Here is a 72,089-nt window from a genome sequence, read left to right as displayed (position 1 = left end):
ATACTCGGCCAAAACATGCTTTTCAGCCTCTGAAAAGCACATTTTGGCCATAAAAACTGAAAATGTCCCCTGCAACCAAACGAACTGTCGGAGACACAAATCTACAATGGACATAGTGTAAAATGGTCCAATTCAAGTAAGTTATTCATTTGGCATCATTCGAAGTGATAGAAATCAAGTTTTAATGAAAATTATCAAACTCGGCCAAAACATGCTTTTCAGCCCCTGAAAAGCACATTTTGGCCATAAAAACTGAATTTGTCCCCTGCAACCAAACGAACTGTCAGAGACACAAATCTACAATGGACATAGTGTAAAATGGTCCAATTCAAGTAAGTTATTCATTTGGCATCATTCGAAGTGATAGAAATTAAGTTTTAATGAAAATTATCATACTCTGCCAAAACATGCTTGTCAGCCTCTGAAAAGCACATTTTGGCCATAAAAACTGAAAATGTCCCCTGCAACCAAACGAACTGTCGGAGACACAAATCTACAATGGACATAGTGTAAAATGGTCCAATTCAAGTAAGTTATTCATTTGGCATCATTCGAAGTGATAGAAATCAAGTTTTAATGAAAATTATCATACTCGGCCAAAACATGCTTTTCAGCCTCTGAAAAGCACATTTTGGCCATAAAAACTGAATATGTCCCCTGCAACCAAACGAACTGTCGGAGACACAAATCTACAATGGACATAGTGTAAAATGGTCCAATTCAAGTAAGTTATTCATTTGGCATCATTCGAATGGATAGAAATCAAGTTTTAATGAAAATTATCATATTCTGCCAAAACGTGCTTTTCAGCCCCTGAAAAGCACATTTTGGCCATAAAAACTGAATATGTCCCCTGCAACGAAATGAACTGTCAGAGACACAAATCTACAATGGACATAGTGTAAAATGGTCCAATTCAAGCAAATTATTCATTTGGCATCATTCGAAGTGATAGAAATCAAGTTTTAATGAAAATTATCATACTCGGCCAAAACATGCTTTTCAGCCTCTGAAAAGCACATTTTGGCCATAAAAACTGAAAATGTCCCCTGCAACCAAACGAACTGTCGGAGACACAAATCTACAATGGACATAGTGTAAAATGGTCCAATTCAAGTAAGTTATTCATTTGGCATCAATCGAAGTGATAGAAATCAAGTTTTAATGAAAATTATCAAACTCGGCCAAAACATGCTTTTCAGCCCCTGAAAAGCACATTTTGGCCATAAAAACTGAATATGTCCCCTGCAACCAAACAAACTGTCAGAGACACAAATCTACAATGGACATAGTGTAAAATGGTCCAATTCAAGCAAATTATTCATTTGGCATCATTCGAAGTGATAGAAATCAAGTTTTAATGAAAATTATCATACTCGGCCAAAACATGCTTTTCAGCCTCTGAAAAGCACATTTTGGCCATAAAAACTGAAAATGTCCCCTGCAACCAAACGAACTGTCGGAGACACAAATCTACAATGGACATAGTGTAAAATGGTCCAATTCAAGTAAGTTATTCATTTGGCATCATTCGAATGGATAGAAATCAAGTTTTAATGAAAATTATCATATTCTGCCAAAACGTGCTTTTCAGCCCCTGAAAAGCACATTTTGGCCATAAAAACTGAATATGTCCCCTGCAACGAAATGAACTGTCAGAGACACAAATCTACAATGGACATAGTGTAAAATGGTCCAATTCAAGCAAATTATTCATTTGGCATCATTCGAAGTGATAGAAATCAAGTTTTAATGAAAATTATCATACTCGGCCAAAACATGTTTTTCAGCCTCTGAAAAGCACATTTTGGCCATAAAAACTGAAAATGTCCCCTGCAACCAAACGAACTGTCGGAGACACAAATCTACAATGGACATAGTGTAAAATGGTCCAATTCAAGTAAGTTATTCATTTGGCATCAATCGAAGTGATAGAAATCAAGTTTTAATGAAAATTATCAAACTCGGCCAAAACATGCTTTTCAGCCCCTGAAAAGCACATTTTGGCCATAAAAACTGAATATGTCCCCTGCAACCAAACGAACTGTCAGAGACACAAATCTACAATGGACATAGTGTAAAATGGTCCAATTCAAGTAAGTTATTCATTTGGCATCATTCGAAGTGATAGAAATTAAGTTTTAATGAAAATTATCATACTCTGCCAAAACATGCTTTTCAGCCTCTGAAAAGCACATTTTGGCCATAAAAACTGAAAATGTCCCCTGCAACCAAACGAACTGTCGGAGACACAAATCTACAATGGACATAGTGTAAAATGGTCCAATTCAAGTAAGTTATTCATTTGGCATCATTCGAAGTGATAGAAATTAAGTTTTAATGTAAATTATCATACTCGGCCAAAACATGCTTTTCAGCCTCTGAAAAGCACATTTTGGCCATAAAAACTGAAAATGTCCCCTGCAACCAAACGAACTGTCGGAGACAATAATCTACAATGGACATAGTGTAAAATGGTCCAATTCAAGTAAGTTATTCATTTGGCATCATTCGAAGTGATAGAAATCAAGTTTTAATGAAAATTATCATACTCGGCCAAAACATGCTTTTCAGCCTCTGAAAAGCACATTTTGGCCATAAAAACTAAATATGTCCCCTGCAACCAAACGAACTGTCAGAGACACAAATCTACAATGGACATAGTGTAAAATGGTCCAATTCAAGTAAGTTATTCATTTGGCATCATTCGAAGTGATAGAAATCAAGTTTTAATGAAAATTATCATACTCGGCCAAAACATGCTTTTCAGCCTCTGAAAAGCACATTTTGGCCATAAAAACTGAAAATGTCCCCTGCAACCAAACGAACTGTCGGAGACACAAATCTACAATGGACATAGTGTAAAATGGTCCAATTCAAGTAAGTTATTCATTTGGCATCATTCGAAGTGATAGAAATCAAGTTTTAATGAAAATTATCATACTCGGCCAAAACATGCTTTTCAGCCTCTGAAAAGCACATTTTGGCCATAAAAACTGAATATGTCCCCTGCAACCAAACGAACTGTCAGAGACACAAATCTACAATGGACATAGTGTAAAATGGTCCAATTCAAGCAAATTATTCATTTGGCATCATTCGAAGTGATAGAAATCAAGTTTTAATGAAAATTATCATACTCGGCCAAAACATGCTTTTCAGCCTCTGAAAAGCACATTTTGGCCATAAAAACTGAAAATGTCCCCTGCAACCAAACGAACTGTCGGAGACACAAATCTACAATGGACATAGTGTAAAATGGTCCAATTCAAGTAAGTTATTCATTTGGCATCATTCGAATGGATAGAAATCAAGTTTTAATGAAAATTATCATATTCTGCCAAAACGTGCTTTTCAGCCCCTGAAAAGCACATTTTGGCCATAAAAACTGAATATGTCCCCTGCAACGAAATGAACTGTCAGAGACACAAATCTACAATGGACATAGTGTAAAATGGTCCAATTCAAGCAAATTATTCATTTGGCATCATTCGAAGTGATAGAAATCAAGTTTTTATGAAAATTATCATACTCGGCCAAAACATGCTTTTCAGCCTCTGAAAAGCACATTTTGGCCATAAAAACTAAAAATGTCCCCTGCAACCAAACGAACTGTCGGAGACACAAATCTACAATGGACATAGTGTAAAATGGTCCAATTCAAGTAAGTTATTCATTTGGCATCAATCGAAGTGATAGAAATCAAGTTTTAATGAAAATTATCAAACTCGGCCAAAACATGCTTTTCAGCCCCTGAAAAGCACATTTTGGCCATAAAAACTGAATATGTCCCCTGCAACCAAACGAACTGTCAGAGACACAAATCTACAATGGAGATAGTGTAAAATGGTCCAATTCAAGTAAGTTATTCATTTGGCATCATTCGAAGTGATAGAAATCAAGTTTTAATGAAAATTATCATACTAAGCCAAAACATGCTTTTCAGCCTCTGAAAAGCACATTTTGGCCATAAAAACTGAATATGTCCCCTGCAACCAAACGAACTGTCAGAGACACAAATCTACAATGGACATAGTGTAAAATGGTCCAATTCAAGTAAGTTATTCATTTGGCATCATTCGAAGTGATAGAAATTAAGTTTTAATGTAAATTATCATACTCGGCCAAAACATGCTTTTCAGCCTCTGAAAAGCACATTTTGGCCATAAAAACTGAAAATGTCCCCTGCAACCAAACGAACTGTCGGAGACACAAATCTACAATGGACATAGTGTAAAATGGTCCAATTCAAGTAAGTTATTCATTTGGCATCATTCGAAGTGATAGAAATCAAGTTTTAATGAAAATTATCAAACTCGGCCAAAACATGCTTTTCAGCCCCTGAAAAGCACATTTTGGCCATAAAAACTGAATTTGTCCCCTGCAACCAAACGAACTGTCAGAGACACAAATCTACAATGGACATAGTGTAAAATGGTCCAATTCAAGTAAGTTATTCATTTGGCATCATTCGAAGTGATAGAAATTAAGTTTTAATGAAAATTATCATACTCTGCCAAAACATGCTTGTCAGCCTCTGAAAAGCACATTTTGGCCATAAAAACTGAAAATGTCCCCTGCAACCAAACGAACTGTCGGAGACACAAATCTACAATGGACATAGTGTAAAATGGTCCAATTCAAGTAAGTTATTCATTTGGCATCATTCGAAGTGATAGAAATCAAGTTTTAATGAAAATTATCATACTCGGCCAAAACATGCTTTTCAGCCTCTGAAAAGCACATTTTGGCCATAAAAACTGAATATGTCCCCTGCAACCAAACGAACTGTCGGAGACACAAATCTACAATGGACATAGTGTAAAATGGTCCAATTCAAGTAAGTTATTCATTTGGCATCATTCGAATGGATAGAAATCAAGTTTTAATGAAAATTATCATATTCTGCCAAAACGTGCTTTTCAGCCCCTGAAAAGCACATTTTGGCCATAAAAACTGAATATGTCCCCTGCAACGAAATGAACTGTCAGAGACACAAATCTACAATGGACATAGTGTAAAATGGTCCAATTCAAGCAAATTATTCATTTGGCATCATTCGAAGTGATAGAAATCAAGTTTTAATGAAAATTATCATACTCGGCCAAAACATGCTTTTCAGCCTCTGAAAAGCACATTTTGGCCATAAAAACTGAAAATGTCCCCTGCAACCAAACGAACTGTCGGAGACACAAATCTACAATGGACATAGTGTAAAATGGTCCAATTCAAGTAAGTTATTCATTTGGCATCAATCGAAGTGATAGAAATCAAGTTTTAATGAAAATTATCAAACTCGGCCAAAACATGCTTTTCAGCCCCTGAAAAGCACATTTTGGCCATAAAAACTGAATATGTCCCCTGCAACCAAACGAACTGTCAGAGACACAAATCTACAATGGACATAGTGTAAAATGGTCCAATTCAAGCAAATTATTCATTTGGCATCATTCGAAGTGATAGAAATCAAGTTTTAATGAAAATTATCATACTCGGCCAAAACATGCTTTTCAGCCTCTGAAAAGCACATTTTGGCCATAAAAACTGAAAATGTCCCCTGCAACCAAACGAACTGTCGGAGACACAAATCTACAATGGACATAGTGTAAAATGGTCCAATTCAAGTAAGTTATTCATTTGGCATCATTCGAATGGATAGAAATCAAGTTTTAATGAAAATTATCATATTCTGCCAAAACGTGCTTTTCAGCCCCTGAAAAGCACATTTTGGCCATAAAAACTGAATATGTCCCCTGCAACGAAATGAACTGTCAGAGACACAAATCTACAATGGACATAGTGTAAAATGGTCCAATTCAAGCAAATTATTCATTTGGCATCATTCGAAGTGATAGAAATCAAGTTTTAATGAAAATTATCATACTCGGCCAAAACATGTTTTTCAGCCTCTGAAAAGCACATTTTGGCCATAAAAACTGAAAATGTCCCCTGCAACCAAACGAACTGTCGGAGACACAAATCTACAATGGACATAGTGTAAAATGGTCCAATTCAAGTAAGTTATTCATTTGGCATCATTCGAAGTGATAGAAATTAAGTTTTAATGAAAATTATCATACTCTGCCAAAACATGCTTGTCAGCCTCTGAAAAGCACATTTTGGCCATAAAAACTGAAAATGTCCCCTGCAACCAAACGAACTGTCGGAGACACAAATCTACAATGGACATAGTGTAAAATGGTCCAATTCAAGTAAGTTATTCATTTGGCATCATTCGAAGTGATAGAAATCAAGTTTTAATGAAAATTATCATACTCGGCCAAAACATGCTTTTCAGCCTCTGAAAAGCACATTTTGGCCATAAAAACTGAATATGTCCCCTGCAACCAAACGAACTGTCAGAGACACAAATCTACAATGGACATAGTGTAAAATGGTCCAATTCAAGCAAATTATTCATTTGGCATCATTCGAAGTGATAGAAATCAAGTTTTAATGAAAATTATCATACTCGGCCAAAACATGCTTTTCAGCCTCTGAAAAGCACATTTTGGCCATAAAAACTGAAAATGTCCCCTGCAACCAAACGAACTGTCGGAGACACAAATCTACAATGGACATAGTGTAAAATGGTCCAATTCAAGTAAGTTATTCATTTGGCATCATTCGAATGGATAGAAATCAAGTTTTAATGAAAATTATCATATTCTGCCAAAACGTGCTTTTCAGCCCCTGAAAAGCACATTTTGGCCATAAAAACTGAATATGTCCCCTGCAACGAAATGAACTGTCAGAGACACAAATCTACAATGGACATAGTGTAAAATGGTCCAATTCAAGCAAATTATTCATTTGGCATCATTCGAAGTGATAGAAATCAAGTTTTAATGAAAATTATCATACTCGGCCAAAACATGCTTTTCAGCCTCTGAAAAGCACATTTTGGCCATAAAAACTGAAAATGTCCCCTGCAACCAAACGAACTGTCGGAGACACAAATCTACAATGGACATAGTGTAAAATGGTCCAATTCAAGTAAGTTATTCATTTGGCATCAATCGAAGTGATAGAAATCAAGTTTTAATGAAAATTATCAAACTCGGCCAAAACATGCTTTTCAGCCCCTGAAAAGCACATTTTGGCCATAAAAACTGAATATGTCCCCTGCAACCAAACGAACTGTCAGAGACACAAATCTACAATGGACATAGTGTAAAATGGTCCAATTCAAGCAAATTATTCATTTGGCATCATTCGAAGTGATAGAAATCAAGTTTTAATGAAAATTATCATACTCGGCCAAAACATGCTTTTCAGCCTCTGAAAAGCACATTTTGGCCATAAAAACTGAAAATGTCCCCTGCAACCAAACGAACTGTCGGAGACACAAATCTACAATGGACATAGTGTAAAATGGTCCAATTCAAGTAAGTTATTCATTTGGCATCATTCGAATGGATAGAAATCAAGTTTTAATGAAAATTATCATATTCTGCCAAAACGTGCTTTTCAGCCCCTGAAAAGCACATTTTGGCCATAAAAACTGAATATGTCCCCTGCAACGAAATGAACTGTCAGAGACACAAATCTACAATGGACATAGTGTAAAATGGTCCAATTCAAGCAAATTATTCATTTGGCATCATTCGAAGTGATAGAAATCAAGTTTTAATGAAAATTATCATACTCGGCCAAAACATGTTTTTCAGCCTCTGAAAAGCACATTTTGGCCATAAAAACTGAAAATGTCCCCTGCAACCAAACGAACTGTCGGAGACACAAATCTACAATGGACATAGTGTAAAATGGTCCAATTCAAGTAAGTTATTCATTTGGCATCAATCGAAGTGATAGAAATCAAGTTTTAATGAAAATTATCAAACTCGGCCAAAACATGCTTTTCAGCCCCTGAAAAGCACATTTTGGCCATAAAAACTGAATATGTCCCCTGCAACCAAACGAACTGTCAGAGACACAAATCTACAATGGACATAGTGTAAAATGGTCCAATTCAAGTAAGTTATTCATTTGGCATCATTCGAAGTGATAGAAATTAAGTTTTAATGAAAATTATCATACTCTGCCAAAACATGCTTTTCAGCCTCTGAAAAGCACATTTTGGCCATAAAAACTGAAAATGTCCCCTGCAACCAAACGAACTGTCGGAGACACAAATCTACAATGGACATAGTGTAAAATGGTCCAATTCAAGTAAGTTATTCATTTGGCATCATTCGAAGTGATAGAAATTAAGTTTTAATGTAAATTATCATACTCGGCCAAAACATGCTTTTCAGCCTCTGAAAAGCACATTTTGGCCATAAAAACTGAAAATGTCCCTTGCAACCAAACGAACTGTCGGAGACAATAATCTACAATGGACATAGTGTAAAATGGTCCAATTCAAGTAAGTTATTCATTTGGCATCATTCGAAGTGATAGAAATCAAGTTTTAATGAAAATTATCATACTCGGCCAAAACATGCTTTTCAGCCTCTGAAAAGCACATTTTGGCCATAAAAACTAAATATGTCCCCTGCAACCAAACGAACTGTCAGAGACACAAATCTACAATGGACATAGTGTAAAATGGTCCAATTCAAGTAAGTTATTCATTTGGCATCATTCGAAGTGATAGAAATCAAGTTTTAATGAAAATTATCATACTCGGCCAAAACATGCTTTTCAGCCTCTGAAAAGCACATTTTGGCCATAAAAACTGAAAATGTCCCCTGCAACCAAACGAACTGTCGGAGACACAAATCTACAATGGACATAGTGTAAAATGGTCCAATTCAAGTAAGTTATTCATTTGGCATCATTCGAAGTGATAGAAATCAAGTTTTAATGAAAATTATCATACTCGGCCAAAACATGCTTTTCAGCCTCTGAAAAGCACATTTTGGCCATAAAAACTGAATATGTCCCCTGCAACCAAACGAACTGTCAGAGACACAAATCTACAATGGACATAGTGTAAAATGGTCCAATTCAAGCAAATTATTCATTTGGCATCATTCGAAGTGATAGAAATCAAGTTTTAATGAAAATTATCATACTCGGCCAAAACATGCTTTTCAGCCTCTGAAAAGCACATTTTGGCCATAAAAACTGAAAATGTCCCCTGCAACCAAACGAACTGTCGGAGACACAAATCTACAATGGACATAGTGTAAAATGGTCCAATTCAAGTAAGTTATTCATTTGGCATCATTCGAATGGATAGAAATCAAGTTTTAATGAAAATTATCATATTCTGCCAAAACTTGCTTTTCAGCCCCTGAAAAGCACATTTTGGCCATAAAAACTGAATATGTCCCCTGCAACGAAATGAACTGTCAGAGACACAAATCTACAATGGACATAGTGTAAAATGGTCCAATTCAAGCAAATTATTCATTTGGCATCATTCGAAGTGATAGAAATCAAGTTTTAATGAAAATTATCATACTCAGCCAAAACATGCTTTTCAGCCTCTGAAAAGCACATTTTGGCCATAAAAACTGAAAATGTCCCCTGCAACCAAATGAACTGTCGGAGACACAAATCTACAATGGACATAGTGTAAAATGGTCCAATTCAAGTAAGTTATTCATTTGGCATCAATCGAAGTGATAGAAATCAAGTTTTAATGAAAATTATCATACTCTGCCAAAACATGCTTTTCAGCCTCTGAAAAGCACATTTTGGCCATAAAAACTGAATATGTCCCCTGCAACCAAACGAACTGTCAGAGACACAAATCTACAATGGACATAGTGTAAAATGGTCCAATTCAAGTAAGTTATTCATTTGGCATCATTCGAAGTGATAGAAATTAAGTTTTAATGTAAATTATCATACTCGGCCAAAACATGCTTTTCAGCCTCTGAAAAGCACATTTTGGCCATAAAAACTGAAAATGTCCCCTGCAACCAAACGAACTGTCGGAGACACAAATCTACAATGGACATAGTGTAAAATGGTCCAATTCAAGTAAGTTATTCATTTGGCATCATTCGAAGTGATAGAAATCAAGTTTTAATGAAAATTATCAAACTCGGCCAAAACATGCTTTTCAGCCCCTGAAAAGCACATTTTGGCCATAAAAACTGAATTTGTCCCCTGCAACCAAACGAACTGTCAGAGACACAAATCTACAATGGACATAGTGTAAAATGGTCCAATTCAAGTAAGTTATTCATTTGGCATCATTCGAAGTGATAGAAATTAAGTTTTAATGAAAATTATCATACTCTGCCAAAACATGCTTGTCAGCCTCTGAAAAGCACATTTTGGCCATAAAAACTGAAAATGTCCCCTGCAACCAAACGAACTGTCGGAGACACAAATCTACAATGGACATAGTGTAAAATGGTCCAATTCAAGTAAGTTATTCATTTGGCATCATTCGAAGTGATAGAAATCAAGTTTTAATGAAAATTATCATACTCGGCCAAAACATGCTTTTCAGCCTCTGAAAAGCACATTTTGGCCATAAAAACTGAATATGTCCCCTGCAACCAAACGAACTGTCGGAGACACAAATCTACAATGGACATAGTGTAAAATGGTCCAATTCAAGTAAGTTATTCATTTGGCATCATTCGAATGGATAGAAATCAAGTTTTAATGAAAATTATCATATTCTGCCAAAACGTGCTTTTCAGCCCCTGAAAAGCACATTTTGGCCATAAAAACTGAATATGTCCCCTGCAACGAAATGAACTGTCAGAGACACAAATCTACAATGGACATAGTGTAAAATGGTCCAATTCAAGCAAATTATTCATTTGGCATCATTCGAAGTGATAGAAATCAAGTTTTAATGAAAATTATCATACTCGGCCAAAACATGCTTTTCAGCCTCTGAAAAGCACATTTTGGCCATAAAAACTGAAAATGTCCCCTGCAACCAAACGAACTGTCGGAGACACAAATCTACAATGGACATAGTGTAAAATGGTCCAATTCAAGTAAGTTATTCATTTGGCATCAATCGAAGTGATAGAAATCAAGTTTTAATGAAAATTATCAAACTCGGCCAAAACATGCTTTTCAGCCCCTGAAAAGCACATTTTGGCCATAAAAACTGAATATGTCCCCTGCAACCAAACGAACTGTCAGAGACACAAATCTACAATGGACATAGTGTAAAATGGTCCAATTCAAGCAAATTATTCATTTGGCATCATTCGAAGTGATAGAAATCAAGTTTTAATGAAAATTATCATACTCGGCCAAAACATGCTTTTCAGCCTCTGAAAAGCACATTTTGGCCATAAAAACTGAAAATGTCCCCTGCAACCAAACGAACTGTCGGAGACACAAATCTACAATGGACATAGTGTAAAATGGTCCAATTCAAGTAAGTTATTCATTTGGCATCATTCGAATGGATAGAAATCAAGTTTTAATGAAAATTATCATATTCTGCCAAAACGTGCTTTTCAGCCCCTGAAAAGCACATTTTGGCCATAAAAACTGAATATGTCCCCTGCAACGAAATGAACTGTCAGAGACACAAATCTACAATGGACATAGTGTAAAATGGTCCAATTCAAGCAAATTATTCATTTGGCATCATTCGAAGTGATAGAAATCAAGTTTTAATGAAAATTATCATACTCGGCCAAAACATGTTTTTCAGCCTCTGAAAAGCACATTTTGGCCATAAAAACTGAAAATGTCCCCTGCAACCAAACGAACTGTCGGAGACACAAATCTACAATGGACATAGTGTAAAATGGTCCAATTCAAGTAAGTTATTCATTTGGCATCATTCGAAGTGATAGAAATTAAGTTTTAATGAAAATTATCATACTCTGCCAAAACATGCTTGTCAGCCTCTGAAAAGCACATTTTGGCCATAAAAACTGAAAATGTCCCCTGCAACCAAACGAACTGTCGGAGACACAAATCTACAATGGACATAGTGTAAAATGGTCCAATTCAAGTAAGTTATTCATTTGGCATCATTCGAAGTGATAGAAATCAAGTTTTAATGAAAATTATCATACTCGGCCAAAACATGCTTTTCAGCCTCTGAAAAGCACATTTTGGCCATAAAAACTGAATATGTCCCCTGCAACCAAACGAACTGTCAGAGACACAAATCTACAATGGACATAGTGTAAAATGGTCCAATTCAAGCAAATTATTCATTTGGCATCATTCGAAGTGATAGAAATCAAGTTTTAATGAAAATTATCATACTCGGCCAAAACATGCTTTTCAGCCTCTGAAAAGCACATTTTGGCCATAAAAACTGAAAATGTCCCCTGCAACCAAACGAACTGTCGGAGACACAAATCTACAATGGACATAGTGTAAAATGGTCCAATTCAAGTAAGTTATTCATTTGGCATCATTCGAATGGATAGAAATCAAGTTTTAATGAAAATTATCATATTCTGCCAAAACGTGCTTTTCAGCCCCTGAAAAGCACATTTTGGCCATAAAAACTGAATATGTCCCCTGCAACGAAATGAACTGTCAGAGACACAAATCTACAATGGACATAGTGTAAAATGGTCCAATTCAAGCAAATTATTCATTTGGCATCATTCGAAGTGATAGAAATCAAGTTTTAATGAAAATTATCATACTCGGCCAAAACATGCTTTTCAGCCTCTGAAAAGCACATTTTGGCCATAAAAACTGAATATGTCCCCTGCAACCAAACGAACTGTCGGAGACACAAATCTACAATGGACATAGTGTAAAATGGTCCAATTCAAGTAAGTTATTCATTTGGCATCATTCGAATGGATAGAAATCAAGTTTTAATGAAAATTATCATATTCTGCCAAAACGTGCTTTTCAGCCCCTGAAAAGCACATTTTGGCCATAAAAACTGAATATGTCCCCTGCAACGAAATGAACTGTCAGAGACACAAATCTACAATGGACATAGTGTAAAATGGTCCAATTCAAGCAAATTATTCATTTGGCATCATTCGAAGTGATAGAAATCAAGTTTTAATGAAAATTATCATACTCGGCCAAAACATGCTTTTCAGCCTCTGAAAAGCACATTTTGGCCATAAAAACTGAAAATGTCCCCTGCAACCAAACGAACTGTCGGAGACACAAATCTACAATGGACATAGTGTAAAATGGTCCAATTCAAGTAAGTTATTCATTTGGCATCAATCGAAGTGATAGAAATCAAGTTTTAATGAAAATTATCAAACTCGGCCAAAACATGCTTTTCAGCCCCTGAAAAGCACATTTTGGCCATAAAAACTGAATATGTCCCCTGCAACCAAACGAACTGTCAGAGACACAAATCTACAATGGACATAGTGTAAAATGGTCCAATTCAAGCAAATTATTCATTTGGCATCATTCGAAGTGATAGAAATCAAGTTTTAATGAAAATTATCATACTCGGCCAAAACATGCTTTTCAGCCTCTGAAAAGCACATTTTGGCCATAAAAACTGAAAATGTCCCCTGCAACCAAACGAACTGTCGGAGACACAAATCTACAATGGACATAGTGTAAAATGGTCCAATTCAAGTAAGTTATTCATTTGGCATCATTCGAATGGATAGAAATCAAGTTTTAATGAAAATTATCATATTCTGCCAAAACGTGCTTTTCAGCCCCTGAAAAGCACATTTTGGCCATAAAAACTGAATATGTCCCCTGCAACGAAATGAACTGTCAGAGACACAAATCTACAATGGACATAGTGTAAAATGGTCCAATTCAAGCAAATTATTCATTTGGCATCATTCGAAGTGATAGAAATCAAGTTTTAATGAAAATTATCATACTCGGCCAAAACATGTTTTTCAGCCTCTGAAAAGCACATTTTGGCCATAAAAACTGAAAATGTCCCCTGCAACCAAACGAACTGTCGGAGACACAAATCTACAATGGACATAGTGTAAAATGGTCCAATTCAAGTAAGTTATTCATTTGGCATCATTCGAAGTGATAGAAATTAAGTTTTAATGAAAATTATCATACTCTGCCAAAACATGCTTGTCAGCCTCTGAAAAGCACATTTTGGCCATAAAAACTGAAAATGTCCCCTGCAACCAAACGAACTGTCGGAGACACAAATCTACAATGGACATAGTGTAAAATGGTCCAATTCAAGTAAGTTATTCATTTGGCATCATTCGAAGTGATAGAAATCAAGTTTTAATGAAAATTATCATACTCGGCCAAAACATGCTTTTCAGCCTCTGAAAAGCACATTTTGGCCATAAAAACTGAATATGTCCCCTGCAACCAAACGAACTGTCAGAGACACAAATCTACAATGGACATAGTGTAAAATGGTCCAATTCAAGCAAATTATTCATTTGGCATCATTCGAAGTGATAGAAATCAAGTTTTAATGAAAATTATCATACTCGGCCAAAACATGCTTTTCAGCCTCTGAAAAGCACATTTTGGCCATAAAAACTGAAAATGTCCCCTGCAACCAAACGAACTGTCGGAGACACAAATCTACAATGGACATAGTGTAAAATGGTCCAATTCAAGTAAGTTATTCATTTGGCATCATTCGAATGGATAGAAATCAAGTTTTAATGAAAATTATCATATTCTGCCAAAACGTGCTTTTCAGCCCCTGAAAAGCACATTTTGGCCATAAAAACTGAATATGTCCCCTGCAACGAAATGAACTGTCAGAGACACAAATCTACAATGGACATAGTGTAAAATGGTCCAATTCAAGCAAATTATTCATTTGGCATCATTCGAAGTGATAGAAATCAAGTTTTAATGAAAATTATCATACTCGGCCAAAACATGCTTTTCAGCCTCTGAAAAGCACATTTTGGCCATAAAAACTGAAAATGTCCCCTGCAACCAAACGAACTGTCGGAGACACAAATCTACAATGGACATAGTGTAAAATGGTCCAATTCAAGTAAGTTATTCATTTGGCATCAATCGAAGTGATAGAAATCAAGTTTTAATGAAAATTATCAAACTCGGCCAAAACATGCTTTTCAGCCCCTGAAAAGCACATTTTGGCCATAAAAACTGAATATGTCCCCTGCAACCAAACGAACTGTCAGAGACACAAATCTACAATGGACATAGTGTAAAATGGTCCAATTCAAGCAAATTATTCATTTGGCATCATTCGAAGTGATAGAAATCAAGTTTTAATGAAAATTATCATACTCGGCCAAAACATGCTTTTCAGCCTCTGAAAAGCACATTTTGGCCATAAAAACTGAAAATGTCCCCTGCAACCAAACGAACTGTCGGAGACACAAATCTACAATGGACATAGTGTAAAATGGTCCAATTCAAGTAAGTTATTCATTTGGCATCATTCGAATGGATAGAAATCAAGTTTTAATGAAAATTATCATATTCTGCCAAAACGTGCTTTTCAGCCCCTGAAAAGCACATTTTGGCCATAAAAACTGAATATGTCCCCTGCAACGAAATGAACTGTCAGAGACACAAATCTACAATGGACATAGTGTAAAATGGTCCAATTCAAGCAAATTATTCATTTGGCATCATTCGAAGTGATAGAAATCAAGTTTTAATGAAAATTATCATACTCGGCCAAAACATGTTTTTCAGCCTCTGAAAAGCACATTTTGGCCATAAAAACTGAAAATGTCCCCTGCAACCAAACGAACTGTCGGAGACACAAATCTACAATGGACATAGTGTAAAATGGTCCAATTCAAGTAAGTTATTCATTTGGCATCAATCGAAGTGATAGAAATCAAGTTTTAATGAAAATTATCAAACTCGGCCAAAACATGCTTTTCAGCCCCTGAAAAGCACATTTTGGCCATAAAAACTGAATATGTCCCCTGCAACCAAACGAACTGTCAGAGACACAAATCTACAATGGACATAGTGTAAAATGGTCCAATTCAAGTAAGTTATTCATTTGGCATCATTCGAAGTGATAGAAATTAAGTTTTAATGAAAATTATCATACTCTGCCAAAACATGCTTTTCAGCCTCTGAAAAGCACATTTTGGCCATAAAAACTGAAAATGTCCCCTGCAACCAAACGAACTGTCGGAGACACAAATCTACAATGGACATAGTGTAAAATGGTCCAATTCAAGTAAGTTATTCATTTGGCATCATTCGAAGTGATAGAAATTAAGTTTTAATGTAAATTATCATACTCGGCCAAAACATGCTTTTCAGCCTCTGAAAAGCACATTTTGGCCATAAAAACTGAAAATGTCCCTTGCAACCAAACGAACTGTCGGAGACAATAATCTACAATGGACATAGTGTAAAATGGTCCAATTCAAGTAAGTTATTCATTTGGCATCATTCGAAGTGATAGAAATCAAGTTTTAATGAAAATTATCATACTCGGCCAAAACATGCTTTTCAGCCTCTGAAAAGCACATTTTGGCCATAAAAACTAAATATGTCCCCTGCAACCAAACGAACTGTCAGAGACACAAATCTACAATGGACATAGTGTAAAATGGTCCAATTCAAGTAAGTTATTCATTTGGCATCATTCGAAGTGATAGAAATCAAGTTTTAATGAAAATTATCATACTCGGCCAAAACATGCTTTTCAGCCTCTGAAAAGCACATTTTGGCCATAAAAACTGAAAATGTCCCCTGCAACCAAACGAACTGTCGGAGACACAAATCTACAATGGACATAGTGTAAAATGGTCCAATTCAAGTAAGTTATTCATTTGGCATCATTCGAAGTGATAGAAATCAAGTTTTAATGAAAATTATCATACTCGGCCAAAACATGCTTTTCAGCCTCTGAAAAGCACATTTTGGCCATAAAAACTGAATATGTCCCCTGCAACCAAACGAACTGTCAGAGACACAAATCTACAATGGACATAGTGTAAAATGGTCCAATTCAAGCAAATTATTCATTTGGCATCATTCGAAGTGATAGAAATCAAGTTTTAATGAAAATTATCATACTCGGCCAAAACATGCTTTTCAGCCTCTGAAAAGCACATTTTGGCCATAAAAACTGAAAATGTCCCCTGCAACCAAACGAACTGTCGGAGACACAAATCTACAATGGACATAGTGTAAAATGGTCCAATTCAAGTAAGTTATTCATTTGGCATCATTCGAATGGATAGAAATCAAGTTTTAATGAAAATTATCATATTCTGCCAAAACGTGCTTTTCAGCCCCTGAAAAGCACATTTTGGCCATAAAAACTGAATATGTCCCCTGCAACGAAATGAACTGTCAGAGACACAAATCTACAATGGACATAGTGTAAAATGGTCCAATTCAAGCAAATTATTCATTTGGCATCATTCGAAGTGATAGAAATCAAGTTTTAATGAAAATTATCATACTCAGCCAAAACATGCTTTTCAGCCTCTGAAAAGCACATTTTGGCCATAAAAACTGAAAATGTCCCCTGCAACCAAATGAACTGTCGGAGACACAAATCTACAATGGACATAGTGTAAAATGGTCCAATTCAAGTAAGTTATTCATTTGGCATCAATCGAAGTGATAGAAATCAAGTTTTAATGAAAATTATCAAACTCGGCCAAAACATGCTTTTCAGCCCCTGAAAAGCACATTTTGGCCATAAAAACTGAATATGTCCCCTGCAACCAAACGAACTGTCAGAGACACAAATCTACAATGGACATAGTGTAAAATGGTCCAATTCAAGCAAATTATTCATTTGGCATCATTCGAAGTGATAGAAATCAAGTTTTAATGAAAATTATCATACTCGGCCAAAACATGCTTTTCAGCCTCTGAAAAGCACATTTTGGCCATAAAAACTGAAAATGTCCCCTGCAACCAAACGAACTGTCGGAGACACAAATCTACAATGGACATAGTGTAAAATGGTCCAATTCAAGTAAGTTATTCATTTGGCATCATTCGAATGGATAGAAATCAAGTTTTAATGAAAATTATCATATTCTGCCAAAACGTGCTTTTCAGCCCCTGAAAAGCACATTTTGGCCATAAAAACTGAATATGTCCCCTGCAACGAAATGAACTGTCAGAGACACAAATCTACAATGGACATAGTGTAAAATGGTCCAATTCAAGCAAATTATTCATTTGGCATCATTCGAAGTGATAGAAATCAAGTTTTAATGAAAATTATCATACTCGGCCAAAACATGTTTTTTAGCCTCTGAAAAGCACATTTTGGCCATAAAAACTGAAAATGTCCCCTGCAACCAAACGAACTGTCGGAGACACAAATCTACAATGGACATAGTGTAAAATGGTCCAATTCAAGTAAGTTATTCATTTGGCATCAATCGAAGTGATAGAAATCAAGTTTTAATGAAAATTATCATACTCGGCCAAAACATGTTTTTCAGCCTCTGAAAAGCACATTTTGGCCATAAAAACTGAAAATGTCCCCTGCAACCAAACGAACTGTCGGAGACACAAATCTACAATGGACATAGTGTAAAATGGTCCAATTCAAGTAAGTTATTCATTTGGCATCAATCGAAGTGATAGAAATCAAGTTTTAATGAAAATTATCAAACTCGGCCAAAACATGCTTTTCAGCCCCTGAAAAGCACATTTTGGCCATAAAAACTGAATATGTCCCCTGCAACCAAACGAACTGTCAGAGACACAAATCTACAATGGACATAGTGTAAAATGGTCCAATTCAAGTAAGTTATTCATTTGGCATCATTCGAAGTGATAGAAATTAAGTTTTAATGAAAATTATCATACTCTGCCAAAACATGCTTTTCAGCCTCTGAAAAGCACATTTTGGCCATAAAAACTGAAAATGTCCCCTGCAACCAAACGAACTGTCGGAGACACAAATCTACAATGGACATAGTGTAAAATGGTCCAATTCAAGTAAGTTATTCATTTGGCATCATTCGAAGTGATAGAAATTAAGTTTTAATGTAAATTATCATACTCGGCCAAAACATGCTTTTCAGCCTCTGAAAAGCACATTTTGGCCATAAAAACTGAAAATGTCCCTTGCAACCAAACGAACTGTCGGAGACAATAATCTACAATGGACATAGTGTAAAATGGTCCAATTCAAGTAAGTTATTCATTTGGCATCATTCGAAGTGATAGAAATCAAGTTTTAATGAAAATTATCATACTCGGCCAAAACATGCTTTTCAGCCTCTGAAAAGCACATTTTGGCCATAAAAACTAAATATGTCCCCTGCAACCAAACGAACTGTCAGAGACACAAATCTACAATGGACATAGTGTAAAATGGTCCAATTCAAGTAAGTTATTCATTTGGCATCATTCGAAGTGATAGAAATCAAGTTTTAATGAAAATTATCATACTCGGCCAAAACATGCTTTTCAGCCTCTGAAAAGCACATTTTGGCCATAAAAACTGAAAATGTCCCCTGCAACCAAACGAACTGTCGGAGACACAAATCTACAATGGACATAGTGTAAAATGGTCCAATTCAAGTAAGTTATTCATTTGGCATCATTCGAAGTGATAGAAATCAAGTTTTAATGAAAATTATCATACTCGGCCAAAACATGCTTTTCAGCCTCTGAAAAGCACATTTTGGCCATAAAAACTGAATATGTCCCCTGCAACCAAACGAACTGTCAGAGACACAAATCTACAATGGACATAGTGTAAAATGGTCCAATTCAAGCAAATTATTCATTTGGCATCATTCGAAGTGATAGAAATCAAGTTTTAATGAAAATTATCATACTCGGCCAAAACATGCTTTTCAGCCTCTGAAAAGCACATTTTGGCCATAAAAACTGAAAATGTCCCCTGCAACCAAACGAACTGTCGGAGACACAAATCTACAATGGACATAGTGTAAAATGGTCCAATTCAAGTAAGTTATTCATTTGGCATCATTCGAATGGATAGAAATCAAGTTTTAATGAAAATTATCATATTCTGCCAAAACGTGCTTTTCAGCCCCTGAAAAGCACATTTTGGCCATAAAAACTGAATATGTCCCCTGCAACGAAATGAACTGTCAGAGACACAAATCTACAATGGACATAGTGTAAAATGGTCCAATTCAAGCAAATTATTCATTTGGCATCATTCGAAGTGATAGAAATCAAGTTTTAATGAAAATTATCATACTCAGCCAAAACATGCTTTTCAGCCTCTGAAAAGCACATTTTGGCCATAAAAACTGAAAATGTCCCCTGCAACCAAATGAACTGTCGGAGACACAAATCTACAATGGACATAGTGTAAAATGGTCCAATTCAAGTAAGTTATTCATTTGGCATCAATCGAAGTGATAGAAATCAAGTTTTAATGAAAATTATCAAACTCGGCCAAAACATGCTTTTCAGCCCCTGAAAAGCACATTTTGGCCATAAAAACTGAATATGTCCCCTGCAACCAAACGAACTGTCAGAGACACAAATCTACAATGGACATAGTGTAAAATGGTCCAATTCAAGCAAATTATTCATTTGGCATCATTCGAAGTGATAGAAATCAAGTTTTAATGAAAATTATCATACTCGGCCAAAACATGCTTTTCAGCCTCTGAAAAGCACATTTTGGCCATAAAAACTGAAAATGTCCCCTGCAACCAAACGAACTGTCGGAGACACAAATCTACAATGGACATAGTGTAAAATGGTCCAATTCAAGTAAGTTATTCATTTGGCATCATTCGAATGGATAGAAATCAAGTTTTAATGAAAATTATCATATTCTGCCAAAACGTGCTTTTCAGCCCCTGAAAAGCACATTTTGGCCATAAAAACTGAATATGTCCCCTGCAACGAAATGAACTGTCAGAGACACAAATCTACAATGGACATAGTGTAAAATGGTCCAATTCAAGCAAATTATTCATTTGGCATCATTCGAAGTGATAGAAATCAAGTTTTAATGAAAATTATCATACTCGGCCAAAACATGTTTTTTAGCCTCTGAAAAGCACATTTTGGCCATAAAAACTGAAAATGTCCCCTGCAACCAAACGAACTGTCGGAGACACAAATCTACAATGGACATAGTGTAAAATGGTCCAATTCAAGTAAGTTATTCATTTGGCATCAATCGAAGTGATAGAAATCAAGTTTTAATGAAAATTATCAAACTCGGCCAAAACATGCTTTTCAGCCCCTGAAAAGCACATTTTGGCCATAAAAACTGAATATGTCCCCTGCAACCAAACGAACTGTCAGAGACACAAATCTACAATGGACATAGTGTAAAATGGTCCAATTCAAGTAAGTTATTCATTTGGCATCATTCGAAGTGATAGAAATTAAGTTTTAATGAAAATTATCATACTCTGCCAAAACATGCTTTTCAGCCTCTGAAAAGCACATTTTGGCCATAAAAACTGAAAATGTCCCCTGCAACCAAACGAACTGTCGGAGACACAAATCTACAATGGACATAGTGTAAAATGGTCCAATTCAAGTAAGTTATTCATTTGGCATCATTCGAAGTGATAGAAATTAAGTTTTAATGTAAATTATCATACTCGGCCAAAACATGCTTTTCAGCCTCTGAAAAGCACATTTTGGCCATAAAAACTGAAAATGTCCCCTGCAACCAAACGAACTGTCGGAGACACAAATCTACAATGGACATAGTGTAAAATGGTCCAATTCAAGTAAGTTATTCATTTGGCATCATTCGAAGTGATAGAAATCAAGTTTTAATGAAAATTATCATACTCGGCCAAAACATGCTTTTCAGCCTCTGAAAAGCACATTTTGGCCATAAAAACTAAATATGTCCCCTGCAACCAAACGAACTGTCAGAGACACAAATCTACAATGGACATAGTGTAAAATGGTCCAATTCAAGTAAGTTATTCATTTGGCATTATTCGAAGTGATAGAAATCAAGTTTTAATGAAAATTATCATACTCGGCCAAAACATGCTTTTCAGCCTCTGAAAAGCACATTTTGGCCATAAAAACTGAAAATGTCCCCTGCAACCAAACGAACTGTCGGAGACACAAATCTACAATGGACATAGTGTAAAATGGTCCAATTCAAGTAAGTTATTCATTTGGCATCAATCGAAGTGATAGAAATCAAGTTTTAATGAAAATTATCAAACTCGGCCAAAACATGCTTTTCAGCCCCTGAAAAGCACATTTTGGCCATAAAAACTGAATTTGTCCCCTGCAACCAAACGAACTGTCAGAGACACAAATCTACAATGGACATAAAGTAAAATGGTCCAATTCAAGTAAGTTATTCATTTGGCATCATTCGAAGTGATAGAAATTAAGTTTTAATGAAAATTATCATACTCTGCCAAAACATGCTTTTCAGCCTCTGAAAAGCACATTTTGGCCATAAAAACTGAAAATGTCCCCTGCAACCAAACGAACTGTCGGAGACACAAATCTACAATGGACATAGTGTAAAATGGTCCAATTCAAGTAAGTTATTCATTTGGCATCATTCGAAGTGATAGAAATCAAGTTTTAATGAAAATTATCATACTCGGCCAAAACATGCTTTTCAGCCTCTGAAAAGCACATTTTGGCCATAAAAACTGAATATGTCCCCTGCAACCAAACGAACTGTCAGAGACACAAATCTACAATGGACATAGTGTAAAATGGTCCAATTCAAGTAAGTTATTCATTTGGCATCATTCGAAGTGATAGAAATTAAGTTTTAATGAAAATTATCATACTCTGCCAAAACATGCTTTTCAGCCTCTGAAAAGCACATTTTGGCCATAAAAACTGAAAATGTCCCCTGCAACCAAACGAACTGTCGGAGACACAAATCTACAATGGACATAGTGTAAAATGGTCCAATTCAAGTAAGTTATTCATTTGGCATCATTCGAAGTGATAGAAATTAAGTTTTAATGTAAATTATCATACTCGGCCAAAACATGCTTTTCAGCCTCTGAAAAGCACATTTTGGCCATAAAAACTGAAAATGTCCCCTGCAACCAAACGAACTGTCGGAGACACAAATCTACAATGGACATAGTGTAAAATGGTCCAATTCAAGTAAGTTATTCATTTGGCATCATTCGAAGTGATAGAAATCAAGTTTTAATGAAAATTATCATACTCGGCCAAAACATGCTTTTCAGCCTCTGAAAAGCACATTTTGGCCATAAAAACTAAATATGTCCCCTGCAACCAAACGAACTGTCAGAGACACAAATCTACAATGGACATAGTGTAAAATGGTCCAATTCAAGTAAGTTATTCATTTGGCATTATTCGAAGTGATAGAAATCAAGTTTTAATGAAAATTATCATACTCGGCCAAAACATGCTTTTCAGCCTCTGAAAAGCACATTTTGGCCATAAAAACTGAAAATGTCCCCTGCAACCAAACGAACTGTCGGAGACACAAATCTACAATGGACATAGTGTAAAATGGTCCAATTCAAGTAAGTTATTCATTTGGCATCAATCGAAGTGATAGAAATCAAGTTTTAATGAAAATTATCAAACTCGGCCAAAACATGCTTTTCAGCCCCTGAAAAGCACATTTTGGCCATAAAAACTGAATTTGTCCCCTGCAACCAAACGAACTGTCAGAGACACAAATCTACAATGGACATAAAGTAAAATGGTCCAATTCAAGTAAGTTATTCATTTGGCATCATTCGAAGTGATAGAAATTAAGTTTTAATGAAAATTATCATACTCTGCCAAAACATGCTTTTCAGCCTCTGAAAAGCACATTTTGGCCATAAAAACTGAAAATGTCCCCTGCAACCAAACGAACTGTCGGAGACACAAATCTACAATGGACATAGTGTAAAATGGTCCAATTCAAGTAAGTTATTCATTTGGCATCATTCGAAGTGATAGAAATCAAGTTTTAATGAAAATTATCATACTCGGCCAAAACATGCTTTTCAGCCTCTGAAAAGCACATTTTGGCCATAAAAACTGAATATGTCCCCTGCAACCAAACGAACTGTCAGAGACACAAATCTACAATGGACATAGTGTAAAATGGTCCAATTCAAGCAAATTATTCATTTGGCATCATTCGAAGTGATAGAAATCAAGTTTTAATGAAAATTATCATTCTCGGCCAAAACATGCTTTTCAGCCTCTGAAAAGCACATTTTGGCCATAAAAACTGAAAATGTCCCCTGCAACCAAACGAACTGTCGGAGACACAATCTACAATGGACATAGTGTAAAATGGTCCAATTCAAGTAAGTTATTCATTTGGCATCAATCGAAGTGATAGAAATCAAGTTTTAATGAAAATTATCAAACTCGGCCAAAACATGCTTTTCAGCCCCTGAAAAGCACATTTTGGCCATAAAAACTGAATATGTCCCCTGCAACCAAACGAACTGTCAGAGACACAAATCTACAATGGACATAGTGTAAAATGGTCCAATTCAAGTAAGTTATTCATTTGGCATCATTCGAAGTGATAGAAATTAAGTTTTAATGAAAATTATCATACTCTGCCAAAACATGCTTTTCAGCCTCTGAAAAGCACATTTTGGCCATAAAAACTGAAAATGTCCCCTGCAACCAAACGAACTGTCGGAGACACAAATCTACAATGGACATAGTGTAAAATGGTCCAATTCAAGTAAGTTATTCATTTGGCATCATTCGAAGTGATAGAAATTAAGTTTTAATGAAAATTATCATACTCTGCCAAAACATGCTTTTCAGCCTCTGAAAAGCACATTTTGGCCATAAAAACTGAAAATGTCCCCTGCAACCAAACGAAATGTTGGAGACACAAATCTACAATGGACATAGTGTAAAATGGTCCAATTCAAGTAAGTTATTCATTTGGCATCATTCGAAGTGATAGAAATCAAGTTTTAATGAAAATTATCATACTCGGCCAAAACATGCTTTTCAGCCTCTGAAAAGCACATTTTGGCCATAAAAACTGAATATGTCCCCTGCAACCAAACGAACTGTCAGAGACACAAATCTACAATGGACATAGTGTAAAATGGTCCAATTCAAGCAAATTATTCATTTGGCATCATTCGAGTGATAGAAATCAAGTTTTAATGAAAATTATCATACTCGGCCAAAACATGCTTTTCAGCCCCTGAAAAGCACATTTTGGCCATAAAAACTGAATATGTCCCCTGCAACCAAACGAACTGTCGAGACACAAATCTACAATGGACATAGTGCAAAATGGTCCAATTCAAGTAAGTTATTCATTTGGCATCATTCGAATGGATAGAAATCAAGTTTTAATGAAAATTATCATATTCTGCCAAAACGTGCTTTTCAGCCCCTGAAAAGCACATTTTGGCCATAAAAACTGAAAATGTCCCCTGCAACCAAACGAACTGTCGGAGACACAAATCTACAATGGACATAGTGTAAAATGGTCCAATTCAAGTAAGTTATTCATTTGGCATCATTCGAAGTGATAGAAATTAAGTTTTAATGTAAATTATCATACTCGGCCAAAACATGCTTTTCAGCCTCTGAAAAGCACATTTTGGCCATAAAAACTGAAAATGTCCCCTGCAACCAAACGAAATGTTGGAGACACAAATCTACAATGGACATAGTGTAAAATGGTCCAATTCAAGTAAGTTATTCATTTGGCATCATTCGAAGTGATAGAAATCAAGTTTTAATGAAAATTATCATACTCGGCCAAAACATGCTTTTCAGCCTCTGAAAAGCACATTTTGGCCATAAAAACTGAATATGTCCCCTGCAACCAAACGAACTGTCAGATACACAAATCTACAATGGACATAGTGTAAAATGGTCCAATTCAAGCAAATTATTCATTTGGCATCATTCGAGTGATAGAAATCAAGTTTTAATGAAAATTATCATACTCGGCCAAAACATGCTTTTCAGCCCCTGAAAAGCACATTTTGGCCATAAAAACTGAATATGTCCCCTGCAACCAAACGAACTGTCAGAGACACAAATCTACAATGGACATAGTGCAAAATGGTCCAATTCAAGTAAGTTATTCATTTGGCATCATTCGAATGGATAGAAATCAAGTTTTAATGAAAATTATCATATTCTGCCAAAACGTGCTTTTCAGCCCCTGAAAAGCACATTTTGGCCATAAAAACTGAATATGTCCCCTGCAACGAAATGAACTGTCAGAGACACAAATCTACAATGGACATAGTGTCAAATGGTCCAATTCAAGTAAGTTATTCATTTGGCATCATTCGAAGTGATAGAAATTAAGTTTTAATGTAAATTATCATACTCGGCCAAAACATGCTTTTCAGCCTCTGAAAAGCACATTTTGGCCATAAAAACTGAATATGTCCCCTGCAACGAAATGAACTGTCAGAGACACAAATCTACAATGGACATAGTGTAAAATGGTCCAATTCAAGCAAATTATTCATTTGGCATCATTCGAAGTGATAGAAATCAAGTTTTAATGAAAATTATCATACTCGGCCAAAACATGTTTTTCAGCCTCTGAAAAGCACATTTTGGCCATAAAAACTGAAAATGTCCCCTGCAACCAAACGAAATGTCGGAGACACAAATCTACAATGGACATAGTGTAAAATGGTCCAATTCAAGTAAGTTATTCATTTGGCATCAATCGAAGTGATAGAAATCAAGTTTTAATGAAAATTATCAAACTCGGCCAAAACATGCTTTTCAGCCCCTGAAAAGCACATTTTGGCCATAAAAACTGAATATGTCCCCTGCAACCAAACGAACTGTCAGAGACACAAATCTACAATGGACATAGTGTAAAATGGTCCAATTCAAGTAAGTTATTCATTTGGCATCATTCGAAGTGATAGAAATTAAGTTTTAATGAAAATTATCATACTCTGCCAAAACATGCTTTTCAGCCTCTGAAAAGCACATTTTGGCCATAAAAACTGAAAATGTCCCCTGCAACCAAACGAACTGTCGGAGACACAAATCTACAATGGACATAGTGTAAAATGGTCCAATTCAAGTAAGTTATTCATTTGGCATCATTCGAAGTGATAGAAATTAAGTTTTAATGTAAATTATCATACTCGGCCAAAACATGCTTTTCAGCCTCTGAAAAGCACATTTTGGCCATAAAAACTGAAAATGTCCCCTGCAACCAAACGAACTGTCGGAGACACAAATCTACAATGGACATAGTGTAAAATGGTCCAATTCAAGTAAGTTATTCATTTGGCATCATTCGAAGTGATAGAAATCAAGTTTTAATGAAAATTATCATACTCGGCCAAAACATGCTTTTCAGCCTCTGAAAAGCACATTTTGGCCATAAAAACTAAATATGTCCCCTGCAACCAAACGAACTGTCAGAGACACAAATCTACAATGGACATAGTGTAAAATGGTCCAATTCAAGTAAGTTATTCATTTGGCATCATTCGAAGTGATAGAAATCAAGTTTTAATGAAAATTATCATACTCGGCCAAAACATGCTTTTCAGCCTCTGAAAAGCACATTTTGGCCATAAAAACTGAAAATGTCCCCTGCAACCAAACGAACTGTCGGAGACACAAATCTACAATGGACATAGTGTAAAATGGTCCAATTCAAGTAAGTTATTCATTTGGCATCAATCGAAGTGATAGAAATCAAGTTTTAATGAAAATTATCAAACTCGGCCAAAACATGCTTTTCAGCCCCTGAAAAGCACATTTTGGCCATAAAAACTGAATTTGTCCCCTGCAACCAAACGAACTGTCAGAGACACAAATCTACAATGGACATAAAGTAAAATGGTCCAATTCAAGTAAGTTATTCATTTGGCATCATTCGAAGTGATAGAAATTAAGTTTTAATGAAAATTATCATTCTCTGCCAAAACATGCTTTTCAGCCTCTGAAAAGCACATTTTGGCCATAAAAACTGAAAATGTCCCCTGCAACCAAACGAACTGTCGGAGACACAAATCTACAATGGACATAGTGTAAAATGGTCCAATTCAAGTAAGTTATTCATTTGGCATCATTCGAAGTGATAGAAATCAAGTTTTAATGAAAATTATCATACTCGGCCAAAACATGCTTTTCAGCCTCTGAAAAGCACATTTTGGCCATAAAAACTGAATATGTCCCCTGCAACCAAACGAACTGTCAGAGACACAAATCTACAATGGACATAGTGTAAAATGGTCCAATTCAAGCAAATTATTCATTTGGCATCATTCGAAGTGATAGAAATCAAGTTTTAATTAAAATTATCATTCTCGGCCAAAACATGCTTTTCAGCCTCTGAAAAGCACATTTTGGCCATAAAAACTGAAAATGTCCCCTGCAACCAAACGAACTGTCGGAGACACAATCTACAATGGACATAGTGTAAAATGGTCCAATTCAAGTAAGTTATTCATTTGGCATCAATCGAAGTGATAGAAATCAAGTTTTAATGAAAATTATCAAACTCGGCCAAAACATGCTTTTCAGCCCCTGAAAAGCACATTTTGGCCATAAAAACTGAATATGTCCCCTGCAACCAAACGAACTGTCAGAGACACAAATCTACAATGGACATAGTGTAAAATGGTCCAATTCAAGTAAGTTATTCATTTGGCATCATTCGAAGTGATAGAAATTAAGTTTTAATGAAAATTATCATACTCTGCCAAAACATGCTTTTCAGCCTCTGAAAAGCACATTTTGGCCATAAAAACTGAAAATGTCCCCTGCAACCAAACGAACTGTCGGAGACACAAATCTACAATGGACATAGTGTAAAATGGTCCAATTCAAGTAAGTTATTCATTTGGCATCATTCGAAGTGATAGAAATTAAGTTTTAATGAAAATTATCATACTCTGCCAAAACATGCTTTTCAGCCTCTGAAAAGCACATTTTGGCCATAAAAACTGAAAATGTCCACTGCAACCAAACGAAATGTTGGAGACACAAATCTACAATGGACATAGTGTAAAATGGTCCAATTCAAGTAAGTTATTCATTTGGCATCATTCGAATGGATAGAAATCAAGTTTTAATGAAAATTATCATATTCTGCCAAAACGTGCTTTTCAGCCCCTGAAAAGCACATTTTGGCCATAAAAACTGAAAATGTCCCCTGCAACCAAACGAACTGTCGGAGACACAAATCTACAATGGACATAGTGTAAAATGGTCCAATTCAAGTAAGTTATTCATTTGGCATCATTCGAAGTGATAGAAATTAAGTTTTAATGAAAATTATCATACTCTGCCAAAACATGCTTTTCAGCCTCTGAAAAGCACATTTTGGCCATAAAAACTGAAAATGTCCCCTGCAACCAAACGAACTGTCGGAGACACAAATCTACAATGGACATAGTGTAAAATGGTCCAATTCAAGTAAGTTATTCATTTGGCATCATTCGAAGTGATAGAAATTAAGTTTTAATGTAAATTATCATACTCGGCCAAAACATGCTTTTCAGCCTCTGAAAAGCACATTTTGGCCATAAAAACTGAAAATGTCCCCTGCAACCAAACGAACTGTCGGAGACACAAATCTACAATGGACATAGTGTAAAATGGTCCAATTCAAGTAAGTTATTCATTTGGCATCATTCGAAGTGATAGAAATCAAGTTTTAATGAAAATTATCATACTCGGCCAAAACATGCTTTTCAGCCTCTGAAAAGCACATTTTGGCCATAAAAACTAAATATGTCCCCTGCAACCAAACGAACTGTCAGAGACACAAATCTACAATGGACATAGTGTAAAATGGTCCAATTCAAGTAAGTTATTCATTTGGCATCATTCGAAGTGATAGAAATCAAGTTTTAATGAAAATTATCATACTCGGCCAAAACATGCTTTTCAGCCTCTGAAAAGCACATTTTGGCCATAAAAACTGAAAATGTCCCCTGCAACCAAACGAACTGTCGGAGACACAAATCTACAATGGACATAGTGTAAAATGGTCCAATTCAAGTAAGTTATTCATTTGGCATCAATCGAAGTGATAGAAATCAAGTTTTAATGAAAATTATCAAACTCGGCCAAAACATGCTTTTCAGCCCCTGAAAAGCACATTTTGGCCATAAAAACTGAATTTGTCCCCTGCAACCAAACGAACTGTCAGAGACACAAATCTACAATGGACATAAAGTAAAATGGTCCAATTCAAGTAAGTTATTCATTTGGCATCATTCGAAGTGATAGAAATTAAGTTTTAATGAAAATTATCATTCTCTGCCAAAACATGCTTTTCAGCCTCTGAAAAGCACATTTTGGCCATAAAAACTGAAAATGTCCCCTGCAACCAAACGAACTGTCGGAGACACAAATCTACAATGGACATAGTGTAAAATGGTCCAATTCAAGTAAGTTATTCATTTGGCATCATTCGAAGTGATAGAAATCAAGTTTTAATGAAAATTATCATACTCGGCCAAAACATGCTTTTCAGCCTCTGAAAAGCACATTTTGGCCATAAAAACTGAATATGTCCCCTGCAACCAAACGAACTGTCAGAGACACAAATCTACAATGGACATAGTGTAAAATGGTCCAATTCAAGCAAATTATTCATTTGGCATCATTCGAAGTGATAGAAATCAAGTTTTAATTAAAATTATCATTCTCGGCCAAAACATGCTTTTCAGCCTCTGAAAAGCACATTTTGGCCATAAAAACTGAAAATGTCCCCTGCAACCAAACGAACTGTCGGAGACACAATCTACAATGGACATAGTGTAAAATGGTCCAATTCAAGTAAGTTATTCATTTGGCATCAATCGAAGTGATAGAAATCAAGTTTTAATGAAAATTATCAAACTCGGCCAAAACATGCTTTTCAGCCCCTGAAAAGCACATTTTGGCCATAAAAACTGAATATGTCCCCTGCAACCAAACGAACTGTCAGAGACACAAATCTACAATGGACATAGTGTAAAATGGTCCAATTCAAGTAAGTTATTCATTTGGCATCATTCGAAGTGATAGAAATTAAGTTTTAATGAAAATTATCATACTCTGCCAAAACATGCTTTTCAGCCTCTGAAAAGCACATTTTGGCCATAAAAACTGAAAATGTCCCCTGCAACCAAACGAACTGTCGGAGACACAAATCTACAATGGACATAGTGTAAAATGGTCCAATTCAAGTAAGTTATTCATTTGGCATCATTCGAAGTGATAGAAATTAAGTTTTAATGAAAATTATCATACTCTGCCAAAACATGCTTTTCAGCCTCTGAAAAGCACATTTTGGCCATAAAAACTGAAAATGTCCACTGCAACCAAACGAAATGTTGGAGACACAAATCTACAATGGACATAGTGTAAAATGGTCCAATTCAAGTAAGTTATTCATTTGGCATCATTCGAATGGATAGAAATCAAGTTTTAATGAAAATTATCATATTCTGCCAAAACGTGCTTTTCAGCCCCTGAAAAGCACATTTTGGCCATAAAAACTGAAAATGTCCCCTGCAACCAAACGAACTGTCGGAGACACAAATCTACAATGGACATAGTGTAAAATGGTCCAATTCAAGTAAGTTATTCATTTGGCATCATTCGAAGTGATAGAAATTAAGTTTTAATGTAAATTATCATACTCGGCCAAAACATGCTTTTCAGCCTCTGAAAAGCACATTTTGGCCATAAAAACTGAAAATGTCCCCTGCAACCAAACGAAATGTTGGAGACACAAATCTACAATGGACATAGTGTAAAATGGTCCAATTCAAGTAAGTTATTCATTTGGCATCATTCGAAGTGATAGAAATCAAGTTTTAATGAAAATTATCATACTCGGCCAAAACATGCTTTTCAGCCTCTGAAAAGCACATTTTGGCCATAAAAACTGAATATGTCCCCTGCAACCAAACGAACTGTCAGATACACAAATCTACAATGGACATAGTGTAAAATGGTCCAATTCAAGCAAATTATTCATTTGGCATCATTCGAGTGATAGAAATCAAGTTTTAATGAAAATTATCATACTCGGCCAAAACATGCTTTTCAGCCCCTGAAAAGCACATTTTGGCCATAAAAACTGAATATGTCCCCTGCAACCAAACGAACTGTCAGAGACACAAATCTACAATGGACATAGTGCAAAATGGTCCAATTCAAGTAAGTTATTCATTTGGCATCATTCGAATGGATAGAAATCAAGTTTTAATGAAAATTATCATATTCTGCCAAAACGTGCTTTTCAGCCCCTGAAAAGCACATTTTGGCCATAAAAACTGAATATGTCCCCTGCAACGAAATGAACTGTCAGAGACACAAATCTACAATGGACATAGTGTCAAATGGTCCAATTCAAGTAAGTTATTCATTTGGCATCATTCGAAGTGATAGAAATTAAGTTTTAATGTAAATTATCATACTCGGCCAAAACATGCTTTTCAGCCTCTGAAAAGCACATTTTGGCCATAAAAACTGAATATGTCCCCTGCAACGAAATGAACTGTCAGAGACACAAATCTACAATGGACATAGTGTAAAATGGTCCAATTCAAGCAAATTATTCATTTGGCATCATTCGAAGTGATAGAAATCAAGTTTTAATGAAAATTATCATACTCGGCCAAAACATGTTTTTCAGCCTCTGAAAAGCACATTTTGGCCATAAAAACTGAAAATGTCCCCTGCAACCAAACGAAATGTCGGAGACACAAATCTACAATGGACATAGTGTAAAATGGTCCAATTCAAGTAAGTTATTCATTTGGCATCAATCGAAGTGATAGAAATCAAGTTTTAATGAAAATTATCAAACTCGGCCAAAACATGCTTTTCAGCCCCTGAAAAGCACATTTTGGCCATAAAAACTGAATATGTCCCCTGCAACCAAACGAACTGTCAGAGACACAAATCTACAATGGACATAGTGTAAAATGGTCCAATTCAAGTAAGTTATTCATTTGGCATCATTCGAAGTGATAGAAATTAAGTTTTAATGAAAATTATCATACTCTGCCAAAACATGCTTTTCAGCCTCTGAAAAGCACATTTTGGCCATAAAAACTGAAAATGTCCCCTGCAACCAAACGAACTGTCGGAGACACAAATCTACAATGGACATAGTGTAAAATGGTCCAATTCAAGTAAGTTATTCATTTGGCATCATTCGAAGTGATAGAAATTAAGTTTTAATGTAAATTATCATACTCGGCCAAAACATGCTTTTCAGCCTCTGAAAAGCACATTTTGGCCATAAAAACTGAAAATGTCCCCTGCAACCAAACGAACTGTCGGAGACACAAATCTACAATGGACATAGTGTAAAATGGTCCAATTCAAGTAAGTTATTCATTTGGCATCATTCGAAGTGATAGAAATCAAGTTTTAATGAAAATTATCATACTCGGCCAAAACATGCTTTTCAGCCTCTGAAAAGCACATTTTGGCCATAAAAACTAAATATGTCCCCTGCAACCAAACGAACTGTCAGAGACACAAATCTACAATGGACATAGTGTAAAATGGTCCAATTCAAGTAAGTTATTCATTTGGCATCATTCGAAGTGATAGAAATCAAGTTTTAATGAAAATTATCATACTCGGCCAAAACATGCTTTTCAGCCTCTGAAAAGCACATTTTGGCCATAAAAACTGAAAATGTCCCCTGCAACCAAACGAACTGTCGGAGACACAAATCTACAATGGACATAGTGTAAAATGGTCCAATTCAAGTAAGTTATTCATTTGGCATCAATCGAAGTGATAGAAATCAAGTTTTAATGAAAATTATCAAACTCGGCCAAAACATGCTTTTCAGCCCCTGAAAAGCACATTTTGGCCATAAAAACTGAATTTGTCCCCTGCAACCAAACGAACTGTCAGAGACACAAATCTACAATGGACATAAAGTAAAATGGTCCAATTCAAGTAAGTTATTCATTTGGCATCATTCGAAGTGATAGAAATTAAGTTTTAATGAAAATTATCATTCTCTGCCAAAACATGCTTTTCAGCCTCTGAAAAGCACATTTTGGCCATAAAAACTGAAAATGTCCCCTGCAACCAAACGAACTGTCGGAGACACAAATCTACAATGGACATAGTGTAAAATGGTCCAATTCAAGTAAGTTATTCATTTGGCATCATTCGAAGTGATAGAAATCAAGTTTTAATGAAAATTATCATACTCGGCCAAAACATGCTTTTCAGCCTCTGAAAAGCACATTTTGGCCATAAAAACTGAATATGTCCCCTGCAACCAAACGAACTGTCAGAGACACAAATCTACAATGGACATAGTGTAAAATGGTCCAATTCAAGCAAATTATTCATTTGGCATCATTCGAAGTGATAGAAATCAAGTTTTAATTAAAATTATCATTCTCGGCCAAAACATGCTTTTCAGCCTCTGAAAAGCACATTTTGGCCATAAAAACTGAAAATGTCCCCTGCAACCAAACGAACTGTCGGAGACACAATCTACAATGGACATAGTGTAAAATGGTCCAATTCAAGTAAGTTATTCATTTGGCATCAATCGAAGTGATAGAAATCAAGTTTTAATGAAAATTATCAAACTCGGCCAAAACATGCTTTTCAGCCCCTGAAAAGCACATTTTGGCCATAAAAACTGAATATGTCCCCTGCAACCAAACGAACTGTCAGAGACACAAATCTACAATGGACATAGTGTAAAATGGTCCAATTCAAGTAAGTTATTCATTTGGCATCATTCGAAGTGATAGAAATTAAGTTTTAATGAAAATTATCATACTCTGCCAAAACATGCTTTTCAGCCTCTGAAAAGCACATTTTGGCCATAAAAACTGAAAATGTCCCCTGCAACCAAACGAACTGTCGGAGACACAAATCTACAATGGACATAGTGTAAAATGGTCCAATTCAAGTAAGTTATTCATTTGGCATCATTCGAAGTGATAGAAATTAAGTTTTAATGAAAATTATCATACTCTGCCAAAACATGCTTTTCAGCCTCTGAAAAGCACATTTTGGCCATAAAAACTGAAAATGTCCACTGCAACCAAACGAAATGTTGGAGACACAAATCTACAATGGACATAGTGTAAAATGGTCCAATTCAAGTAAGTTATTCATTTGGCATCATTCGAAGTGATAGAAATCAAGTTTTAATGAAAATTATCATACTCGGCCAAAACATGCTATTCAGCCTCTGAAAAGCACATTTTGGCCATAAAAACTGAATATGTCCCCTGCAACCAAACGAACTGTCAGAGACACAAATCTACAATGGACATAGTGTAAAATGGTCCAATTCAAGCAAATTATTCATTTGGCATCATTCGAGTGATAGAAATCAAGTTTTAATGAAAATTATCATACTCGGCCAAAACATGCTTTTCAGCCCCTGAAAAGCACATTTTGGCCATAAAAACTGAATATGTCCCCTGCAACCAAACGAACTGTCGAGACACAAATCTACAATGGACATAGTGCAAAATGGTCCAATTCAAGTAAGTTATTCATTTGGCATCATTCGAATGGATAGAAATCAAGTTTTAATGAAAATTATCATATTCTGCCAAAACGTGCTTTTCAGCCCCTGAAAAGCACATTTTGGCCATAAAAACTGAAAATGTCCCCTGCAACCAAACGAACTGTCGGAGACACAAATCTACAATGGACATAGTGTAAAATGGTCCAATTCAAGTAAGTTATTCATTTGGCATCATTCGAAGTGATAGAAATTAAGTTTTAATGTAAATTATCATACTCGGCCAAAACATGCTTTTCAGCCTCTGAAAAGCACATTTTGGCCATAAAAACTGAAAATGTCCCCTGCAACCAAACGAAATGTTGGAGACACAAATCTACAATGGACATAGTGTAAAATGGTCCAATTCAAGTAAGTTATTCATTTGGCATCATTCGAAGTGATAGAAATCAAGTTTTAATGAAAATTATCATACTCGGCCAAAACATGCTTTTCAGCCTCTGAAAAGCACATTTTGGCCATAAAAACTGAATATGTCCCCTGCAACCAAACGAACTGTCAGATACACAAATCTACAATGGACATAGTGTAAAATGGTCCAATTCAAGCAAATTATTCATTTGGCATCATTCGAGTGATAGAAATCAAGTTTTAATGAAAATTATCATACTCGGCCAAAACATGCTTTTCAGCCTCTGAAAAGCACATTTTGGCCATAAAAACTGAATATGTCCCCTGCAACCAAACGAACTGTCAGAGACACAAATCTACAATGGACATAGTGTAAAATGGTCCAATTCAAGTAAGTTATTCATTTGGCATCATTCGAAGTGATAGAAATCAAGTTTTAATGAAAATTATCATACTCGGCCAAAACATGCTTTTCAGCCTCTGAAAAGCACATTTTGGCCATAAAAACTGAAAATGTCCCCTGCAACCAAACGAACTGTCGGAGACACAAATCTACAATGGACATAGTGTAAAATGGTCCAATTCAAGTAAGTTATTCATTTGGCATCAATCGAAGTGATAGAAATCAAGTTTTAATGAAAATTATCAAACTCGGCCAAAACATGCTTTTCAGCCCCTGAAAAGCACATTTTGGCCATAAAAACTGAATTTGTCCCCTGCACCAAACGAACTGTCAGAGACACAAATCTACAATGGACATAGTGTAAAATGGTCCAATTCAAGTAAGTTATTCATTTGGCATCATTCGAAGTGATAGAAATTAAGTTTTAATGAAAATTATCATACTCTGCCAAAACATGCTTTTCAGCCTCTGAAAAGCACATTTTGGCCATAAAAACTGAAAATGTCCCCTGCAACCAAACGAACTGTCAGAGACACAAATCTACAATGGACATAGTGCAAAATGGTCCAATTCAAGTAAGTTATTCATTTGGCATCATTCGAATGGATAGAAATCAAGTTTTAATGAAAATTATCATATTCTGCCAAAACGTGCTTTTCAGCCCCTGAAAAGCACATTTTGGCCATAAAAACTGAATATGTCCCCTGCAACGAAATGAACTGTCAGAGACACAAATCTACAATGGACATAGTGTAAAATGGTCCAATTCAAGTAAGTTATTCATTTGGCATCATTCGAAGTGATAGAAATTAAGTTTTAATGTAAATTATCATACTCGGCCAAAACATGCTTTTCAGCCTCTGAAAAGCACATTTTGGCCATAAAAACTGAAAATGTCCCCTGCAACCAAACGAACTGTCGGAGACACAAATCTACAATGGACATAGTGTAAAATGGTCCAATTCAAGTAAGTTATTCATTTGGCATCATTCGAAGTGATAGAAATCAAGTTTTAATGAAAATTATCATACTCGGCCAAAACATGCTTTTCAGCCTCTGAAAAGCACATTTTGGCCATAAAAACTGAATATGTCCCCTGCAACCAAACGAACTGTCAGAGACACAAATCTACAATGGACATAGTGTAAAATGGTCCAATTCAAGTAAGTTATTCATTTGGCATCATTCGAAGTGATAGAAATCAAGTTTTAATGAAAATTATCATACTCGGCCAAAACATGCTTTTCAGCCTCTGAAAAGCACATTTTGGCCATAAAAACTGAAAATGTCCCCTGCAACCAAACGAACTGTCGGAGACACAAATCTACAATGGACATAGTGTAAAATGGTCCAATTCAAGTAAGTTATTCATTTGGCATCAATCGAAGTGATAGAAATCAAGTTTTAATGAAAATTATCAAACTCGGCCAAAACATGCTTTTCAGCCCCTGAAAAGCACATTTTGGCCATAAAAACTGAATTTGTCCCCTGCACCAAACGAACTGTCAGAGACACAAATCTACAATGGACATAGTGTAAAATGGTCCAATTCAAGTAAGTTATTCATTTGGCATCATTCGAAGTGATAGAAATTAAGTTTTAATGAAAATTATCATACTCTGCCAAAACATGCTTTTCAGCCTCTGAAAAGCACATTTTGGCCATAAAAACTGAAAATGTCCCCTGCAACCAAACGAACTGTCGGAGACACAAATCTACAATGGACATAGTGTAAAATGGTCTAATTCAAGTAAGTTATTCATTTGGCATCATTCGAAGTGATAGAAATCAAGTTTTAATGAAAATTATCATACTCGGCCAAAACATGCTTTTCAGCCTCTGAAAAGCACATTTTGGCCATAAAAACTGAATATGTCCCCTGCAACCAAACGAACTGTCAGAGACACAAATCTACAATGGACTTAGTGTAAAATGGTCCAATTCAAGCAAATTATTCATTTGGCATCATTCGAAGTGATAGAAATAAAGTTTTAATGAAAATTATCATACTCGGCCAAAACATGCTTTTCAGCCTCTGAAAAGCACATTTTGGCCATAAAAACTGAAAATGTCCCCTGCAACCAAACGAACTGTCGGAGACACAAATCTACAATGGACATAGTGTAAAATTGTCCAATTCAAGAAAGTTATTCATTTGGCATCATTCGAATGGATAGAAATCAAGTTTTAATGAAAATTATCATATTCTGCCAAAACGTGCTTTTCAGCCCCTGAAAAGCACATTTTGGCCATAAAAACTGAATATGTCCCCTGCAACGAAATGAACTGTCAGAGACACAAATCTACAATGGACATAGTGTAAAATGGTCCAATTCAAGCAAATTATTCATTTGGCATCATTCGAAGTGATAGAAATCAAGTTTTAATGTAAATTATCATACTCGGCCAAAACATGCTTTTCAGCCTCTGAAAAGCACATTTTGGCCATAAAAACTGAAAATGTCCCCTGCAACCAAACGAACTGTCGGAGACACAAATCTACAATGGACATAGTGTAAAATGGTCCAATTCAAGTAAGTTATTCTTTTGGCATCATTCGAAGTGATAGAAATCAAGTTTTAATGAAAATTATCAAACTCGGCCAAAACATGCTTTTCAGCCCCTGAAAAGCACATTTTGGCCATAAAAACTGAATTTGTCCCCTGCAACCAAACGAACTGTCAGAGACACAAATCTACAATGGACATAGTGTAAAATGGTCCAATTCAAGTAAGTTATTCATTTGGCATCATTCGAAGTGATAGAAATTAAGTTTTAATGAAAATTATCATACTCTGCCAAAACATGCTTGTCAGCCTCTGAAAAGCACATTTTGGCCATAAAAACTGAAAATGTCCCCTGCAACCAAACGAACTGTCGGAGACACAAATCTACAATGGACATAGTGTAAAATGGTCCAATTCAAGTAAGTTATTCATTTGGCATCATTCGAAGTGATAGAAATCAAGTTTTAATGAAAATTATCATACTCGGCCAAAACGTGCTTTTCAGCCCCTGAAAAGCACATTTTGGCCATAAAAACTGAATATGTCCCCTGCAACGAAATGAACTGTCAGAGACACAAATCTACAATGGACATAGTGTAAAATGGTCCAATTCAAGCAAATTATTCATTTGGCATCATTCGAAGTGATAGAAATCAAGTTTTAATGTAAATTATCATACTCGGCCAAAACATGCTTTTCAGCCTCTGAAAAGCACATTTTGGCCATAAAAACTGAAAATGTCTCCTGCAACCAAACGAACTGTCGGAGACACAAATCTACAATGGACATAGTGTAAAATGGTCCAATTCAAGTAAGTTATTCATTTGGCATCAATCGAAGTGATAGAAATCAAGTTTTAATGAAAATTATCAAACTCGGCCAAAACATGCTTTTCAGCCCCTGAAAAGCACATTTTGGCCATAAAAACTGAATATGTCCCCTGCAACCAAACGAACTGTCAGAGACACAAATCTACAATGGACATAGTGTAAAATGGTCCAATTCAAGTAAGTTATTCATTTGGCATCATTCGAAGTGATAGAAATCAAGTTTTAATGAAAAATATCATACTCAGCCAAAACATGCTTTTCAGCCTCTGAAAAGCACATTTTGGCCATAAAAACTGAATATGTCCCCTGCAACCAAACGAACTGTCAGAGACACAAATCTACAATGGACATAGTGTAAAATGGTCCAATTCAAGTAAGTTATTCATTTGGCATCATTCGAAGTGATAGAAATTAAGTTTTAATGAAAATTATCATACTCTGCCAAAACATGCTTTTCAGCCTCTGAAAAGCACATTTTGGCCATAAAAACTGAAAATGTCCCCTGCAACCAAACGAACTGTCGGAGACACAAATCTACAATGGACATAGTGTAAAATGGTCCAATTCAAGTAAGTTATTCATTTGGCATCAATCGAAGTGATAGAAATCAAGTTTTAATGAAAATTACCAAACTCGGCCAAAACATGCTTTTCAGCCCCTGAAAAGCACATTTTGGCCATAAAAACTGAATTTGTCCACTGCAACCAAACGAACTGTCAGGGACACAAATCTACAATGGACATAGTGTAAAATGGTCCAATTCAAGTAAGTTATTCATTTGGCATCATTCGAAGTGATAGAAATTAAGTTTTAATGAAAATTATTATACTCTGCCAAAACATGCTTTTCAGCCTCTGAAAAGCACATTTTGGCCATAAAAACTGAAAATGTCCCCTGCAACCAAACGAACTGTCGGAGACACAAATCTACAATGGACATAGTGTAAAATGGTCCAATTCAAGTAAGTTATTCATTTGGCATCATTCGAAGTGATAGAAATTAAGTTTTAATGTAAATTATCATACTCGGCCAAAACATGCTTTTCAGCCTCTGAAAAGCACATTTTGGCCATAAAAACTGAAAATGTCCCCTGCAACCAAACGAACTGTCGGAGACACAAATCTACAATGGACATAGTGTAAAATGGTCCAATTCAAGTAAGTTATTCATTTGGCATCATTCGAAGTGATAGAAATCAAGTTTTAATGAAAATTATCATACTCGGCCAAAACATGCTTTTCAGCCTCTGAAAAGCACATTTTGGCCATAAAAACTGAAAATGTCCCCTGCAACCAAACGAACTGTCGGAGACACAAATCTACAATGGACATAGTGTAAAATGGTCCAATTCAAGTAAGTTATTCATTTGGCATCAATCGAAGTGATAGAAATCAAGTTTTAATGAAAATTATCAAACTCGGCCAAAACATGCTTTTCAGCCCCTGAAAAGCACATTTTGGCCATAAAAACTGAATTTGTCCCCTGCAACCAAACGAACTGTCAGAGACACAAATCTACAATGAACATAAAGTAAAATGGTCCAATTCAAGTAAGTTATTCATTTGGCATCATTCGAAGTGATAGAAATTAAGTTTTAATGAAAATTATCATACTCTGCCAAAACATGCTTTTCAGCCTCTGAAAAGCACATTTTGGCCATAAAAACTGAAAATGTCCCCTGCAACCAAACGAACTGTCGGAGACACAAATCTACAATGGACATAGTGTAAAATGGTCCAATTCAAGTAAGTTATTCATTTGGCATCAATCGAAGTGATAGAAATCAAGTTTTAATGAAAATTACCAAACTCGGCCAAAACATGCTTTTCAGCCCCTGAAAAGCACATTTTGGCCATAAAAACTGAATTTGTCCACTGCAACCAAACGAACTGTCAGGGACACAAATCTACAATGGACATAGTGTAAAATGGTCCAATTCAAGTAAGTTATTCATTTGGCATCATTCGAAGTGATAGAAATTAAGTTTTAATGAAAATTATTATACTCTGCCAAAACATGCTTTTCAGCCTCTGAAAAGCACATTTTGGCCATAAAAACTGAAAATGTCCCCTGCAACCAAACGAACTGTCGGAGACACAAATCTACAATGGACATAGTGTAAAATGGTCCAATTCAAGTAAATTATTCATTTGGCATCATTCGAAGTGATAGAAATCAAGTTTTAATGAAAATTATCATACTCGGCCAAAACATGCTTTTCAGCCTCTGAAAAGCAAATTTTGGCCATAAAAACTGAAAATGTCCCCTGCAACCAAACGAACTGTCGGAGACACAAATCTACAATGGACATAGTGTAAAATGGTCCAATTCAAGTAAGTTATTCATTTGGCATCATTCGAAGTGATAGAAATCAAGTTTTAATGAAAATTATCATACTCGGCCAAAACATGCTTTTCAGCCCCTGAAAAGCACATTTTGGCCTTAAAAACTGAATATGTCCCCTGCAACCAAACGAACTGTCAGAGATACAAATCTACAATGGACATAGTGTAAAATGGTCCAATTCAAGTAAATTATTCATTTGGCATCATTCGAAGTGATAGAAATTAAGTTTTAATGAAAATTATCATACTCGGCCAAAACATGCTTTTCAGCCTCTGAAAAGCACATTTTGGCCATAAAAACTGAAAATGTCCCCTGCAACCAAACGAACTGTCGGAGACACAAATCTACAATGGACATAGTGTAAAATGGTCCAATTCAAGTAAGTTATTCATTTGGCATCATTCGAATGGATATAAATCAAGTTTTAATGAAAATTACCATACTCGGCCAAAACATGCTTTTCAGCCCCTGAAAAGCACATTTTGGCCTTAAAAACTGAATATGTCCCCTGCAACCAACGAACTGTCAGAGATACAAATCTACAATGGACATAGTGTAAAATGGTCCAATTCAAGTAAGTTATTCATATGGCATCATTCGAAGTGATAGAAATCAAGTTTTAATGAAAATTATCATACTCGGCCAAAACATGCTTTTCAGCCCCTGAAAAGCACATTTTGGCCATAAAAACTGAATATGTCCCCTGCAACCAAACGAACTGTCAGAGACACAAATCTACAATGGACATAGTGTAAAATGGTCCAATTCAAGCAAATTATTCATTTGGCATCATTCGAAGTGATAGAAATCAAGTTTTAATGAAAATTATCATACTCGGCCAAAACATGCTTTTCAGCCTCTGAAAAGCACATTTTGGCCATAAAAACTGAAAATGTCCCCTGCAACCAAACGAACTGTCGGAGACACAAATCTACAATGGACATAGTGTAAAATGGTCCAATTCAAGTAAGTTATTCATTTGGCATCATTCGAATGGATAGAAATCAAGTTTTAATGAAAATTATCATATTCTGCCAAAACGTGCTTTTCAGCCCCTGAAAAGCACATTTTGGCCATAAAAACTGAATATGTCCCCTGCAACGAAATGAACTGTCAGAGACACAAATCTACAATGGACATAGTGTAAAATGGTCCAATTCAAGTAAGTTATTCATTTGGCATCATTCGAAGTGATAGAAATTAAGTTTTAATGTAAATTATCATACTCGGCCAAAACATGCTTTTCAGCCCCTGAAAAGCACATTTTGGCCATAAAAACTGAATTTGTCCCCTGCAACCAAACGAACTGTCAGAGACACAAATCTACAATGGACATAGTGTAAAATGGTCCAATTCAAGTAAGTTATTCATTTGGCATCATTCGAAGTGATAGAAATTAAGTTTTAATGAAAATTATCATACTCTGCCAAAACATGCTTGTCAGCCTCTGAAAAGCACATTTTGGCCATAAAAACTGAAAATGTCCCCTGCAACCAAACGAACTGTCGGAGACACAAATCTACAATGGACATAGTGTAAAATGGTCCAATTCAAGTAAGTTATTCATTTGGCATCATTCGAAGTGATAGAAATCAAGTTTTAATGAAAATTATCATACTCGGCCAAAACATGCTTTTCAGCCTCTGAAAAGCACATTTTGGCCATAAAAACTGAATATGTCCCCCGCAATGAAATGAACTGTCAGAGACACAAATCTACAATGGACATAGTGTAAAATGGTCCAATTCAAGCAAATTATTCATTTGGCATCATTCGAAGTGATAGAAATCAAGTTTTAATGAAAATTATCATACTCGGCCAAAACATGCTTTTCAGCCTCTGAAAAGCACATTTTGGCCATAAAAACTGAAAATGTCCCCTGCAACCAAACGAACTGTCGGAGACACAAATCTACAATGGACATAGTGTAAAATGGTCCAATTCAAGTAAGTTATTCATTTGGCATCAATCGAAGTGATAGAAATCAAGTTTTAATGAAAATTATCAAACTCGGCCAAAACATGCTTTTCAGCCCCTGAAAAGCACATTTTGGCCATAAAAACTGAATATGTCCCCTGCAACCAAACGAACTGTCAGAGACACAAATCTACAATGGACATAGTGTAAAATGGTCCAATTCAAGTAAGTTATTCATTTGGCATCATTCGAAGTGATAGAAATCAAGTTTTAATGAAAATTATCATACTCAGCCAAAACATGCTTTTCAGCCTCTGAAAAGCACATTTTGGCCATAAAAACTGAATATGTCCCCTGCAACCAAACGAACTGTCAGAGACACAAATCTACAATGGACATAGTGTAAAATGGTCCAATTCAAGTAAGTTATTCATTTGGCATCATTCGAATGGATAGAAATCAAGTTTTAATGAAAAATTATCATATTCTGCCAAAACGTGCTTTTCAGCCCCTGAAAAGCACATTTTGGCCATAAAAACTGAATATGTCCCCTGCAACGAAATGAACTGTCAGAGACACAAATCTACAATGGACATAGTGTAAAATGGTCCAATTCAAGTAAGTTATTCATTTGGCATCATTCGAAGTGATAGAAATTAAGTTTTAATGAAAATTATCATACTCAGCCAAAACATGCTTTTCAGCCTCTGAAAAGCACATTTTGGCCATAAAAACTGAATATGTCCCCTGCAACCAAACGAACTGTCAGAGACACAAATCTACAATGGACATAGTGTAAAATGGTCCAATTCAAGTAAGTTATTCATTTGGCATCATTCGAATGGATAGAAATCAAGTTTTAATGTAAATTATCATACTCGGCCAAAACATGCTTTTCAGCCCCTGAAAAGCACATTTTGGCCATAAAAACTGAATTTGTCCCCTGCAACCAAACGAACTGTCAGAGACACAAATCTACAATGGACATAGTGTAAAATGGTCCAATTCAAGTAAGTTATTCATTTGGCATCATTCGAAGTGATAGAAATTAAGTTTTAATGAAAATTATCATACTCTGCCAAAACATGCTTGTCAGCCTCTGAAAAGCACATTTTGGCCATAAAAACTGAAAATGTCCCCTGCAACCAAACGAACTGTCGGAGACACAAATCTACAATGGACATAGTGTAAAATGGTCCAATTCAAGTAAGTTATTCATTTGGCATCATTCGAAGTGATAGAAATCAAGTTTTAATGAAAATTATCATACTCGGCCAAAACATGCTTTTCAGCCTCTGAAAAGCACATTTTGGCCATAAAAACTGAATATGTCCCCCGCAACGAAATGAACTGTCAGAGACACAAATCTACAATGGACATAGTGTAAAATGGTCCAATTCAAGCAAATTATTCATTTGGCATCATTCGAAGTGATAGAAATCAAGTTTTAATGAAAATTATCATACTCGGCCAAAACATGCTTTTCAGCCTCTGAAAAGCACATTTTGGCCATAAAAACTGAAAATGTCCCCTGCAACCAAACGAACTGTCGGAGACACAAATCTACAATGGACATAGTGTAAAATGGTCCAATTCAAGTAAGTTATTCATTTGGCATCAATCGAAGTGATAGAAATCAAGTTTTAATGAAAATTATCAAACTCGGCCAAAACATGCTTTTCAGCCCCTGAAAAGCACATTTTGGCCATAAAAACTGAATATGTCCCCTGCAACCAAACGAACTGTCAGAGACACAAATCTACAATGGACATAGTGTAAAATGGTCCAATTCAAGTAAGTTATTCATTTGGCATCATTCGAAGTGATAGAAATCAAGTTTTAATGAAAATTATCATACTCAGCCAAAACATGCTTTTCAGCCTCTGAAAAGCACATTTTGGCCATAAAAACTGAATATGTCCCCTGCAACCAAACGAACTGTCAGAGACACAAATCTACAATGGACATAGTGTAAAATGGTCCAATTCAAGTAAGTTATTCATTTGGCATCATTCGAAGTGATAGAAATTAAGTTTTAATGAAAATTATCATACTCTGCCAAAACATGCTTTTCAGCCTCTGAAAAGCACATTTTGGCCATAAAAACTGAAAATGTCCCCTGCAACCAAACGAACTGTCGGAGACACAAATCTACAATGGACATAGTGTAAAATGGTCCAATTCAAGTAAGTTATTCATTTGGCATCATTCGAAGTGATAGAAATTAAGTTTTAATGTAAATTATCATACTCGGCCAAAACATGCTTTTCAGCCTCTGAAAAGCACATTTTGGCCATAAAAACTGAAAATGTCCCCTGCAACCAAACGAACTGTCGGAGACACAAATCTACAATGGACATAGTGTAAAATGGTCCAATTCAAGTAAGTTATTCATTTGGCATCATTCGAAGTGATAGAAATCAAGTTTTAATGAAAATTATCATACTCGGCCAAAACATGCTTTTCAGCCTCTGAAAAGCACATTTTGGCCATAAAAACTGAAAATGTCCCCTGCAACCAAACGAACTGTCGGAGACACAAATCTACAATGGACATAGTGTAAAATGGTCCAATTCAAGTAAGTTATTCATTTGGCATCAATCGAAGTGATAGAAATCAAGTTTTAATGAAAATTATCAAACTCGGCCAAAACATGCTTTTCAGCCCCTGAAAAGCACATTTTGGCCATAAAAACTGAATTTGTCCCCTGCAACCAAACGAACTGTCAGAGACACAAATCTACAATGAACATAAAGTAAAATGGTCCAATTCAAGTAAGTTATTCATTTGGCATCATTCGAAGTGATAGAAATTAAGTTTTAATGAAAATTATCATACTCTGCCAAAACATGCTTTTCAGCCTCTGAAAAGCACATTTTGGCCATAAAAACTGAAAATGTCCCCTGCAACCAAACGAACTGTCGGAGACACAAATCTACAATGGACATAGTGTAAAATGGTCCAATTCAAGTAAGTTATTCATTTGGCATCAATCGAAGTGATAGAAATCAAGTTTTAATGAAAATTACCAAACTCGGCCAAAACATGCTTTTCAGCCCCTGAAAAGCACATTTTGGCCATAAAAACTGAATTTGTCCACTGCAACCAAACGAACTGTCAGGGACACAAATCTACAATGGACATAGTGTAAAATGGTCCAATTCAAGTAAGTTATTCATTTGGCATCATTCGAAGTGATAGAAATTAAGTTTTAATGAAAATTATTATACTCTGCCAAAACATGCTTTTCAGCCTCTGAAAAGCACATTTTGGCCATAAAAACTGAAAATGTCCCCTGCAACCAAACGAACTGTCGGAGACACAAATCTACAATGGACATAGTGTAAAATGGTCCAATTCAAGTAAGTTATTCATTTGGCATCATTCGAAGTGATAGAAATCAAGTTTTAATGAAAATTATCATACTCGGCCAAAACATGCTTTTCAGCCTCTGAAAAGCACATTTTGGCCATAAAAACTGAATATGTCCCCTGCAACCAAACGAACTGTCAGAGACACAAATCTACAATGGACATAGTGTAAAATGGTCCAATTCAAGCAAATTATTCATTTGGCATCATTCGAAGTGATAGAAATCAAGTTTTAATGAAAATTATCATACTCGGCCAAAACGTGCTTTTCAGCCTCTGAAAAGCACATTTTGGCCATAAAAACTGAAAATGTCCCCTGCAACCAAACGAACTGTCGGAGACACAAATCTACAATGGACATAGTGTAAAATGGTCCAATTCAAGTAAGTTATTCATTTGGCATCAATCGAAGTGATAGAAATCAAGTTTTAATGAAAATTATCAAACTCGGCCAAAACATGCTTTTCAGCCCCTGAAAAGCACATTTTGGCCATAAAAACTGAATATGTCCCCTGCAACCAAACGAACTGCCAGAGACACAAATCTACAATGGACATAGTGTAAAATGGTCCAATTCAAGTAAGTTATTCATTTGGCATCATTCGAAGTGATAGAAATCAAGTTTTAATGAAAATTATCATACTCGGCCAAAACATGCTTTTCAGCCCCTGAAAAGCACATTTTGGCCATAAAAACTGAATATGTCCCCTGCAACCAAACGAACTGTCAGAGACACAAATCTACAATGGACATAGTGTAAAATGGTCCAATTCAAGTAAGTTATTCATTTGGCATCATTCGAATGGATAGAAATCAAGTTTTAATGAAAATTATCATATTCTGCCAAAACGTGCTTTTCAGCCCCTGAAAAGCACATTTTGGCCATAAAAACTGAATATGTCCCCTGCAACGAAATGAACTGTCAGAGACACAAATCTACAATGGACATAGTGTAAAATGGTCCAATTCAAGTAAATTATTCATTTGGCATCATTCGAAGTGATAGAAATCAAGTTTTAATGAAAATTATCATACTCGGCCAAAACATGCTTTTCAGCCTCTGAAAAGCAAATTTTGGCCATAAAAACTGAAAATGTCCCCTGCAACCAAACGAACTGTCGGAGACACAAATCTACAATGGACATAGTGTAAAATGGTCCAATTCAAGTAAGTTATTCATTTGGCATCATTCGAAGTGATAGAAATCAAGTTTTAATGAAAATTATCATACTCGGCCAAAACATGCTTTTCAGCCCCTGAAAAGCACATTTTGGCCATAAAAACTGAATATGTCCCCTGCAACCAAACGAACTGTCAGAGACACAAATCTACAATGGACATAGTGTAAAATGGTCCAATTCAAGTAAGTTATTCATTTGGCATCATTCGAATGGATAGAAATCAAGTTTTAATGAAAATTACCAAACTCGGCCAAAACATGCTTTTCAGCCCCTGAAAAGCACATTTTGGCCATAAAAACTGAAAATGTCCCCTGCAACCAAACGAACTGTCGGAGACACAAATCTACAATGAACATAGTGTAAAATGGTCCAATTCAAGTAAGTTATTCATTTGGCATCATTCAAAGTGATAGAAATCAAGTTTTAATGAAAATTACCAAACTCGGCCAAAACATGCTTTTCAGCCCCTGAAAAGCACATTTTGGCCATAAAAACTGAAAATGTCCCCTGCAACCAAACGAACTGTCGGAGACACAAATCTACAATGGACATAGTGTAAAATGGTCCAATTCAAGTAAGTTATTCATTTGGCATCATTCGAAGTGATAGAAATCAAGTTTTAATGAAAATTATCATACTCGGCCAAAACATGCTTTTCAGCCTCTGAAAAGCACATTTTGGCCATAAAAACTGAATATGTCCCCTGCAACCAAACGAACTGTCAGAGACACAAATCTACAATGGACATAGTGTAAAATGGTCCAATTCAAGCAAATTATTCATTTGGCATCATTCGAAGTGATAGAAATCAAGTTTTAATGAAAATTATCATACTCGGCCAAAACGTGCTTTTCAGCCTCTGAAAAGCACATTTTGGCCATAAAAACTGAAAATGTCCCCTGCAACCAAACGAACTGTCGGAGACACAAATCTACAATGGACATAGTGTAAAATGGTCCAATTCAAGTAAGTTATTCATTTGGCATCAATCGAAGTGATAGAAATCAAGTTTTAATGAAAATTATCAAACTCGGCCAAAACATGCTTTTCAGCCCCTGAAAAGCACATTTTGGCCATAAAAACTGAATATGTCCCCTGCAACCAAACGAACTGCCAGAGACACAAATCTACAATGGACATAGTGTAAAATGGTCCAATTCAAGTAAGTTATTCATTTGGCATCATTCGAAGTGATAGAAATCAAGTTTTAATGAAAATTATCATACTCGGCCAAAACATGCTTTTCAGCCCCTGAAAAGCACATTTTGGCCATAAAAACTGAATATGTCCCCTGCAACCAAACGAACTGTCAGAGACACAAATCTACAATGGACATAGTGTAAAATGGTCCAATTCAAGTAAGTTATTCATTTGGCATCATTCGAATGGATAGAAATCAAGTTTTAATGAAAATTATCATATTCTGCCAAAACGTGCTTTTCAGCCCCTGAAAAGCACATTTTGGCCATAAAAACTGAATATGTCCCCTGCAACGAAATGAACTGTCAGAGACACAAATCTACAATGGACATAGTGTAAAATGGTCCAATTCAAGTAAATTATTCATTTGGCATCATTCGAAGTGATAGAAATCAAGTTTTAATGAAAATTATCATACTCGGCCAAAACATGCTTTTCAGCCTCTGAAAAGCAAATTTTGGCCATAAAAACTGAAAATGTCCCCTGCAACCAAACGAACTGTCGGAGACACAAATCTACAATGGACATAGTGTAAAATGGTCCAATTCAAGTAAGTTATTCATTTGGCATCATTCGAATGGATAGAAATCAAGTTTTAATGAAAATTATCATATTCTGCCAAAACGCGCTTTTCAGCCCCTGAAAAGCACATTTTGGCCATAAAAACTGAATATGTCCCCTGCAACGAAATGAACTGTCAGAGACACAAATCTACAATGGACATAGTGTAAAATGGTCCAATTCAAGTAAATTATTCATTTGGCATCATTCGAAGTGATAGAAATCAAGTTTTAATGAAAATTATCATACTCGGCCAAAACATGCTTTTCAGCCTCTGAAAAGCAAATTTTGGCCATAAAAACTGAAAATGTCCCCTGCAACCAAACGAACTGTCGGAGACACAAATCTACAATGGACATAGTGTAAAATGGTCCAATTCAAGTAAGTTATTCATTTGGCATCATTCGAAGTGATAGAAATCAAGTTTTAATGAAAATTATCATACTCGGCCAAAACATGCTTTTCAGCCCCTGAAAAGCACATTTTGGCCATAAAAACTGAATATGTCCCCTGCAACCAAACGAACTGTCAGAGACACAAATCTACAATGGACATAGTGTAAAATGGTCCAATTCAAGTAAGTTATTCATTTGGCATCATTCGAATGGATAGAAATCAAGTTTTAATGAAAATTATCATATTCTGCCAAAACGTGCTTTTCAGCCCCTGAAAAGCACATTTTGGCCATAAAAACTGAATATGTCCCCTGCAACCAAATGAACTCTCAGAGACACAAATCTACAATGGACATAGTGTAAAATGGTCCAATTCAAGTAAGTTATTCATTTGGCATCATTCGAATGGATAGAAATCAAGTTTTAATGAAAATTATCATACTCGGCCAAAACATGCTTTTCAGCCTCTGAAAAGCACATTTTGGCCATAAAAACTGAAAATGTCCCCTGCAACCAAACGAACTGTCGGAGACACAAATCTACAATGGACATAGTGTAAAATGGTCCAATTCAAGTAAGTTATTCATTTGGCATCATTCGAAGTGATAGAAATCAAGTTTTAATGAAAATTACCATACTCGGCCAAAACATGCTTTTCAGCCCCTGAAAAGCACATTTTGGCCTTAAAAACTGAATATGTCCCCTGCAACCAAACGAACTGTCAGAGATACAAATCTACAATGGACATAGTGTAAAATGGTCCAATTCAAGTAAATTATTCATTTGGCATCATTCGAAGTGATAGAAATTAAGTTTTAATGAAAATTATCATACTCGGCCAAAACATGCTTTTCAGCCTCTGAAAAGCACATTTTGGCCATAAAAACTGAAAATGTCCCCTGCAACCAAACGAACTGTCGGAGACACAAATCTACAATGGACATAGTGTAAAATGGTCCAATTCAAGTAAGTTATTCATTTGGCATCATTCGAATGGATAGAAATCAAGTTTTAATGAAAATTACCATACTCGGCCAAAACATGCTTTTCAGCCCCTGAAAAGCACATTTTGGCCTTAAAAACTGAATATGTCCCCTGCAACCAACGAACTGTCAGAGATACAAATCTACAATGGACATAGTGTAAAATGGTCCAATTCAAGTAAGTTATTCATTTGGCATCATTCGAAGTGATAGAAATCAAGTTTTAATGAAAATTATCATACTCGGCCAAAACATGCTTTTCAGCCCCTGAAAAGCACATTTTGGCCATAAAAACTGAATATGTCCCCTGCAACCAAACGAACTGTCAGAGACACAAATCTACAATGGACATAGTGTAAAATGGTCCAATTCAAGTAAGTTATTCATTTGGCATCATTCGAATGGATAGAAATCAAGTTTTAATGAAAATTATCATACTCGGCCAAAACATGCTTTTCAGCCTCTGAAAAGCACATTTTGGCCATAAAAACTGAAAATGTCCACTGGCAACCAAACGAACTGTCGGAGACACAAATCTACAATGGACATAGTGTAAAATGGTCCAATTCAAGTAAGTTATTCATTTGGCATCATTCGAAGTGATAGAAATCAAGTTTTAATGAAAATTATCATACTCGGCCAAAACATGCTTTTCAGCCCCTGAAAAGCACATTTTGGCCATAAAAACTGAATATGTCCCCTGCAACCAAACAAACTGTCAGAGACACAAATCTACAATGGACATAGTGTAAAATGGTCCAATTCAAGTAAGTTATTCATTTGGCATCATTCGAATGGATAGAAATCAAGTTTTAATGAAAATTATCATATTCTGCCAAAACGTGCTTTTCAGCCCCTGAAAAGCACATTTTGGCCATAAAAACTGAATATGTCCCCTGCAACGAAATGAACTGTCAGAGACACAAATCTACAATGGACATAGTGTAAAATGGTCCAATTCAAGTAAATTATTCATTTGGCATCATTCGAAGTGATAGAAATCAAGTTTTAATGAAAATTATCATACTCGGCCAAAACATGCTTTTCAGCCTCTGAAAAGCAAATTTTGGCCATAAAAACTGAAAATGTCCCCTGCAACCAAACGAACTGTCGGAGACACAAATCTACAATGGACATAGTGTAAAATGGTCCAATTCAAGTAAGTTATTCATTTGGCATCATTCGAAGTGATAGAAATCAAGTTTTAATGAAAATTATCATACTCGGCCAAAACATGCTTTTCAGCCCCTGAAAAGCACATTTTGGCCATAAAAACTGAATATGTCCCCTGCAACCAAACGAACTGTCAGAGACACAAATCTACAATGGACATAGTGTAAAATGGTCCAATTCAAGTAAGTTATTCATTTGGCATCATTCGAATGGATAGAAATCAAGTTTTAATGAAAATTATCATATTCTGCCAAAACGTGCTTTTCAGCCCCTGAAAAGCACATTTTGGCCATAAAAACTGAATATGTCCCCTGCAACCAAATGAACTCTCAGAGACACAAATCTACAATGGACATAGTGTAAAATGGTCCAATTCAAGTAAGTTATTCATTTGGCATCATTCGAATGGATAGAAATCAAGTTTTAATGAAAATTATCATACTCGGCCAAAACATGCTTTTCAGCCTCTGAAAAGCACATTTTGGCTATAAAAACTGAAAATGTCCCCTGCAACCAAACGAACTGTCGGAGACACAAATCTACAATGGACATAGTGTAAAATGGTCCAATTCAAGTAAGTTATTCATTTGGCATCATTCGAATGGATAGAAATCAAGTTTTAATGAAAATTATCATATTCTGCCAAAACGCGCTTTTCAGCCCCTGAAAAGCACATTTTGGCCATAAAAACTGAATATGTCCCCTGCAACGAAATGAACTGTCAGAGACACAAATCTACAATGGACATAGTGTAAAATGGTCCAATTCAAGTAAATTATTCATTTGGCATCATTCGAAGTGATAGAAATCAAGTTTTAATGAAAATTATCATACTCGGCCAAAACATGCTTTTCAGCCTCTGAAAAGCAAATTTTGGCCATAAAAACTGAAAATGTCCCCTGCAACCAAACGAACTGTCGGAGACACAAATCTACAATGGACATAGTGTAAAATGGTCCAATTCAAGTAAGTTATTCATTTGGCATCATTCGAAGTGATAGAAATCAAGTTTTAATGAAAATTATCATACTCGGCCAAAACATGCTTTTCAGCCCCTGAAAAGCACATTTTGGCCATAAAAACTGAATATGTCCCCTGGAAACCAAACGAACTGTCAGAGACACAAATCTACAATGGACATAGTGTAAAATGGTCCAATTCAAGTAAGTTATTCATTTGGCATCATTCGAATGGATAGAAATCAAGTTTTAATGAAAATTATCATATTCTGCCAAAACGTGCTTTTCAGCCCCTGAAAAGCACATTTTGGCCATAAAAACTGAATATGTCCCCTGCAACCAAATGAACTCTCAGAGACACAAATCTACAATGGACATAGTGTAAAATGGTCCAATTCAAGTAAGTTATTCATTTGGCATCATTCGAATGGATAGAAATCAAGTTTTAATGAAAATTATCATACTCGGCCAAAACATGCTTTTCAGCCTCTGAAAAGCACATTTTGGCCATAAAAACTGAAAATGTCCCCTGCAACCAAACGAACTGTCGGAGACACAAATCTACAATGGACATAGTGTAAAATGGTCCAATTCAAGTAAGTTATTCATTTGGCATCATTCGAAGTGATAGAAATCAAGTTTTAATGAAAATTACCATACTCGGCCAAAACATGCTTTTCAGCCCCTGAAAAGCACATTTTGGCCTTAAAAACTGAATATGTCCCCTGCAACCAAACGAACTGTCAGAGATACAAATCTACAATGGACATAGTGTAAAATGGTCCAATTCAAGTAAATTATTCATTTGGCATCATTCGAAGTGATAGAAATTAAGTTTTAATGAAAATTATCATACTCGGCCAAAACATGCTTTTCAGCCTCTGAAAAGCACATTTTGGCCATAAAAACTGAAAATGTCCCCTGCAACCAAACGAACTGTCGGAGACACAAATCTACAATGGACATAGTGTAAAATGGTCCAATTCAAGTAAGTTATTCATTTGGCATCATTCGAATGGATAGAAATCAAGTTTTAATGAAAATTACCATACTCGGCCAAAACATGCTTTTCAGCCCCTGAAAAGCACATTTTGGCCTTAAAAACTGAATATGTCCCCTGCAACCAACGAACTGTCAGAGATACAAATCTACAATGGACATAGTGTAAAATGGTCCAATTCAAGTAAGTTATTCATTTGGCATCATTCGAAGTGATAGAAATCAAGTTTTAATGAAAATTATCATACTCGGCCAAAACATGCTTTTCAGCCCCTGAAAAGCACATTTTGGCCATAAAAACTGAATATGTCCCCTGCAACCAAACGAACTGTCAGAGACACAAATCTACAATGGACATAGTGTAAAATGGTCCAATTCAAGTAAGTTATTCATTTGGCATCATTCGAATGGATAGAAATCAAGTTTTAATGAAAATTATCATACTCGGCCAAAACATGCTTTTCAGCCTCTGAAAAGCACATTTTGGCCATAAAAACTGAAAATGTCCCCTGCAACCAAACGAACTGTCGGAGACACAAATCTACAATGGACATAGTGTAAAATGGTCCAATTCAAGTAAGTTATTCATTTGGCATCATTCGAAGTGATATAAATCAAGTTTTAATGAAAATTACCATACTCGGCCAAAACATGCTTTTCAGCCCCTGAAAAGCACATTTTGGCCTTAAAAACTGAATATGTCCCCTGCAACCAAACGAACTGTCAGAGATACAAATCTACAATGGACATAGTGTAAAATGGTCCAATTCAAGTAAATTATTCATTTGGCATCATTCGAAGTGATAGAAATTAAGTTTTAATGAAAATTATCATACTCGGCCAAAACATGCTTTTCAGCCTCTGAAAAGCACATTTTGGCCATAAAAACTGAAAATGTCCCCTGCAACCAAACGAACTGTCGAGACACAAATCTACAATGGACATAGTGTAAAATGTTCCAATTCAAGTAAGTTATTCATTTGGCATCAATCGAAGTGATAGAAATCAAGTTTTAATGAAAATTATCAAACTCGGCCAAAACATGCTTTTCAGCCCCTGAAAAGCACATTTTGGCCATAAAAACTGAATATGTCCCCTGCAACCAAACGAACTGTCGGAGACACAAATCTACAATGGACATAGTGTAAAATGGTCCAATTCAAGTAAGTTATTCATTTGGCATCATTCGAAGTGATAGAAATTAAGTTTTAATGAAAATTATCATACTCGGCCAAAACATGCTTTTCAGCCTCTGAAAAGCACATTTTGGCCATAAAAACTAAATATGTCCCCTGCAAACAAACGAACTGTCAGAGACACAAATCTACAATGGACATAGTGTAAAATGGTCCAATTCAAGTAAGTTATTCATTTGGCATCATTCGAATGGATAGAAATCAAGTTTTAATGAAAATTATCATATTCTGCCAAAACGTGCTTTTCAGCCCCTGAAAAGCACATTTTGGCCATAAAAACTGAATATGTCCCCTGCAACCAAATGAACTCTCAGAGACACAAATCTACAATGGACATAGTGTAAAATGGTCCAATTCAAGTAAGTTATTCATTTGGCATCATTCGAATGGATAGAAATCAAGTTTTAATGAAAATTATCATACTCGGCCAAAACATGCTTTTCAGCCTCTGAAAAGCACATTTTGGCCATAAAAACTGAAAATGTCCCCTGCAACCAAACGAACTGTCGGAGACACAAATCTACAATGGACATAGTGTAAAATGGTCCAATTCAAGTAAGTTATTCATTTGGCATCATTCGAAGTGATAGAAATCAAGTTTTAATGAAAATTATCATATTCTGCCAAAACGTGCTTTTCAGCCCCTGAAAAGCACATTTTGGCCATAAAAACTGAATATGTCCCCTGCAACCAAATGAACTCTCAGAGACACAAATCTACAATGGACATAGTGTAAAATGGTCCAATTCAAGTAAGTTATTCATTTGGCATCATTCGAATGGATAGAAATCAAGTTTTAATGAAAATTATCATACTCGGCCAAAACATGCTTTTCAGCCTCTGAAAAGCACATTTTGGCCATAAAAACTGAAAATGTCCCCTGCAACCAAACGAACTGTCGGAGACACAAATCTACAATGGACATAGTGTAAAATGGTCCAATTCAAGTAAGTTATTCATTTGGCATCATTCGAAGTGATAGAAATCAAGTTTTAATGAAAATTACCATACTCGGCCAAAACATGCTTTTCAGCCCCTGAAAAGCACATTTTGGCCTTAAAAACTGAATATGTCCCCTGCAACCAAACGAACTGTCAGAGATACAAATCTACAATGGACATAGTGTAAAATGGTCCAATTCAAGTAAATTATTCATTTGGCATCATTCGAAGTGATAGAAATTAAGTTTTAATGAAAATTATCATACTCGGCCAAAACATGCTTTTCAGCCTCTGAAAAGCACATTTTGGCCATAAAAACTGAAAATGTCCCCTGCAACCAAACGAACTGTCGGAGACACAAATCTACAATGGACATAGTGTAAAATGGTCCAATTCAAGTAAGTTATTCATTTGGCATCATTCGAATGGATAGAAATCAAGTTTTAATGAAAATTATCATACTCTGCCAAAACGTGTTTTTCAGCCTCTGAAAAGCACATTTTGGCCATAAAAACTGAAAATGTCCCCTGCAACCAAACGAACTGTCGGAGACACAAATCTACAATGGACATAGTGTAAAATGGTCCAATTCAAGTAAATTATTCATTTGGCATCATTCGAAGTGATAGAAATCAAGTTTTAATGAAAATTATCATACTCGGCCAAAACATGCTTTTCAGCCTCTGAAAAGCACATTTTGGCCATAAAAACTGAAAATGTCCCCTGCAACCAAACGAACTGTCGGAGACACAAATCTACAATGGACATAGTGTAAAATGGTCCAATTCAAGTAAGTTATTCATTTGGCATCAATCGAAGTGATAGAAATCAAGTTTTAATGAAAATTATCAAACTCGGCCAAAACATGCTTTTCAGCCCCTGAAAAGCACATTTTGGCCATAAAAACTGAATATGTCCCCTGCAACCAAACGAACTGTCAGAGACACAAATCTACAATGGACATAGTGTAAAATGGTCCAATTCAAGTAAGTTATTCATTTGGCATCATTCGAAGTGATAGAAATTAAGTTTTAATGAAAATTATCATACTCTGCCAAAACATGCTTTTCAGCCTCTGAAAAGCACATTTTGGCCATAAAAACTGAAAATGTCCCCTGCAACCAAACGAACTGTCGGAGACACAAATCTACAATGGACATAGGTAAAATGGTCCAATTCAAGTAAGTTATTCATTTGGCATCAATCGAAGTGATAGAAATCAAGTTTTAATGAAAATTATCAAACTCGGCCAAAACATGCTTTTCAGCCCCTGAAAAGCACATTTTGGCCATAAAAACTGAATATGTCCCCTGCAACCAAACGAACTGTCAGAGACACAAATCTACAATGGACATAGTGTAAAATGGTCCAATTCAAGTAAATTATTCATTTGGCATCATTCGAAGTGATAGAAATCAAGTTTTAATGAAAATTATCATACTCGGCCAAAACATGCTTTTCAGCCTCTGAAAAGCACATTTTGGCCATAAAAACTGAAAATGTCCCCTGCAACCAAACGAACTGTCGGAGACACAAATCTACAATGGACATAGTGTAAAATGGTCCAATTCAAGTAAGTTATTCATTTGGCATCAATCGAAGTGATAGAAATCAAGTTTTAATGAAAATTATCAAACTCGGCCAAAACATGCTTTTCAGCCCCTGAAAAGCACATTTTGGCCATAAAAACTGAATATGTCCCCTGCAACCAAACGAACTGTCAGAGACACAAATCTACAATGGACATAGTGTAAAATGGTCCAATTCAAGTAAGTTATTCATTTGGCATCATTCGAATGGATAGAAATCAAGTTTTAATGAAAATTATCATATTCTGCCAAAACGTGCTTTTCAGCCCCTGAAAAGCACATTTTGGCCATAAAAACTGAATATGTCCCCTGCAACCAAATGATCTCTCAGAGACACAAATCTACAATGGACATAGTGTAAAATGGTCCAATTCAAGTAAGTTATTCATTTGGCATCATTCGAATGGATAGAAATCAAGTTTTAATGAAAATTATCATACTCGGCCAAAACATGCTTTTCAGCCTCTGAAAAGCACATTTTGGCCATAAAAACTGAAAATGTCCCCTGCAACCAAACGAACTGTCGGAGACACAAATCTACAATGGACATAGTGTAAAATGGTCCAATTCAAGTAAGTTATTCATTTGGCATCATTCGAAGTGATAGAAATCAAGTTTTAATGAAAATTATCATATTCTGCCAAAACGTGCTTTTCAGCCCCTGAAAAGCACATTTTGGCCATAAAAACTGAATATGTCCCCTGCAACCAAATGAACTCTCAGAGACACAAATCTACAATGGACATAGTGTAAAATGGTCCAATTCAAGTAAGTTATTCATTTGGCATCATTCGAATGGATAGAAATCAAGTTTTAATGAAAATCATCATACTCGGCCAAAACATGCTTTTCAGCCTCTGAAAAGCACATTTTGGCCTTAAAAACTGAAAATGTCCCCTGCAACCAAACGAACTGTCGGAGACACAAATCTACAATGGACATAGTGTAAAATGGTCCAATTCAAGTAAGTTATTCATTTGGCATCATTCGAAGTGATAGAAATCAAGTTTTAATGAAAATTACCATACTCGGCCAAAACATGCTTTTCAGCCCCTGAAAAGCACATTTTGGCCTTAAAAACTGAAAATGTCCCCTGCAACCAAACGAACTGTCGGAGACACAAATCTACAATGGACATAGTGTAAAATGGTCCAATTCAAGTAAATTATTCATTTGGCATCATTCGAAGTGATAGAAATCAAGTTTTAATGAAAATTATCATACTCGGCCAAAACATGCTTTTCAGCCTCTGAAAAGCACATTTTGGCCATTAAAACTGAAAATGTCCCCTGCAACCAAACGAACTGTCGGAGACACAAATCTACAATGGACATAGTGTAAAATGGTCCAATTCAAGTAAGTTATTCATTTGGCATCAATCGAAGTGATAGAAATCAAGTTTTAATGAAAATTATCAAACTCGGCCAAAACATGCTTTTCAGCCCCTGAAAAGCACATTTTGGCCATAAAAACTGAATATGTCCCCTGCAACCAAACGAACTGTCAGAGACACAAATCTACAATGGACATAGTGTAAAATGGTCCAATTCAAGTAAGTTATTCATTTGGCATCATTCGAAGTGATAGAAATTAAGTTTTAATGAAAATTATCATACTCTGCCAAAACATGCTTTTCAGCCTCTGAAAAGCACATTTTGGCCATAAAAACTGAAAATGTCCCCTGCAACCAAACGAACTGTCGGAGACACAAATCTACAATGGACATAGGTAAAATTGTCCAATTCAAGTAAGTTATTCATTTGGCATCATTCGAAGTGATAGAAATTAAGTTTTAATGAAAATCATCATACTCGGCCAAAACATGCTTTTCAGCCCCTGAAAAGCACATTTTGGCCATAAAAACTGAATATGTCCCCTGCAACCAAACGAACTGTCAGAGACACAAATCTACAATGGACATAGTGTAAAATGGTCCAATTCAAGTAAGTTATTCATTTGGCATCATTCGAAGTGATAGAAATTAAGTTTTAATGAAAATTATCATACTCGGCCAAAACGTGCTTTTCAGCCTCTGAAAAGCACATTTTGGCCATAAAAACTGAAAATGTCCCCTGCAACCAAACGAACTGTCGGAGACACAAATCTACAATGGACATAGTGTAAAATGGTCCAATTCAAGTAAGTTATTCATTTGGCATCAATCGAAGTGATAGAAATCAAGTTTTAATGAAAATTATCAAACTCGGCCAAAACATGCTTTTCAGCCCCTGAAAAGCACATTTTGGCCATAAAAACTGAATATGTCCCCCGCAACCAAACGAACTGCCAGAGACACAAATCTACAATGGACATAGTGTAAAATGGTCCAATTCAAGTAAGTTATTCATTTGGCATCATTCGAAGTGATAGAAATCAAGTTTTAATGAAAATTATCATACTCGGCCAAAACATGCTTTTCAGCCCCTGAAAAGCACATTTTGGCCATAAAAACTGAATATTTCCCTTGCAACCAAACGAACTGTCAGAGACACAAATCTACAATGGACATAGTGTAAAATGGTCCAATTCAAGTAAGTTATTCATTTGGCATCATTCGAATGGATAGAAATCAAGTTTTAATGAAAATTATCATATTCTGCCAAAACGTGCTTTTCAGCCCCTGAAAAGCACATTTTGGCCATAAAAACTGAATATGTCCCCTGGAACGAAATGAACTGTCAGAGACACAAATCTACAATGGACATAGTGTAAAATGGTCCAATTCAAGTAAGTCATTCATTTGGCATCATTCGAATGGATAGAAATCAAGTTTTAATGAAAATTATCATATTCTGCCAAAACGTGCTTTTCAGCCCCTGAAAAGCACATTTTGGCCATAAAAACTGAATATGTCCCCTGCAACCAAATGAACTCTCAGAGACACAAATCTACAATGGACATAGTGCAAAATGGTCCAATTCAAGTAAGTTATTCATTTGGCATCATTCGAATGGATAGAAATCAAGTTTTAATGAAAATTATCATACTCGGCCAAAACATGCTTTTCAGCCTCTGAAAAGCACATTTTGGCCATAAAAACTGAAAATGTCCCCTGCAACCAAACGAACTGTCGGAGACACAAATCTACAATGGACATAGTGTAAAATGGTCCAATTCAAGTAAGTTATTCATTTGGCATCATTCGAATGGATAGAAATCAAGTTTTAATGAAAATTACCATACTCGGCCAAAACATGCTTTTCAGCCCCTGAAAAGCACATTTTGGCCTTAAAAACTGAATATGTCCCCTGCAACCAACGAACTGTCAGAGATACAAATCTACAATGGACATAGTGTAAAATGGTCCAATTCAAGTAAGTTATTCATTTGGCATCAATCGAAGTGATAGAAATCAAGTTTTAATGAAAATTATCAAACTCGGCCAAAACATGCTTTTCAGCCCCTGAAAAGCACATTTTGGCCATAAAAACTGAATATGTCCCCTGCAACCAAACGAACTGTCAGAGACACAAATCTACAATGGACATAGTGTAAAATGGTCCAATTCAAGTAAGTTATTCATTTGGCATCATTCAAATGGATAGAAATCAAGTTTTAATGAAAATTATCATACTCGGCCAAAACATGTTATTCAGCCCCTGAAAAGCACATTTTGGCCATAAAAACTAAATATGTCCCCTGCAACCAAATGAACTGTCAGAGACACAAATCTACAATGGACATAGTGTAAAATGGTCCAATTCAAGTAAGTTATTCATTTGGCATCATTCGAAGTGATAGAAATCAAGTTTTAATGAAAATTATCATATTCGGCCAAAACATGCTTTTCAGACCCTGAAAAGCACATTTTGGCCATAAAAACTGAATATGTCCCCTGCAACCAAACGAACTGTCAGAGACACAAATCTACAATGGACATAGTGTAAAATGGTCCAATTCAAGTAAGTTATTCATTTGGCATCATTCAAATGGATAGAAATCAAGTTTTAATGAAAATTATCATACTCGGCCAAAACATGCTTTTCAGCCCCTGAAAAGCACATTTTGGCCATAAAAACTGAAAATGTCCCCTGCAACCAAACAAACTGTCGGAGACACAAATCTACAATGGACATAGTGTAAAATGGTCCAATTCAAGTAAGTTATTCATTTGGCATCATTCAAATGGATAGAAATCAAGTTTTAATGAAAATTATCATACTCGGCCAAAACATGCTTTTCAGCCCCTGAAAAGCACATTTTGGCCATAAAAACTGAAAATGTCCCCTGCAACCAAACAAACTGTCGGAGACACAAATCTACAATGGACATAGTGTAAAATGGTCCAATTCAAGTAAGTTATTCATTTGGCATCATTCGAAGTGATAGAAATCAAGTTTTAATGAAAATTATCATACTCGGCCAAAACATGCTTTTCAGCCCCTGAAAAGCACATTTTGGCCATAAAAACTGAATATGTCCCCTGCAACCAAACGAACTGTCAGAGACACAAATCTACAATGGACATAGTGTAAATTGGTCCAATTCAAGTAAGTTATTCATTTGACATCATTCGAAGTGATAGAAATCAAGTTTTAATGAAAATTATCATATTCGGCCAAAACATGCTTTTCAGACCCTGAAAAGCACATTTTGGCCATAAAAACTGAATATGTCCCCTGGAACGAAATGAACTGTCAGAGACACAAATCTACAATGGACATAGTGTAAAATGGTCCAATTCAAGTAAGTCATTCATTTGGCATCATTCGAATGGATAGAAATCAAGTTTTAATGAAAATTATCATATTCTGCCAAAACGTGCTTTTCAGCCCCTGAAAAGCACATTTTGGCCATAAAAACTGAATATGTCCCCTGCAACCAAATGAACTCTCAGAGACACAAATCTACAATGGACATAGTGCAAAATGGTCCAATTCAAGTAAGTTATTCATTTGGCATCATTCGAATGGATAGAAATCAAGTTTTAATGAAAATTATCATACTCGGCCAAAACATGCTTTTCAGCCTCTGAAAAGCACATTTTGGCCATAAAAACTGAAAATGTCCCCTGCAACCAAACGAACTGTCGGAGACACAAATCTACAATGGACATAGTGTAAAATGGTCCAATTCAAGTAAGTTATTCATTTGGCATCATTCGAATGGATAGAAATCAAGTTTTAATGAAAATTACCATACTCGGCCAAAACATGCTTTTCAGCCCCTGAAAAGCACATTTTGGCCTTAAAAACTGAATATGTCCCCTGCAACCAACGAACTGTCAGAGATACAAATCTACAATGGACATAGTGTAAAATGGTCCAATTCAAGTAAGTTATTCATTTGGCATCAATCGAAGTGATAGAAATCAAGTTTTAATGAAAATTATCAAACTCGGCCAAAACATGCTTTTCAGCCCCTGAAAAGCACATTTTGGCCATAAAAACTGAATATGTCCCCTGCAACCAAACGAACTGTCAGAGACACAAATCTACAATGGACATAGTGTAAAATGGTCCAATTCAAGTAAGTTATTCATTTGGCATCATTCAAATGGATAGAAATCAAGTTTTAATGAAAATTATCATACTCGGCCAAAACATGTTATTCAGCCCCTGAAAAGCACATTTTGGCCATAAAAACTAAATATGTCCCCTGCAACCAAATGAACTGTCAGAGACACAAATCTACAATGGACATAGTGTAAAATGGTCCAATTCAAGTAAGTTATTCATTTGGCATCATTCGAAGTGATAGAAATCAAGTTTTAATGAAAATTATCATATTCGGCCAAAACATGCTTTTCAGACCCTGAAAAGCACATTTTGGCCATAAAAACTGAATATGTCCCCTGCAACCAAACGAACTGTCAGAGACACAAATCTACAATGGACATAGTGTAAAATGGTCCAATTCAAGTAAGTTATTCATTTGGCATCATTCAAATGGATAGAAATCAAGTTTTAATGAAAATTATCATACTCGGCCAAAACATGCTTTTCAGCCCCTGAAAAGCACATTTTGGCCATAAAAACTGAAAATGTCCCCTGCAACCAAACAAACTGTCGGAGACACAAATCTACAATGGACATAGTGTAAAATGGTCCAATTCAAGTAAGTTATTCATTTGGCATCATTCGAAGTGATAGAAATCAAGTTTTAATGAAAATTATCATACTCGGCCAAAACATGCTTTTCAGCCCCTGAAAAGCACATTTTGGCCATAAAAACTGAATATGTCCCCTGCAACCAAACGAACTGTCAGAGACACAAATCTACAATGGACATAGTGTAAAATGGTCCAATTCAAGTAAGTTATTCATTTGACATCATTCGAAGTGATAGAAATCAAGTTTTAATGAAAATTATCATATTCGGCCAAAACATGCTTTTCAGACCCTGAAAAGCACATTTTGGCCATAAAAACTGAATATGTCCCCTGCAACCAAACGAACTGTCAGAGACACAAATCTACAATGGACATAGTGTAAAATGGTCCAATTCAAGTAAGTTATTCATTTGGCATCATTCGAAGTGATAGAAATCAAGTTTTAATGAAAATTATCATACTCGGCCAAAACATGCTTTTCAGCACCTGAAAAGCACATTTTGGCCATAAAAACTTAATATGTCCCCTGCAACCAAACGAACTGTCAGAGACACAAATCTACAATGGACATAGTGTAAAATGGTCCAATTCGAGTAAGTTATTCATTTGGCATCATTCGAAGTGATAGAAATCAAGTTTTAATGAAAATTATCATACTCGGCCAAAACATGCTTTTCAGCCCCTGAAAAGCACATTTTGGCCATAAAAACTGAATATGTCCCCTGCAACCAAACGAACTGTCGGAGACACAAATCTACAATGGACATAGTGTAAAATGGTCCAATTCAAGTAATTTATTCATTATAGCATCATTCGAAGTGATAGAAATCAAGTTTTAATGAAAATTACCATACTCGGCCAAAACATGCTTTTCAGCCCCTGAAAAGCACATTTTGTCCTTAAAAACTGAATATGTCCCCTGCAACCAAACGAACTGTCAGAGATAAAAAAATCTACAATGGACATAGTGTAAAATGGTCCAATTCAAGTAAATTATTCATTTGGCATCATTCGAAGTGATAGAAATTAAGTTTTAATGAAAATTATCATACTCGGCCAAAACATGCTTTTCAGCCTCTGAAAAGCACATTTTGGCCATAAAAACTGAAAATGTCCCCTGCAACCAAACGAACTGTCGGAGACACAAATCTACAATGGACATAGTGTAAAATGGTCCAATTCAAGTAAGTTATTCATTTGGCATCAATCGAAGTGATAGAAATCAAGTTTTAATGAAAATTATCAAACTCGGCCAAAACATGCTTTTCAGCCCCTGAAAAGCACATTTTGGCCATAAAAACTGAATATGTCCCCTGCAACCAAACGAACTGTCAGAGACACAAATCTACAATGGACATAGTGTAAAATGGTCCAATTCAAGTAAGTTATTCATTTGGCATCATTCGAATGGATAGAAATCAAGTTTTAATGAAAATTATCATATTCTGCCAAAACGTGCTTTTCAGCCCCTGAAAAGCACATTTTGGCCATAAAAACTGAATATGTCCCCTGTAACCAAATGAACTCTCAGAGACACAAATCTACAATGGACATAGTGTAAAATGGTCCAATTCAAGTAAGTTATTCATTTGGCATCATTCGAATGGATAGAAATCAAGTTTTAATGAAAATTATCATACTCGGCCAAAACATGCTTTTCAGCCTCTGAAAAGCACATTTTGGCCATAAAAACTGAAAATGTCCCCTGCAACCAAACGAACTGTCGGAGACACAAATCTACAATGGACATAGTGTAAAATGGTCCAATTCAAGTAAGTTATTCATTTGGCATCATTCGAAGTGATAGAAATCAAGTTTTAATGAAAATTATCATATTCTGCCAAAACGTGCTTTTCAGCCCCTGAAAAGCACATTTTGGCCATAAAAACTGAATATGTCCCCTGCAACCAAATGAACTCTCAGAGACACAAATCTACAATGGACATAGTGTAAAATGGTCCAATTCAAGTAAGTTATTCATTTGGCATCATTCGAATGGATAGAAATCAAGTTTTAATGAAAATCATCATACTCGGCCAAAACATGCTTTTCAGCCTCTGAAAAGCACATTTTGGCCTTAAAAACTGAAAATGTCCCCTGCAACCAAACGAACTGTCGGAGACACAAATCTACAATGGACATAGTGTAAAATGGTCCAATTCAAGTAAGTTATTCATTTGGCATCATTCGAAGTGATAGAAATCAAGTTTTAATGAAAATTACCATACTCGGCCAAAACATGCTTTTCAGCCCCTGAAAAGCACATTTTGGCCTTAAAAACTGAATATGTCCCCTGCAACCAAACGAACTGTCAGAGATACAAATCTACAATGGACATAGTGTAAAATGGTCCAATTCAAGTAAATTATTCATTTGGCATCATTCGAAGTGATAGAAATTAAGTTTTAATGAAAATTATCATACTCGGCCAAAACATGCTTTTCAGCCTCTGAAAAGCACATTTTGGCCATAAAAACTGAAAATGTCCCCTGCAACCAAACGAACTGTCGGAGACACAAATCTACAATGGACATAGTGTAAAATGGTCCAATTCAAGTAAGTTATTCATTTGGCATCATTCGAATGGATAGAAATCAAGTTTTAATGAAAATTATCATACTTTGCCAAAACGTGTTTTTCAGCCTCTGAAAAGCACATTTTGGCCATAAAAACTGAAAATGTCCCCTGCAACCAAACGAACTGTCGGAGACACAAATCTACAATGGACATAGTGTAAAATGGTCCAATTCAAGTAAATTATTCATTTGGCATCATTCGAAGTGATAGAAATCAAGTTTTAATGAAAATTATCATACTCGGCCAAAACATGCTTTTCAGCCTCTGAAAAGCACATTTTGGCCATAAAAACTGAAAATGTCCCCTGCAACCAAACGAACTGTCGGAGACACAAATCTACAATGGACATAGGTAAAAATGTCCAATTCAAGTAAGTTATTCATTTGGCATCATTCGAAGTGATAGAAATTAAGTTTTAATGAAAATCATCATACTCGGCCAAAACATGCTTTTCAGCCCATGAAAAGCACATTTTGGCCATAAAAACTGAATATGTCCCCTGCAACAGAACAAACTGTCAGAGACACAAATCTACAATGGACATAGTGTAAAATGGTCCAATTCAAGTAAGTTATTCATTTGGCATCATTCGAAGTGATAGAAATTAAGTTTTAATGTAAATTATCATACTCGGCCAAAACATGCTTTTCAGCCTCTGAAAAGCACATTTTGGCCATAAAAACTGAATATGTCCCCTGCAACAGAACGAACTGTCAGAGACACAAATCTACAATGGACATAGTGTAAAATGGTCCAATTCAAGTAAGTTATTCATTTGGCATCATTCGAAGTGATAGAAATTAAGTTTTAATGAAAATTATCATACTCTGCCAAAACATGCTTTTCAGCCTCTGAAAAGCACATTTTGGCCATAAAAACCGAAAATGTCCCCTGCAACCAAACGAACTGTCGGAGACACAAATCTACAATGGACATAGTGTAAAATGGTCCACAAGTAAGTTATTCATTTGGCATCATTCGAAGTGATAGAAATTAAGTTTTAATGAAAATCATCATACTCGGCCAAAACATGCTTTTCAGCCCCTGAAAAGCACATTTTGGCCATATAAACTGAAAATGTCCCCTGCAACCAAACGAACTGTCGGAGACACAAATCTACAATTGACATAGTGTAAAATGGTCCAATTCAAGTAAGTTATTCATTTGGCATCATTCGAAGTGATAGAAATCAAGTTTTAATGATAATTATCATACTCGGCCAAAACATGCTTTTCAGCCTCTGAAAAGCACATTTTGGCCATAAAAACTGAATATGTCCCCTGCAACCAAACGAACTGTCAGAGACACAAATCTACAATGGACATAGTGTAAAATGGTCCAATTCAAGTAAGTTATTCATTTGGCATCATTCGAAGTGATAGAAATCAAGTTTTAATGAAAATTATCATACTCGGCCAAAACATGCTTTTCAGCCCCTGAAAAGCACATTTTGGCCATAAAAACTGAATATGTCCCCTGCAACCAAACGAACTGTCGGAGACACAAATCTACAATGGACATAGTGTAAAATGGTCCAATTCAAGTAAGTTATTCATTTGGCATCATTCGAAGTGATAGAAATCAAGTTTTAATGAAAATTACCATACTCGGCCAAAACATGCTTTTCAGCCCCTGAAAAGCACATTTTGGCCTTAAAAACTGAATATGTCCCCTGCAACCAAGCGAACTGTCAGAGATAAAAAATCTACAATGGACATAGTGTAAAATGGTCCAATTCAAGTAAATTATTCATTTGGCATCATTCGAAGTGATAGAAATTAAGTTTTAATGAAAATTATCATACTCGGCCAAAACATGCTTTTCAGCCTCTGAAAAGCACATTTTGGCCATAAAAACTGAAAATGTCCCCTGCAACCAAACGAACTGTCGGAGACACAAGTCTACAATGGACATAGTGTAAAATGGTCCAATTCAAGTAAGTTATTTATTTGGCATCATTCGAAGTGATAGAAATCAAGTTTTAATGAAACTCGGCCAAAACATGCTTTTCAGCCCCTGAAAAGCACATTTTGGCCATAAAAACTGAATATGTTCCCTGCAACCAAACGAACTGTCAGAGACACAAATCTACAATGGACATAGTGTAAAATGGTCCAATTCAAGTAAGTTATTCATTTGGCATCATTCGAATGGATAGAAATCAAGTTTTAATGAAAATTATCATACTCGGCCAAAACGTGCTTTTCAGCCCCTGAAAAGCACATTTTGGCCATAAAAACTGAATATGTCCCCTACAACCAAACGAACTGTCAGAGACACAAATCTACAATGGACATAGTGTAAAATGGTCCAATTCAAGTAAGTTATTCATTTGGCATCATTCAAATGGATAGAAATCAAGTTTTAATGAAAATTATCATACTCGGCCAAAACATGCTTTTCAGCCCCTGAAAAGCACATTTTGGCCATAAAAACTGAAAATGTCCCCTGCAACCAAACAAACTGTCGGAGACACAAATCTACAATGGACATAGTGTAAAATGGTCCAATTCAAGTAAGTTATTCATTTGGCATCATTCGAAATGATAGAAATTAAGTTTTAATGTAAATTATCATACTCGGCCAAAACATGCTTTTCAGCCTCTGAAAAGCACATTTTGGCCATAAAAACTGAAAATGTCCCCTGCAACCAAACGAACTGTCGGAGACACAAATCTACAATGGACATAGTGTAAAATGGTCCAATTCAAATAAGTTATTCATTTGGCATCATTCGAAGTGATAGAAATCAAGTTTTAATGAAAATTATCATACTCGGCCAAAACATGCTTTTCAGCCCCTGAAAAGCACATTTTGGCAATAAAAACTGAAAATGTCCCCTGAAAACAAACGAACTGTCAGAGACACAAATCTACAATGGACATAGTGTAAAATGGTCCAATTCAAGTAAGTTATTCATTTGGCATCATTCGAAGTGATAGAAATTAAGTTTTAATGTAAATTATCATACTCAGCCAAAACATGCTTTTCAGCCTCTGAAAAGCACATTTTGGCCATAAAAACTGAAAATGTCCCCTGCAACCAAACAAACTGTCGGAGACACAAATCTACAATGGACATAGTGTAAAATGGTCCAATTCAAGTAAGTTATTCATTTGGCATCATTCGAAATGATAGAAATTAAGTTTTTATGTAAATTATCATACTCGGCCAAAACATGCTTTTCAGCCTCTGAAAAGCACATTTTGGCCATAAAAACTGAAAATGTCCCCTGCAACCAAACGAACTGTCGGAGACACAAATCTACAATGGACATAGTGTAAAATGGTCCAATTCAAGTAAGTCATTCATTTGGCATCATTCGAATGGATAGAAATCAAGTTTTAATGAAAATTATCATACTCGGCCAAAACATGCTTTTCAGCCCCTGAAAAGCACATTTTGGCCTTAAAAACTGAATATGTCCCCTGCAACCAAACGAACTGTCAGAGACACAAATCTACAATGGACATAGTGTAAAATGGTCCAATTCAAGCAAATTATTCATTTGGCATCATTCGAAGTGATAGAAATCAAGTTTTAATGAAAATTATCATACTCGGCCAAAACATGCTTTTCAGCCTCTGAAAAGCACATTTTGGCCATAAAAACTGAAAATGTCCCCTGCAACCAAACGAACTGTCGGAGACACAAATCTACAATGGACATAGTGTAAAATGGTCCAATTCAAGTAAGTCATTCATTTGGCATCATTCGAATGGATAGAAATCAAGTTTTAATGAAAATTATCATATTCTGCCAAAACGTGCTTTTCAGCCCCTGAAAAGCACATTTTGGCCATAAAAACTGAATATGTCCCCTGCAACCAAATGAACTCTCAGAGACACAAATCTACAATGGACATAGTGCAAAATGGTCCAATTCAAGTAAGTTATTCATTTGGCATCATTCGAATGGATAGAAATCAAGTTTTAATGAAAATTATCATACTCGGCCAAAACATGCTTTTCAGCCTCTGAAAAGCACATTTTGGCCATAAAAACTGAAAATGTCCCCTGCAACCAAACGAACTGTCGGAGACACAAATCTACAATGGACATAGTGTAAAATGGTCCAATTCAAGTAAGTTATTCATTTGGCATCATTCGAATGGATAGAAATCAAGTTTTAATGAAAATTACCATACTCGGCCAAAACATGCTTTTCAGCCCCTGAAAAGCACATTTTGGCCTTAAAAACTGAATATGTCCCCTGCAACCAACGAACTGTCAGAGATACAAATCTACAATGGACATAGTGTAAAATGGTCCAATTCAAGTAAGTTATTCATTTGGCATCAATCGAAGTGATAGAAATCAAGTTTTAATGAAAATTATCAAACTCGGCCAAAACATGCTTTTCAGCCCCTGAAAAGCACATTTTGGCCATAAAAACTGAATATGTCCCCTGCAACCAAACGAACTGTCAGAGACACAAATCTACAATGGACATAGTGTAAAATGGTCCAATTCAAGTAAGTTATTCATTTGGCATCATTCAAATGGATAGAAATCAAGTTTTAATGAAAATTATCATACTCGGCCAAAACATGCTATTCAGCCCCTGAAAAGCACATTTTGGCCATAAAAACTAAATATGTCCCCTGCAACCAAATGAACTGTCAGAGACACAAATCTACAATGGACATAGTGTAAAATGGTCCAATTCAAGTAAGTTATTCATTTGGCATCATTCGAAGTGATAGAAATCAAGTTTTAATGAAAATTATCATATTCGGCCAAAACATGCTTTTCAGACCCTGAAAAGCACATTTTGGCCATAAAAACTGAATATGTCCCCTGCAACCAAACGAACTGTCAGAGACACAAATCTACAATGGACATAGTGTAAAATGGTCCAATTCAAGTAAGTTATTCATTTGGCATCATTCAAATGGATAGAAATCAAGTTTTAATGAAAATTATCATACTCGGCCAAAACATGCTTTTCAGCCCCTGAAAAGCACATTTTGGCCATAAAAACTGAAAATGTCCCCTGCAACCAAACAAACTGTCGGAGACACAAATCTACAATGGACATAGTGTAAAATGGTCCAATTCAAGTAAGTTATTCATTTGGCATCATTCGAAGTGATAGAAATCAAGTTTTAATGAAAATTATCATACTCGGCCAAAACATGCTTTTCAGCCCCTGAAAAGCACATTTTGGCCATAAAAACTGAATATGTCCCCTGCAACCAAACGAACTGTCAGAGACACAAATCTACAATGGACATAGTGTAAAATGGTCCAATTCAAGTAAGTTATTCATTTGACATCATTCGAAGTGATAGAAATCAAGTTTTAA

The sequence above is a fragment of the Stigmatopora argus genome, unplaced genomic scaffold, assembly GCF_051989625.1.
Source record: "Stigmatopora argus isolate UIUO_Sarg unplaced genomic scaffold, RoL_Sarg_1.0 HiC_scaffold_25, whole genome shotgun sequence".
In the NCBI taxonomy this organism is placed as follows: Eukaryota; Metazoa; Chordata; class Actinopteri; order Syngnathiformes; family Syngnathidae; genus Stigmatopora; species Stigmatopora argus.
This window is presented reverse-complemented; position numbering follows the sequence as displayed.